Source organism: Microcaecilia unicolor, chromosome 7, assembly GCF_901765095.1.
Source record: "Microcaecilia unicolor chromosome 7, aMicUni1.1, whole genome shotgun sequence".
NCBI classification, from domain to species: domain Eukaryota; kingdom Metazoa; phylum Chordata; class Amphibia; order Gymnophiona; family Siphonopidae; genus Microcaecilia; species Microcaecilia unicolor.
In genome coordinates, this window is record NC_044037.1 from 82394404 (window position 1) to 82466492 (window position 72089).

At 42.4% G+C, this 72089-nt stretch overlaps 1 protein-coding gene across 1 annotated transcript; it reads right to left on the minus strand.

Moving 5' to 3' along the window:
- Window positions 1–15842: 15842 nt before the first annotated feature.
- LOC115473937 lies at window positions 15843–38884 on the minus strand. The gene is made up of 11 exons (XM_030209143.1): window positions 38803–38884; window positions 33896–34063; window positions 31947–33401; window positions 30135–30227; window positions 27744–27848; window positions 27049–27158; window positions 26636–26830; window positions 24266–24428; window positions 21533–21698; window positions 17827–17921; window positions 15843–17580 (listed from the first exon to the last, which is right to left on the minus strand). Exons 2-11 carry the CDS (start codon window positions 34041–34043, stop codon window positions 17495–17497), a joined length of 2616 nt encoding a protein of 871 aa, XP_030065003.1. The 5' UTR covers window positions 34044–34063; window positions 38803–38884; the 3' UTR covers window positions 15843–17494.
- Between the last annotated feature and the right edge of the window lie 33205 nt (window positions 38885–72089).

The following is a 72089-nucleotide window of genomic DNA, read 5'->3' on the forward strand; positions in this document are numbered from 1 at the left end:
GCATGTGAGCACTTACTGACATCTATTTTGTAGTCAGTAAGGGCTCACGCGCTAATTGGTTAGTGTGCAGCAATGTAGGGGCCTCTTTTACAAAGCTGCACTACCGATTCTCAGTGCGGCAAATGAGAGGAAGTTCACTCAGTTCCTATTGGCTTCCTCTCATTTGCCGTGCTCGAATCTCTAGCACAGCTTTGTAAAAGAAGCCCTAGCTGTGATAACCAATTAGTGCAGAACACACCTACTCTCTGCCCCCAAGCCACTCCAGCACTAAAAAATAAAATCTATTTTTACCACATGGGAAGTACACACCAATGCTAAAATTACCAAGGGACACCTGAGTTCACCCCGCGGTAGTACATTTTAAGCTGTAGTAAGCATGTGTTAGAGCTTACCACAGGAAAGCAAAAAGACTAGTTAGCGGGGTTCCCCAGGGGCAGTTCGGGGACCGCTACTTTTAAACATATTTATAAATGACCTAGAGATGGGGGTAACTAGTAAGGTAATTAAATTTGCTGACAACACAAAGTTATTCAAAGTAGTTAAATCGCAGGAGGATTGTGAAAAATTACAAGAGGACCTTACGAGGTTGGGAGACTGGGCGTCTAAATGGCAGATGATGTTTAATGTGAGCAAGTGCAAAGTAATGCATGTGGAAAAGAGGAACCCGAATTATAGCTACGTCATGCAAGGTTCCGCGTTAGGAGTCACCGACCAAGAAAGGGATCTAGGTGTCATTGTTGATAATACGTTGAAACCTTCTGGTCAGTGTGCTGCGGCAGCTAAGAAAGCAAATAGAATATTAGGTATTATTAGGAAAGGAATGGAAAACAAAAATGAGGACATTATAATGCATTTGTATCGCTCCATTGTGCGACCGCACCTCGAATATTGTGTTCAATTCTGGTCGCTGCATCTATAGTGGAATTAGAAAAGGTGCAGAGAAGGGCGACAAAAATGATAAAGGGGATAGGACGACTTCCCTATGAGGAAAGGCTAAAGTGGCTAGGGCTCTTCAGCTTGGAGAAAAGATGGATGAGGGGAGATATGATAGAGGTCTATAAAATAATGAGTGGAGTGGAACGGATAGACGTGAAGCGTCTGTTTACGCTTTCCAAAAATACTAGGACTAGGGGGCATGCGGTGAAGCTACAAAGTAGTAAATTTAAAATGAATCGGAGAAAATGCTTCTTCACTCAACATGTAATTCAACTCTGGATATCGTTACCAGAAAATGTGGTAAAGGCGGTTAGCTTAGCAGAGTTTAAAAAAGGTTTGGACAGCTTCCTAAAGGAAAAGTCCATAGACCATTATTAAATTGGACTTGGGGAAAATATTTCTGGGATAAGCAGCATAAAATGTTTTGTACTTTTTTGGGGATCTTGCCAGGTATTTGTGACCTGGATTGGCCACTGTTTGAAACAGGATGTTGGGCTTAATGGACCTTTGGTCTGTCCCAGTATGGCAATACTTATGTACTTATGACTACTAAATAAAGCAAAATTTCTTGCTTGCACATCCCTACTTAACCTTCTGCTGTCTCCAGTACAAACTCAGGGGCAGGGAGGTACTTCAGAGGCCCTATTATTAAAGGGTTGTCATTCGGCAACCCAGAACTACCGCTGGCCCAGTGCAGGTCTCGTCGATACTTCCACCTCCAGCATGTGCCATTTCCGGTACTGCAGAAAATCAGGTCTGATTTTATAGTGTAGTGCAGGAGTTACTTGGCGGTAATCGGGTGGTGCCATGCACCACTGCCTGGTTACCGCTGGGTTAGCGCAGGAGCTCTTACCTCCACCTCAATGGATGGCGATAAGTGCTCCCCCCCCGAAATGGCCACACAGCAAGTGCAAACTTACCACACAGCCATTTATTTTTTCCACCTTTTTACCCACTGCAGTAAAAGAGAACTCTGCACACGGGAAAACTCATGCTGCCGCTAGCGCAAGGCCTCTTTTCCGCATTTTAGTAAAATGTGCCCTGAATGTAGTTAGTCTTGAGCTGCAACTGAAAAAAAATCCACATGAGCTAAATCCAAAGTCCTTTTCCCCTGAAGAAGATTAAAAAAAATAATAATAATAATAATTACATGCATGCACAACATGCCTCTACCCCAGAGAGTTTATCCTCTATTTTTAATTGATCAGTGATTGACCATAGAGATATACAGTGGTGGAAATAAGTATTTGATCCCTTGCTGATTTTGTAAGTTTGCCCACTGACAAAGACATGAGCAGCCCATAATTGAAGGGTAGGTTATTGGTAACAGTGAGAGATAGCACATCACAAATTAAATCCGGAAAATCACATTGTGGAAAGTATATGAATTTATTTGCATTCTGCAGAGGGAAATAAGTATTTGATCCCCCACCAACCAGTAAGAGATCTGGCCCCTACAGACCAGGTAGATGCTCCAAATCAACTCGTTACCTGCATGACAGACAGCTGTCGGCAATGGTCACCTGTATGAAAGACACCTGTCCACAGACTCAGTGAATCAGTCAGACTCTAACCTCTACAAAATGGCCAAGAGCAAGGAGCTGTCTAAGGATGTCAGGGACAAGATCATACACCTGCACAAGGCTGGAATGGGCTACAAAACCATCAGTAAGACGCTGGGCGAGAAGGAGACAACTGTTGGTGCCATAGTAAGAAAATGGAAGAAGTACAAAATGACTGTCAATCGACAAAGATCTGGGGCTCCACGCAAAATCTCACCTCGTGGGGTATCCTTGATCATGAGGAAGGTTAGAAATCAGCCTACAACTACAAGGGGGGAACTTGTCAATGATCTCAAGGCAGCTGGGACCACTGTCACCATGAAAACCATTGGTAACACATTACGACATAACGGATTGCAATCCTGCAGTGCCCGCAAGGTCCCCCTGCTCCGGAAGGCACATGTGACGGCCCGTCTGAAGTTTGCCAGTGAACACCTGGATGATGCCGAGAGTGATTGGGAGAAGGTGCTGTGGTCAGATGAGACAAAAATTGAGCTCTTTGGCATGAACTCAACTCGCCGTGTTTGGAGGAAGAGAAATGCTGCCTATGACCCAAAGAACACCGTCCCCACTGTCAAGCATGGAGGTGGAAATGTTATGTTTTGGGGGTGTTTCTCTGCTAAGGGCACAGGACTACTTCACCGCATCAATGGGAGAATGGATGGGGCCATGTACCGTACAATTCTGAGTGACAACCTCCTTCCCTCCGCCAGGGCCTTAAAAATGGGTCGTGGCTGGGTCTTCCAGCACGACAATGACCCAAAACATACAGCCAAGGCAACAAAGGAGTGGCTCAGGAAGAAGCACATTAGGGTCATGGAGTGGCCTAGCCAGTCACCAGACCTTAATCCCATTGAAAACTTATGGAGGGAGCTGAAGCTGCGAGTTGCCAAGCGACAGCCCAGAACTCTTAATGATTTAGAGATGATCTGCAAAGAGGAGTGGACCAAAATTCCTCCTGACATGTGTGCAAACCTCATCATCAACTACAGAAGACGTCTGACCGCTGTGCTTGCCAACAAGGGTTTTGCCACCAAGTATTAGGTCTTGTTTGCCAGAGGGATTAAATACTTATTTCCCTCTGCAGAATGCAAATAAATTCATATACTTTCCACAATGTGATTTTCCGGATTTAATTTGTGATGTGCTATCTCTCACTGTTACCAATAACCTACCCTTCAATTATGGGCTGCTCATGTCTTTGTCAGTGGGCAAACTTACAAAATCAGCAAGGGATCAAATACTTATTTCCACCACTGTAGGTTCCAATATTTTAATGCCTAAATTTGTATTCAATTTCTTACTAAAGGGCCCCTTTCACTAAAGCTTAGCGATCGCTAAGGGGGAAATTCTATAAATTGCGCTCAAAATTTGGTGCTGAAAAAAAATCAGTGTTGAATGGTGTTCTATAATGGGCGTTCTGGGATTGATGCCCTTTATGGAATAGCATGAAGTACCAGGATTTGTGCTCAACTTTGGGCAAGAGGAGTTATACCAGCTGACACCAGGTGTAGATCCCAATGCACCAGGGCCGCCGAGAGTGGGAGGGGCAGAGGGGACAAAATTCCCCAGGCCTCCAAGGGGAGCCCAGCGCCGGGGTCAGGCCACCGGCGCTGCAGTTCCCGGTCTCACCTGCCTGCCTCCTCGGCTCTGGGCCCCCTGCATTCGAAGCGGCAGTCACAGATCGCCTCCCTTTCAGCCTTCCCTCCCTGTGTCTCGCCCTCGCCGAAACCGGAAGTTACATCAGACGAGGGCAGGACACAGGGAGGGAAGGCCAGAAAAGAGGCGATCTGCAACTGCCGCCTTGAATGCAGGGGGCCCGGAGCCATGGAAGTAGGCAGCTGAGATCGCAGACTTCAGCGGTGGGGGGAGCGACGGAGGGGCAGCAGCAATGGGGGAGGGGCGGAGGTGGGGTGGCCTTGCCCCGGGCCCGGCCGAGTCTCTCGGCAGCCTTACAATGCACAAGTTTATTTATTTATTTATTTATTGTATTTGTACCCCACCTTTTTGCAGGCTCAATGTGGCTTACAGAGTATGGAAATGAGAACGTCATTTTATGATATAAGAAAACAGTCGATCATAAGCTGAGGTGAAAGAGGAATTTAGGTAGAAGGTGTTAGGTAAGGTCGTGAAAGAGGTGTTTTGGTGTACTTGGGTGGTTTAGGGAATGATTTGTTTCAATGAGGGTGACTTTTGTAGGCTCTGTTGAAGAGATGTGTTTTCAAAGCTTTGCGAAAGCTGGTTAGATTGGTCATGGTTTTTAGGGCCATGGGTAGTGCGTTCCAAAACTGTGTACTTTTGTACTCAAAGGTGGTAGCATAAGCCTGTTTGTACTTCATTCCTTTACAGCTGGGAAGGTTCAGGTTGAGGAATTTGCGGGCCGATCTTTTGGCATTCCTGGGCGGTAAGTCCACTAAGTTTATCATATAGAGTGGGGCATCTGCATGAATGATTTTGTGTACAGTCGTGCAGATCTTGAACTCAATTCGTTCCTTGAGTGGGAGCCAATGCAGTTTCTCTCTGAGGGGTTTCGCACTTTCGTATTTAGGTGTTCACAAGTTGGGCACAGATCCCTCGAATTCTACAACACTGTGCATATTTTAAGGGAATGTCCCTAGTCTGGCCATGCCCCTACCATAGCCATGCCCCCTTTACAGATCCATGCAGAAACACTTGGCACTATTCTATAAATGTGTATGTGTGTTTCTGCATGGATCTGCCATTTCTGCCCCATTTCTGCACCTTGTATCTGTTAGAATGCTTTTTTGTGCCAAAAATTCAGCACGAAAGTAGCTCCTAACATTTGGTGCCATATATAGAATTTCCCCCTAAATGTTATGAAGTCCATGGGCATAAACCACCGGACTCTATATATCACGCCTAGCATCCTACCTTGAAATCCAAGTGTATTCTATAACAATGCACGCAACTTAATTGGCTTAATAAGCCAATCAGCATTTTTAACAGCACTTAACAAGCAACAATGAGCACTAATTGGCAATAATCAGAATGTACACACATGACTCGCTAAGCAGGTATCTGTGGAGATTGATATTGTGAGAGTTAACTGGAAAGAGAGATGGCTGGTATGCTGAAGATATTATGGGATGGATTCTGATGAAAGGTGAGGATGCAAGTGCTAGATGAAATAGGTCTGATGACACAACAGTAACTGTTTATGGCATGCTCAAGGACCAACAGTTCTGTAGGTGGCAAAATCTACTTGCTTTTCATCCTGCTTCCAAAATATTGACCATGGAGTATAGACTCTGACCTTCTCAAGGATTTAATAAGGTCCCACTGGCATACTGTTCGGTAGTGGATGAAGCAGCCATAGAAAGGCAAAGGAATACACAGAGTTTTCTAATGCTTCTTGGGGAAAAGACTCCCTTTTGTTACATCATTTTGGGAAAAAACTATTCCAAGGAGCTATGCTGCCCATCAGCTCTACATGGATTAGAGTATGTTCAGAAGGCACCGAGTCTGAAAGTTGTATTATATAGTTTTGAATTTTTATCTTTATTATTTATTAACCTTATTTCCCACCTAACAAACTAGGCAGAGTATAACAATACTCCAGATCTTGTGACAGAAGTGATAAATAAAGTAAACAAATACTACCACTACTACTTATCATTTCTATAGCGCTACTAGACGTACGCAGCACTGTACACTTGAACATGAAGAGACAGTCCCTGCTCGACAGAGCTTACAATCTAAGTAGGACAGACAAACAGGACAAACAAGAGATAAGGGAATATTAAAGTGAGGATGATAAAATAAGGGTTCTGAACAAGTCAATAAGGGTTAGAAGTTAAAAGCAGCATCAAAAAGGTGGGCTTTTAGCTTAGATTTGAAGACGGCCAGAGATGGAGCTTGACGTACTGGCTCAGGAAGTCTATTCCAGGCATATGGTGCAGCAAGATAAAAGGAACAGAGTCTGGAGTTAGCAGTGGAGGAGAAGGGTGCAGATAAGAGAGATTTACACAGTGAACGGAGTTCCCGGGGAGGAATGTAGGGAGAGATGAGAGTGGAGAGGTACTGAGGAGCTGCAGAGTGAATGCACTTATAGGTCAATAAGAGATGTTTGAACTGTATGCGGAAATGGATAGGAAGCCAGTGAAGTGACTTGAGGAGAGGGCTAATATGAGCATAACAACACTGGCGGAATATTAGTCGTGCAGCAGAATTTTGAACAGATTGAAGAGGAGAGAGATGGCTAAGTGGGAGACCTGTGAGAAGCAAGTTGCAATAGTCTAAGCGAGAGGTGATAAGAGTGTGGATGAGGGTTCTGGTAGTGTGCTCAGAAAGGAAAGAGTGAATTTTCGTGATATTATAGAGAAAGAAATGACAGGTTTTAGCAGTCTGCTGAATACTCTCTTTACCCATCCTGTGCTAGGCTGTCCAAGTAGGATCAGAGATTTTAAAACCTGCTATCCTACGAGATCTGGAGGCTAAAGCCAATAGTGGGGATCATTGATGATGAGCTTCTTGCTCTTGAGGCCTTTTTCAGTCGTCAGTCCTTTGCGTGTGAGGTTTTGGAAAATGAAAGGAAGAGAATTATCATTAGCCCAACAAGTTCATTTGGGATATTGATTTGTTACTGTAAGTTGGTTTTGACTCTGAGAGTTTCGGAGAGGTATTTCCTATCTTTATTTCATATGTTTTGATCATATATTATGAATTATATTGTGTTTTGATCTTAGATCATTTCTCTTATATAATAATGCTTTGTATTACTCTGCTGTAATAAGCACAGTTTTTTTCTGCAGAAAGAATAGTTCTACAGAAGTAAAGAGACCATTTCTCCATGATGTATAGTGGAGCTGCTAACACAAGAAAATTATGAAATGAGAATGGCAAATCTGATTTTCATTTTTCATTATGTTTTGTATAAGTGTGATCCTTTCCTAACTCCTGTGTCATATATCTAACTTCTTTTTTTAATACTTAATATTTATTATGCTCTTTAGATTGCATTTTCAGTTTGTTCAAACAAACCACAATCAAAATTACAAGACTGTCTATAAAGCTTTTCACTCTGAGGATGAACAAACAAAACTGGGTATAAGAGTTTCTTATTTAACATTGTAACAATTTGTTTTCTTTTTTATGTATACCTATAACAACCTTTAAAATTAACAACTGCACACCCCAAACCTATAATCCATAGCTATTCATCTACCCATACAAAAACATTGAATCATCCATAATAAACCTGCTATTTTTGCTACAGAAGTTATATATTTTTTGTTTTTCCTTCTTCCTTATTGATGTGTATGAAGATGGACTATGCACTTGCTTCTGTGAATGTTTAAATGAGGCAGTGTGGTGACATTGTGAACGTGTGCTTTTGACTTCATGCTCTTAGTTAAAGCTGATGTCATAGAACTCCCAGGAGTTACACCTAGATATGAATAATGTCAAGAAATCAACTTTGCATATCTGAAAAAGGATAATGGGGATCATGGAGACTGTAATAAACCTGACAACTAGTTAGATTGTAAACCACCTTGATTTTTTTATGTGAATAAACAAATTATTTGGTATCCTCATTCATTCTCCTCACTTTTTGCTTCATATCTCACGGTTTCGTGAGGGTTTTTACCTCCTTTTTGTTTTACCTTCACCACTACAATAGCCCTTATGGGTGAAGGGGGCATGTATATGTGGATACAGTAGGGTTTTGGCGATTTTGGGAGAGGTCACAGTTTCCACCACAAATGTGACAGGTAGAGGGAGATAGGGACCTGAGTCCCCCATTCCATAGTGCACTGCACCGACTCCACTATACTACTCCAGGGACCTGCATACTGCTATAACAGACCTGACTTTTTAACATCTGAGGCTGTCATACAGGCTGGTAAATCATATTTTTATTCACATTTTTTGGGGGGATGGGAAGGGGGTCAGTGACCACTAGAGGGGTATTGGGGTGTTCACCCCTGATTTCCTCCAGTGGCCATTTGGGGCACCTTTTTGTGCCTTTTTCGTTATAAAAACAGGTCTAGTTCAAAACTTCTTAATTTTAGTCCTGAACAGTTTTGCTTTGTCCATTATGGCTGAAAAATGTCTAAGTCTTAGGAGCACCCACATCCTGCCCTTAACACGCCCCCTTGAGATTTGGATGCACTGTGGAAGAACAGCATAGAAAATCATCTAAAATATTTTTCAAAAATACTGATTTGGATCTTTTTGTGAGAAAAACGTCCAAATGCTGCTTTATGCCACTTTTTAAATGTTTTACTCTTTCGAAAATAAGCCCCATATTCATATAAAGTTTTATGGGTGTATTCAACTGTCATACTTGTACATTTTCCACCACTAAGTACATGTATAACGTTACTTGAATGAATTATCTGCATACAGTTGTATGGACATTGTGCTACTGAGAATTTGTCATATGTCTTACTAGAGACATGGAGAAAAGGATACAGGATATCCTGGGATCTGAACAGGGCAAGGATCTCTTTAATGACCTGAACATAGCATTTCCACCAGATGCAGTTGATAATATCCATCTCTTCCAGTGGGGGATCCAAGATGGCAGCTGCAAGCTAGGATGTTGCCATGGCTCCTACCTTTTTACTGATTTCCAATGGGCAAGCGACAGAGAAAACAGCTGAACTGGCAAAAAGTCCCCAGTAATGCCAGTGGATGGTCCCAAAGACTCTTTTGTGGTTTGCAGCAGAGAGAAGCAAACAGAGTCTTAGGGAGGAGAAGTCACTAGCTCCCTTGGGACAGATCTAACACTCAATCCAAACCAGAGAACTCAACCTCCCCAGCCATGTGCAGCAAGCTCTCCGGTCACTGTGCACAAGTTTCGGTGGCTGATATAGTAGTGCTGCCTGGAGGAGGAGGAGATGGGCTCCCGAATGCCCAAGGACCAAGAGGAGACCTGGATGTAGGATTTTCTAGGAAAATCATGGAAGTGTTGTCAGAGACTTTGAGATCTAAACCAGCAGGAATGATGCTTGATATCATTTGGTTTGCCATTTCAGATTTAGCAAAATCTATTCACCCAGTGCTAATTAACTTGTCTTCTCAAATAAAAGAAGTTGATAAAAGGGTGACTCAAATGGAGACTGAATATCAGGAGATTAAAAGAGGCACTTTCGATATGAAGTCTAAATCCGATTTTGGAAGTTTTATGAAAAGCATTCAAAAATCCAGTAGCGAACATATGCCATTTTCAAACCTGAAAAATACTTTTTGTTTTGAAAATAGCCAACGCTGTGTAGTGGGGCACCCTAAGGGGCACTGCAATGGACTTCACATTAAAGGTCCCAGGTACACATCTCACCGTTACCCCTTATATTGTATGGGGAGCCCTCTAAAACCACCAAAAACCTACTGTACCCAATTGTACACCACTACAATAGCCCTTATACCTGCATGTGTCATCTACAAGTGAGTACAGTAGGTTTTGGTGGGTTTTGAAGGGCTGACACTTTCCATCACAAGTGTGCCAGTTAGAGTGGGATATGGGCCTATGTTCCCTTCTCTGTAGTCTACTGTACGGACCATGAGGCTACTCCAGGACTGGCCATAACATCTGAAGCTGTCAAAGAGGCTGGTATGTACTGTTTCTTTTACATCTTTGGGGGTGGGAAGGGGTCACTGACCACTGGGGGAGTAAGGGGTCATGCCTTAATATTTCCAGTGGTTATCTGGTCATTTAGAGCACCTTTTTGTGACTTAGGCATGATTGAAACAGGGGTCTAGACCAAAAAGTTTAACTTTTAGCACTGGACATTTTTGCTTTGTTCCATTATTTATTTATTTGTTGCATTTGTAGCCCACATTTGCCCACCTTTTTGCAGGCTCAATGTGGCTTACGTATTACCGTTAACTGCATTAGCCGATTCCAGTCTGAACAAATACATGGTATGAATGAATACAAGGTGATATTGTAATAGATAAGGTGCATGTATGGTAGGTACAATTGGGGGGAACTTAGAGAGGGAGGGGGAGAGGAAGAGTCAGGTAATGTCCTTTACATTCTTTGGTTACATTGTGTCGCAGGTGTCCATGTATTTTTATGTTGGGTAGGTGGGGTCTGCTCTTTTGAATAGGTCTGTTTTTAGTGTTTTCTAGAAATTAAGGTGGTCTGGCATAGCTTTTACTATTTTTGGCAGTGCGTTCCATAGTTGTGCGCTTAAGTAGGAAAAGCTGGATGCATAGGTGGATTTATTTGAGTCCTTTGTTGCTTGGGTAGTGGAGATTTAGGTATGATCGTGCAGATTTTGTGGTGTTTCTGGTTGGCAGGTCAATAAGGTCTGTCATGTATCCAGGAGCCTCGCCGTAAATAATTTTATGAATAGTCATGCAGATTTTGAAAGTGATACATTCTTTGATTGGTAGCCAATGCAATTTTTCTCAGAGTGGTTTGGCGCTGTCAAAACGTGTTTTTACAAATATAAGCCTGGCTGCTGTGTTTTGGGCGGTCTGAAGGTTTTTTATGATTTGATCTTTGCATCCCGCATTATGGTAGAAAAATGTCCAAGTTTCAGGAGCACCCATATTCCACCCCCCAGCACATCCTCTTGTGATTTGCACTGACTGCAGAGAAAAACATCTCAAATCCAAGTTTTGAATATCGCATTTGGCAAACATCCAAATGCCACCTTATGCTGTTTTTTGAGACGTTTTTCTCTTTTGAAAATGAGCCCCTAAATCTGCTATTGGTTCTATGTCTGCTGTGGAAAATGTATGGCCCAGATTCAGTCAGTTCAAAAGGCAATTATTAAAAATGTGACTATGCCAAGGGCAAAACTGTAAGTGTAAGAAGTGTGAATTTGAGGATGTTAAATTTTCCCTGTAACACTAAGGAACCCTCAAAGGAATTGGTAAAGTTGTACTGTTTGGAGGTGCATCAATTCTCTTTGGATCAGAAATCTACTATTAAGAGGTCATACTGCTCAAACTGCTAACCATAATACCACGATTTTGATATACTTCTGGACCAAGATGTCTGCCCAGTATATGCTGGGGTCCATGGATTTAATACTTGGAGATACTTGCTTTGCCAGAGTAGATTGTTGGAGATGCTATCCCAAGGTGTCATATTCCGGTGAATTCTGTCCAAAAAAAAAACCCCATCAGCAAAAACAGTCCAAGTTCTCTTGAATTCAGATACTGTTTTCATCTTCACCACTTCCACTGGAAGTGAAGGCAGGACACTGTGAGGGAAGGGAAGACCCAAGGTGAGCCTGCTTCTTTCACTGATGCTGCCACTTTGACTTTGAGGTAAAACAGATTTAAACACAGGGCAGCAGAAACAAAAAGGGGCTGTCGCAGGAGAAGAGGGCGGGCAAGTGGGGAGGATGTGGTTGGAGTTGGAACTAGCAGCAGCAGCAGCAACTGAGAAGGGGGCTAAGGCTGGAACTCGGGGCTGAAAAGGAGGGCAGGTGGGGGCTGGGGTAAATCGCTGGACATGGATGCAAGGGGAGGGGAGGATAGGGATCAATCGCTGGAGTGAATGGGAGGGGAGGGCAGAGAATTGCTGGACATGAATGGGAGAGGAGGGCAGGAGAGAGAGGATAATCGCTGGATATGGATTGAGGGGAAGGAAGACAGAGGAAGGAGATGCACATGGATGAAAGGGAGGGGAGAAAAGAATTGCAGGACATGGATAGAGGGCAGGGAAGAGAGAGGAAGTGAGATGAACATGGATGGAGGGGAGGAGAGAGAGGAGAAATGCTGGACATGGATGGTGGGGGCAGAGGAGAAATGCTGGACATGAATGGATGGGAGGAAAAGAGAGGAAGGAGATGCATATGGATGGAGATGACAGAAAGAGAATAGAGGAGGAAAACTGCACATGGATGAAGGAAAAGTCCATAGACCGTTATTAAATGGACTTGGGGAAAATCCACTATTTCTGGGATAAGCAGTATAAAATGTTTTGTACATTTTTGGGATCTTGCCGATCTGTGACCTGGATTGGCCACTCTTGGAAACAGGATGCTGGGTTCGATGGACCTTTGGTCTTTCCCAGTATGGCAATCAGGGCCGCCGAGAGGGGGGGACAGGGGGGACAAAAGTCCCTGGGCCCGGGCCTCCGGAGGGGGCCCGGCGCCACCGCAGTCAGGCCCTCTCGCCCGCCGTCACTCCCGAACTAACTAACCTTAAACGCCTCCTTCCTTTCCTTTCACCACCTTTGCGGCAAGCAGCAGCAGGGCAGGCCACTCCTTCCTTCCGTGTCCCGCCCTCGCCTGACGTAACGTCCGCGAGGGCGGAGCAAGGAAGGAAGGAGAGGTCTGCCCTGCTGCTGCTTGCCCCGAAGGTGGTGAAAGGAAAGGAAGGAGGCGTTTAAGGTTAGTTCAGGGCCCAGTAGCGGGTGGAGAGGGGGCACGGCGACCTCGGGTGGGGGGGGCCCGGCGGCAACAATGACCTCGGGTGGGGTGGGTGGGGGGTCCCGGGGGCGGCCTTGTCCCGGGCCCGGCTCTGGCTCTCGGTGGCCCTGATAGCAATACTTATGTACTTATGTAAAATAGACAAAAGCTGGATCCACTCTATACCTCCTCCAGTCAAGTCCGCGGAGGATTCAGCTTTTACTTATGGATGTAGGGCAAGAAATGAAGAAGAAAGGAGAAAAGTAAAGAAATAAATGGAAAGGAAACCCTGGAAACAGAGTTGAGAGAACAGATAGAGAGCAGCAGAATCCGAGACTGTGACCAACATGATCAGGAAAACAAAGCCACCAGACAACAAAGATATAAAAATCATTTTATTTTAATTTTAGTGTTTGGAATATGCCCAATTTGAGAATTTACATCTGCTGTCTTATTTTGCACTGTATAGGAGGAAATATGTTATTTTCTGTTTTCCTGGTATTGTGCTGCATACAGCGTCTAGCTTCTTAGGATTTCAGGTTAATATTTGAGGAATTTTAAGAGGGGCGATCTCTGTTCTGCATGTTTGACTGCAAGGCCAAGTGTCTGAATAGGGATCAGTTTGTTAGGTTCTGAAATTTTGATAACATTCTTTGTTTCAGATTTGGTAAAACTGTTCTCCTAATTCCTGGTCTGTGTGCTGATTTTGTTTGTGTCATTTTGGGTATACTAGAGCTGTAACAGCTTACAGAAATTATTTATAATGAAAAAAAAATCACAAGTTATTTTTCTCCTACACTGGTGTAATATTTTCAATGATGCCTGTTTATATGTGCCATGGCTGGTAAAAGGGGTATGGTTACTTTAGGAGTGGAGCCATGGTGATCCTGCCCCTAAGGTTACTCATGAGAACCAGTACCGTTTTTCCTACAAAAAAAGCACTGGGGGCAGGTGTCTGGTAGTGGAGGAATTTGTTGCTCTCCCTGAGGGGAGGGGAGACAGAAGGTGCTAGACAGGGGAGGGGAGGGGAGGGGTTGGGAGGAAAAAGGAGAGGAGAGGAGATGCTGGATGGGTAGGGGCACTGACTAATAGGCTGTAGGGGGCGCCAGTCCTGTTCACAGATTCAGAGCATGTACTGCAATACCTGCATAGAAAAAGCTCTGGTCCAATTTCAAAGGTCAGTTACTTTGTATTTGGTGCTAACTGCGATATTCAGTGGCACTTAGCCAGTTAAATACCATTGAACATTAGCAGCTATCCCCAACCAAGCGACTTAACCGTTCAGCAGCTGACTAAATCATTTTGAATACCAGGCCCTTTACATATAGATAAGCTATCCATATAAAGTTGTCTCTGCTATTTCTGCAGACTTGAGTGCATGAGTTATATGGATAGGAGCTGAATATCACCAGTATCCAAACAGCATCTGTTCGAACACATAACCCATATTAAATTCATTCCATTTTATATGGCTGGCCGTGGCTGCATAATGATTTATGTGACCATAAGTTATACATTGATCTTGCCAGGATATTTATAAACAAAACACTTAAGCAGTCAGTATGTGAAGCTGGCTACTAAGTGGTTCTGAAGATTGACTTGTGTTTTCCTGGGTGGGATGGGGAGATATGTAACTGTGTGCTGGGAACAGAGGTGGAGCCTCCTGATAGTATAGGAAGCTTCTCCACCCCCCCACCGCATGGTCTGATATCTTTTCACAGGCTCTGATGAATATCATTTGAACACAGCTCAACCAGTGGGCATGTATGCCCTTTAATGACATTAGATATTCAGGAAATCCTGATATTTACTTCCTGGAGGTCAAAATCACCAGAGATGAATCAACTTCAAAGTCATCAGTCCATTTCTGTTTGACTATTGAAATACATCTCTTCCGCAGTGTCTAAGGTTTGGTGACATGAAATCAAAATTATTTCCAAAAAATGAATACAACTGTATTTTGTTATATTTTATTAAAAATTCAATCAATCACAGCCAAGATTATAAATGCTACATAGTTCCTCTTTGACATTTTAAATTACTGTACGTTACATTGTGCAATACACTGGCATCCCCCAGAATAAGTGTCCAGCACCAAATGGAGGAAAAGTCATAATTTATAAATAAAAGGTTTTTAGCAGACTAGACCTGCAAATCTGCCATCTTCAGAGCAGTACTTTATATATAGTCTATTTCAATAAATACATTTTTTCAAAGTTTGCCACAAAATACATAATATCACTGCAATATTCATCTATGAGAAGCTTTATGCAATACACCATTTAACAAATGCATACATGTAAATTCAGGAGATATTTTTTGTCATCATATGATACTCACTGAGTAATTTAGAACTTCCGCTAAGGTGACTATAATTACCACATAGCATAATGCACAGTCATCCCCACTTTAAGGCTTATATAAATACATAAAGGGCAATTCTGTAAATTTGTCACCTCAGTCTAGGAGCTCCAGTGCTATGCGTTTAGCACTAATTCTATACCAACATCTTGGAACCAGGATTCCATTATAGAATCCTAGCATAAGATGGCATTGACGTGCCTACGTGTAGGGCTGCTCCCTTACACCATGTCAATGACAGGCATAAGTTGGGGCACCAAGGGACATATGCTATTTATAGTATTTTATATACTACATGTATTAACTGGGAGACATGCCCATGGCCTGCCATGGTCCACCCATGTGTACATCCCTCTTTGCTACCTTATAGAATAATAAAAAGTTAGAGGGAAGGGCAGAGGAGATATATTTATGTTTAAAATGGCCTCATTTTGATAGTTGTATTATGTTAAGGTTATACAACAAGGTTTGTTAGCTGACACATGTAGTCAATGTATTCATTGTATTTATAGGTTATTATCGGCTGCTAGATATTGGAAATATTGGAATTAGTTGGCTTCATTGAGCCGAAATGTGATGTTCAAATGTTACATGTCTTTTCTTCTAATAATAAAGATATTTAAAAAAAAAAAAAAAAAGAATAATGCCTGGTGCACGTGAGGTACCTAACTGTAAATTAATGGCACCTTTGACACGCATAAGTGGCACCTACCTCTAGGCCATAGTACAAAAGAGAGAAAAAAAAATCCCACAAACTACAAACAACAGCAAAAATAGAGTGGGAATCGCCAGGCAGATGAGCATGTAATTCAAATGAAAAAGCTCTTTATTTGCACATAAGCTTCTAATTAATGTATAGGATTCATGCAAAGGGCTTGACACGAACTGTGTTTCAGTGCAACTGCCTTCCTCAGGTGTCCACCAAACACAGCACGATCTACAAGCGCCGCCTGCAGTATTCTCACACTCCGCCCCCTCTAGGCGCCATTTTATAGAATTGCCTTCATATACTTTATGGTTTCACCACTTTGTCTTGAGAATTGCAAAAAATTATAATATTCCTTTTCCTTCCTGTTTACAAAAATATCACATTACTGGGAAGCTAAAACAATGAAAAACAAAGAAAGCCAGCAGCATACATTTAAATAAAACTAAAATCTCCAGTTTTCACATGTGCAGGAAAAGAAGTCAGGGCTTCCTTCCAGCATGCCACACTGCTACTCAGAGGCATCATTCAATGACTATTTGTTTCATGCTTGATGGAAGTTGGGGCAGACGGTGACGGTAGTAACCCTCCAATATTGCACAGATATGTGAGTAACGGTGTCTTCTGAGGATGCAGGCTTGAAGCTAGTCTGTGAGCCCATGCAATTTAAACAGTGTGAGTGTATCATCTAACTCACCACCTTACAGGCATTCTGGCTTGAAGGCTGCTAGAGATAACAATAGTCAGTTACGGGCAATATGTCCCATGTGCCAATGAAATGTTTCTGCTCCTAGTCCAATATACCGAATAAGAACAGGACTGTCACATAGCTGCTGGTATCAATTTCCTTTTCTGCACTGATTTCTATGTACTTAAGAAACAATTACTGGGATTGACATTCTTTTATTATTTTTCAGGTTGAAATATAGGGCTTCTTCACTAAATATTTTCTCCCATTTGGGGAGATCCATGTCAAGCTAGTAAGGGCTCTCTGCTCAGACTGCCTTCATAAAATACTAATTTAGTGTGGATCTTGTTCCTAACTTTGGGTGCGAGCACTTACTCCTGCTGAAACCTGGTAAAAGTGCTGGCATGCAAATGATGGCAGCTGGGTACGAAAATGACCCCATTTTATAGCACTGCACCTAAATTCCACGAATGCACCTGACCCGGCCATGCCCCTTTTCAGTGGTACACACTTTATAGAATAGGGTGCACAGCAGATTATGTGCATAAACCAAAATGATTGTTAATAGCTCATTAACTAATTAGTTTGCATGTGAGTGACCTATAGAGAATCTGGGGGTTTATATCTATAGGGAGAACTGCTTAACAAGAAATTTGGGAAAAATACACCTATAGTTCTCTTTGCTTTCCCTATGGAATATTATAGAACATATCTTGAAACCCTAGAGAATAGAAAGAGATACAAATGGATAATCGAGAGCAACCATTTCAGAAGCTAGACAAATTGAGAAAGGACCATGTAGATTGACTTTGAAATGGAAGTAGAATGATTTTCCAGTTTCTGTGTCAGGCTCAGAAGTCTTTTTCACTTTTAATCTTGTGTGTTCTTCAGTCTTTCAAAGATATTACTCTGGTGTGTTCTTCAGTCTTTCAAAAATATGCATCACTTTTGCAGCTGGGACACAACCCTCCCTCACTATGCTGAGGACACCTGAGAATGGAGATCAAGAATTTTATGATCTTTGAGTAAAAGCAGAAGTACAAGATAACAAAGCCATAGAATTGACAGAAAAATACATATTATTACCAGCATCGGAAAGTGATGTATTTTATGACACTGAGAAATTCTAATGCATGTGGTTGTTCAGTTATAACCTGGGTGCCCATACATGATCAAAGAATTGGTTGATGTTGGTCAAAATTTTAGACATTAATACAATGAATATATAAAACTTACCTTCATCTATTCTCAAACAGTTGACCACAGTAGAACCCACTATCTCATTGGAGTCTCCATCACATAACACCCCATCCAGTTTATGGCTCAAACGTCTAAGGGGGAAGAAAAGAAAATGCAAACTTATTTAATACATATTTAACAAGGGAGGGAAGCTAAGAAATTAAACATCTGGTAATTGCAAGGATAAAAGACCAAAAGTCTCTCTCTCTCTCTCTTAATCGTTGTTTAAAATACCATTTTGGAAGCCCAGACCAGATGTATTCCATGTATTAAGAAAGGTGGAAAGAAGAGCAAATGGTTGCCAGCATGGTTAAAGGGAGAAGTGAAAGAAGCTATTAGAGCCAAAAGAACAACATCTTTCAGAATATGGAGAAAAGATCTGAATGAAGAAAACAAGGAGCAATATAAGCACTGGCAAGTTAGATGCAAAGCATTGATAAAGAAGGCCAAAAGGGAATACAAAGAGAAACTTGTCTTTGAGGCAAAAACTTATAGTAATGACTTTTTCAGGCATATCAGATGCAGAAAGCCTGTGAAGGACTCAGTGGGACTGTTATATCATCAGTGAGTAAAAGGGACACTCAGGGAGGACAGGGCCGTAGCAGAGAGGCAGAATGAATTCTTTGCCTTGGTCTTTAATGAAGAAAATGTAAGAGTCTATCTGTACCAGAGATGTTTTTCAAGGGTGACGATGCAAAGGAATTGAAAGAAATTTTAGTGAACCTGGAAGATGTACTGAGCCAAAACAATAAATTAATGAGTAGTAAATCACTTGGGCCAGATGGTATAAACCCCAGGGTACTGAAAGAACTCAAATATGAAATTGCAGATCTGCTGTTAGTGACCTGTTGTTAAAATCATCCATTGTACCTAAAGATTGGAGGGTGATCAATGTAATGCCTACTTTTAAAAAGGGATCCAGGGATGATCTGGGAAATTACAGACTGGTAAGCCTGACGTCAGTACTGGACTGGGAAAAATACTGGAAGCTATTATAAAGAATAAAATTACTGAACATATAGACAAACATGGTTTAATGGGACAGAGTCAACATGGATCCTGTAAAGTCTTGACTCACCAATTTGCTGCATTTCTTTGAATGTGTGAACAAACATGTAGAAAAAGGTGAGCTAGTTGATGTAGTGTATCTAGATTTTCAGAAAGCATTGAAAGTCCTTCATGAGAGACTCCTGAGAAAATTAATGAATCATGGGATAGGAGGCAATGATATGTTGCGGATTAGGAATTGCTTATTGGACACAAACAGAGGGTAGTGTTAAATGGCCATTTTTTTTTCAGTGAAGGAGAGTGAATAGTGGAGTGCTACTGAGATCTGTACTGGAACCAGTGCTATTTAACATATTTATTAATGATCAGGAAATGGGAACAATGAGTGAGTTGATTAAATTTGAAGACAACACAAAACTATTCAAAGTTGTTAAAACACATGTGATTGTGAAAAATTGCAGGAAGACCTTAGGACGTTGGAAGAAATGGCAGAAGAGATTTAATGTAGAAGTAATGCACATTGGGAAGATTAATCTAAATCATAGCTATTTGATGCTAGATTCCATGGTGGAAAATATAATTTCTTCTTCTTCCCATTCTATGACGGGGGCCAAAAAGCAAACAGAATGCTAGGAGTTATTAGGAAAGGGATAGAAAATAAGGCAACAAATATTATAATGCCTCTATATTGCTTCATGGTGTGACTACACCTTCAGTATTGTGTGCAATTCTGGTCACCATATCTTAAAAAAGATATAGCAGAATTTGAAAAGGCTTAAAGAGTGACGAAAATGATTAAGGGGATGGAACTCCTCTCATATGAGGAAAGGCTTAACAGGTTAGGATTCTTCAGCTTGCAAAAGAGATGGCTGAGGGAGGATATGATAGAGGTCTACAAAATACTGAGTGGTGTAAAATGGGAAAATATAAATTGATTTTTTATTCTTTCCAAAAGTACAAAGCCTAAGTGACACTCAAGGAAGTTACAAGGTACTATTTATAAAATGAAAGGAGGAAATATTTTTTAAACAACAAATAGTTAAGTTCTGGAACTCATTGCCAGTGAATGTGGTATCAGTGATTAGTGTATTTGGGTTTACAAAAAGGTATGGACAAGTTCCTGGAGAAAAAGTCAACAGGCTAACATCGAGATAGACATGGGGAAAGTCACTGCTTATCCCTGGGATCAGTAGCATGAATCTTGAGATTCTGTCAGGTACTTGTGACCCGAATTGGTCCCATATTATGCAATGAGAACTAATTACTAATATCCGGGGTGAACAGTAAAATAACACATCTTAATGGTAGCCCACATTGATAACTTCACCTCTAAATATCCTCACTAACCAGGCAACATCCAGCTCTGCTCAAGCCCTGCTCCTAGACTGCCACTGGGACTATCCAGAGGAAATATCCAATAGCACTAACTGGACAATGCCACTGATTATCGGGCTCACCAGGACATATCTGGTTTGCAGGTCCCCCTAACGGAATAAGCCCTTTTGAATACCAGCACCTATATTTTCTGAACTTTTACCTTTATGTGCATATACCCCTGGGGAATTTTCTAAGTACCTATCTGAGCCAACAATTTTGTAACAGACTGCAGTACTTTTCTCTTTGTTGGTACACAGGATAAATCCCTCCTCTCAGTGCCCTTCTCCACCACCGCCAACTCCAGGCTCCGCTCATTCTGCCTCGCCTCACCCTATGCTTGGAACAACCTTCCTGAACCCTTACGCCAAGCCCCCTCCCTGCCCGTCTTCAAGTCTTTGCTTAAAGCCCACCTCTTCAATGCTGCGTTCGGCACCTAACCCTTACCGTTCAGTGAATCCAGACTGCCCCAATTTGACTGCCCCTATCGGACCGACCGTTCACTTGTCTATAATATTGTAAGCTCTTTGAGCAGGGACTGTCTCTCTTTGTTAAATTGTACAGCGCTGCGTAACCCTAGTAGCGCTCTAGAAATGTTAAGTAGTAGTAGTAGTAGTGGTACTGGATATTTTCCAAATGCTTTGAAAATTCTTCCAAGGAATTTACACCTGCTTTCTAGTGCACAGACATGTCCTGACTTATTTTACATAGTCAAACAATAATACATCCCATCCCCTGCTTCACCCCAGAAACATCTTCACTCAGTCTGATTAAACTTAGGGGCACACAGGCTCCATGTGCTTAAATTTTGCTTGGATCAGGAAACCAATGTTGTACAATATTAGTTCTGTGAGTAAGCCATTGTGCTACTCATGGAAACACCTTTTAAAATGATCCTCCCTACTGTTGCTATTACAGTAGGCTCCATCTTTCCTGATAATGCCAAGCCTGATAGAATAAATGCCAAACAAGGAAAATAGATGGAAAAATATCCAGTGCCACTGATCTTCTAATCACATTTTTCTGATCTGCTCCTATGTGTAGCATTTCACTTTCATTTTTTGGATTATGCCAAAATGTCTTGTTAATCGAGGTTTAGTGGTTTGTGAAGCAAGAGCTTGTTGAACTGGGTGATTGTAGTTGTGGAATGAGAGAATTAACACAATAAATCAATGGAAGAGATTTAACTGTGGGAGTAATTTTCACTACTGTATAATGAGTGTTCTACTGAAGCAGCTGTTGTGTAACTTGATAACTATAAACATACTTCAGTTAATTGTAATTATTATTAAAAGTGTTCATTAAAAAAGCAAATACTTACGAGATGACCATGTCATGGTGCGTGCTGTCACTCTCTCCACTGGGATTGGCTGATGTGATGGCCAGAGGGCCAGTCATGTCTGTGAGGTGGACGGTCACAGTGTGGTCAGGTACTCTGATCATGATAGAGTCCTTTGTCCCCACTCGATCATATGCTGGTCCAACTCCTTATTACAGAGAGTCATATAAGTATAAATAAAAGGCCGACACAGATGCACAGGAACACATAAAACTCCTTTGTTGAATAAGCTGATTTTTTCAAATTCATAGAATATGGTATAGAATATTGACTTTTGCATCACAAAAAAAGGATTTAAGAGAGTATAGATCCTATATAAACTCAAAAATGTCTCTCACACACTGGCATAGAGTATTTTTACAAGTATGACTATAGTTCTGTGAAGCGCATTTAAAGAGTTGATTCAGTTAAATAATAACTTTTGAAAAAGGGGGAAATGGGGGGGGGGGGGGGGCTCAGCAATAAGCCCAACCAACCGCCCAAGAAAACGTTACAGGTAACGTGGGAGGAGGAAAATAACCGGGCTATCATGTCTTTACGGTCTCCAAAAAAAAGTTGCGTTAGTTTAAAAAGGCGTGAAGAACCACTAGTATTCAGCACATTTAGCCTTGGCTGGTGATCCCATTGTAACAAGGCTAAATATGCCCAATACTATGCATTAAACATCATAATTCAAACATAAGCAGTACATTAAAAAGAATTTTAAAAGGAAAGAAGCTTACTTCATATAAAAAAGACACACTGAGACACAATGAGTAAACTAAACAGACACATGTGGAGGGGCATTTTCAATATGATGTTTTGCTGAAAAGACCAAAAATCAACTGGCAAACATAGCGATTTTCAAATCAGAAAAATGTCTTTTGTTTCAATAATGGCCATTTGCTAGATGTTTTTGTGCTCAGGTGGACCTTTTGAAAAAAAGAAAGTATTTAAGAGAAAAATGCTCAAAATCAAGCCATTGGGATGTATGGGGTGCCAGCATTCTTAGCAGACTGGCCACAAAGACATCCCAGCAGAATAGTGGGACACCATGGGGGGGGGGGGGGGGGGGGGGAGAGACATCACATAAAATGTCCCAGGTATACATCTCATCGTTACCCCTTTATATTATACGGGGAGCCCTCCAAAATCCATCAAAAAACTACTGTACCCAACTGTACACCACTACAATAGCCCTTATGGCTGCAGGTGTCACTTATATGTGGGTACAATACGTTTTTGGTGAGTTTTGGAGGGCTCACACTTTCCAACACAAATGTAACAGTTGGCTATGGGCCTGGATTCCCTTCTTTACAGTGCACTTGAGTCTCTCCCTTCATCCTTCCACACAGTCCATAAACTCACATATGACAAATTGTCCGAGAAGAAGAGTGGAATTTATTATGGCCACAGCATTCTATTACTTATATATGTGAAGACGTTTACAGTATCGTGCATATATATACCTATATGCAATTAACAATAGTTAGAAATCAAATATATGGATAGATCTTCTACCTAGAGCATTTTGGGGCTGGGTGTCTAGCCTTCTGAGTCATACAGCTCTACCAAGTTCTGCTTACTCATGAGGCACTTTTCCTGCTCTGCCTGAGACATATACCGTTGACATGCCAATGAGCTTCCACCACACCCTTGATGAGGGGTTGCCATAAAAGCACATCCCCTTTTAAACATGGACTCTCTTTCTTGATGCGTTCAGCCACCCCCATCTCGTCCAAGTCTAAGGTAGGCACCGCAGACTTTCTGTTGTGCTGGCACTGATTCCCTTCTATACAACAGAGGGACCGCCCCTGGTTTTGATGTCACCCATGCCACTGCTAGCATGTGACAACACAACTCACATTTGACCACTGTTGCAGCTTGAATTGGTCTGACACATACCGTTGTGCACTCAATTGGGGCAGGTGGGGCAGGTGAACCGTTGGAGCAGCAGGGCAAAAATGGTGATTGCACTCTTGAAAACGCTCTCGTCTCCCAGACCTCCCTTCCTATTACCTGTATCTACCTCTCCCCTTCTGCCTTTTACTACCTCCCTTCCTTTATCTCTATATCTAACCTGCCTGCTCCTACCTGCATGCTCACCCCTGCCCCCTCTCTCCCCAGACCTATTTTCTCTGTGCAATGCTGCAGCCCTTTTTGCGACTGACCACCTAAGCTTCTGGGTCAGCTTCCTCTCCATGAACCTCCTTGCTGCTCTAATAGGACTGGCCATAACATCAAAGCTCTCATATACCCTGGTATATACTGTTTCTTTCACATCTTTAGGGGGTGGGAGGGGGTCAGTGATCACTGGGGAAGTAAGGGGAGGCCATGCCTTAATCCCTCCACTGGTCATTTGGTTATTTAGGGCACCTTTTTAATGACTTAGTTGTGATTGAAACAGGTCTAGACCAAAACATCTAACTTTTAGCCCTAGATGTTTTTGCTTTATTCCATTATGGCAGAAAAACATCTAAGTTTGGGGAATGTCAAAATCCTGCTTCCCAGCATCTCCCAACACCCCCGCCCTTGTGATTTGGACATAGGCAGGTGCCTGCCATATTTAGGTGGTTGCAGTTAAGTTAGCATAGGGAGGTCCAGCAGTGACTAAGGCTTTCATGTGGATTGTCCTGTATGAAAACATGTGTAGCAAGAACTTATCATGGCTGCAATATAGAACATATGGGGATAAAACAAAGCCACAGTACAAAATGAACGGGCTAAGAAACTCACCTAGTTTCTTCAACCACTCCTCTTTCTTAACAATACAGCTGACACCTCCAGGATAAACATTTTCCATGAATTCCCACAGCAGGCGGCTGAAGGGAGGTTCAACTGCTCGCAGTTGATCTAAGTTTGAAATGCAGATGCATATGGGCTTTTCCAAGGGTCGATCCTGTGAAATTCAAAGAGAAATACTTATTACAAAAACATACTGCAGATCTTTCACTTATGCTGTTTGGAAGCTGCAGATAGATGTTCTCAGCATTTACTGGTTCAATGCATTCAAATTGATAGGGGACAATACACTAAGTGCATGCGTGTCAACCATTAACACAAGGTTTTTATTGCACTTTAAAATGGATGATGCTAATATGACATGTAATTAAGCTAATGGTAAAGTATATACAGTGGTGGAAATAAGTATTTGATCCCTTGCTGATTTTGTAAGTTTGCCCACTGACAAAGACATGAGCAGCCCATAATTGAAGGGTAGGTTATTGGTAACAGTGAGAGATAGCACATCACAAATTAAATCCGGAAAATCACATTGTGGAAAGTATATGAATTTATTTGCATTCTGCAGAGGGAAATAAGTATTTGATCCCCCACCAACCAGTAAGAGATCTGGCCCCTACAGACCAGGTAGATGCTCCAAATCAACTCGTTACCTGCATGACAGACAGCTGTCGGCAATGGTCACCTGTATGAAAGACACCTGTCCACAGACTCAGTGAATCAGTCAGACTCTAACCTCTACAAAATGGCCAAGAGCAAGGAGCTGTCTAAGGATGTCAGGGACAAGATCATACACCTGCACAAGGCTGGAATGGGCTACAAAACCATCAGTAAGACGCTGGGCGAGAAGGAGACAACTGTTGGTGCCATAGTAAGAAAATGGAAGAAGTACAAAATGACTGTCAATCGACAAAGATCTGGGGCTCCACGCAAAATCTCACCTCGTGGGGTATCCTTGATCATGAGGAAGGTTAGAAATCAGCCTACAACTACAAGGGGGGAACTTGTCAATGATCTCAAGGCAGCTGGGACCGCTGTCACCACGAAAACCATTGGTAACACATTACGACATAACGGATTGCAATCCTGCAGTGCCCGCAAGGTCCCCCTGCTCCGGAAGGCACATGTGACGGCCCGTCTGAAGTTTGCCAATGAACACCTGGATGATGCCGAGAGTGATTGGGAGAAGGTGCTGTGGTCAGATGAGACAAAAATTGAGCTCTTTGGCATGAACTCAACTCGCCGTGTTTGGAGGAAGAGAAATGCTGCCTATGACCCAAAGAACACCGTCCCCACTGTCAAGCATGGAGGTGGAAATGTTATGTTTTGGGGGTGTTTCTCTGCTAAGGGCACAGGACTACTTCACCGCATCAATGGGAGAATGGATGGGGCCATGTACCGTACAATTCTGAGTGACAACCTCCTTCCCTCCGCCAGGGCCTTAAAAATGGGTCGTGGCTGGGTCTTCCAGCACGACAATGACCCAAAACATACAGCCAAGGCAACAAAGGAGTGGCTCAGGAAGAAGCACATTAGGGTCATGGAGTGGCCTAGCCAGTCACCAGACCTTAATCCCATTGAAAACTTATGGAGGGAGCTGAAGCTGCGAGTTGCCAAGGGACAGCCCAGAACTCTTAATGATTTAGAGATGATCTGCAAAGAGGAGTGGACCAAAATTCCTCCTGACATGTGTGCAAACCTCATCATCAACTACAGAAGACGTCTGACCGCTGTGCTTGCCAACAAGGGTTTTGCCACCAAGTATTAGGTCTTGTTTGCCAGAGGGATTAAATACTTATTTCCCTCTGCAGAATGCAAATAAATTCATATACTTTCCACAATGTGATTTTCCGGATTTAATTTGTGATGTGCTATCTCTCACTGTTACCAATAACCTACCCTTCAATTATGGGCTGCTCATGTCTTTGTCAGTGGGCAAACTTACAAAATCAGCAAGGGATCAAATACTTATTTCCACCACTGTACATAGGACGAGAATACCGTGGGAAGTCTTGTCTGCCATTTTGAAAACACGGTGGCACCGGCAGATGGGGGAATAGTGGCAGCACAGCAGGCAGAAAAGAACATGGCCTCCCGCAGAGGCCACCAGATTACCAGAACCCCTCAGGTAGGACCGGGGCAGCGGGGGCGTTGGCTGCAGTGGCAGGGGTGGTGTCAGGCAGCAACTGGGTGGGGGGCCCATATCACCCTCATTGTCCAGGGGCCCAGCCCTCAGTCTGCTCCTGGTGTTACTAGTTTGAAGAAGTTGAATTCAGTTAAGATTCCTTCAATTACACAAGCAAAAAGTCTTGCACAACCTGGACAAACGTGATAGTAAAAAAAAAAATCAAAACAGTTTCCCACCTTAATTGTATAAATCCTTTCAATGGCTTCCGGATGTTTGCAGGATGCAGCCAGAGCATACACAGTGTCAGTGGGAATGCCACACACGCCACCAACATCTAACAACTTTGCAATGGATCTCAGCCCACTAGTTCGACGGGAATCTGGACAAATGCATGACTCCAAAGTTTCTGTTTTACTCTCACGCTTCGCTTCCTGAAAGAGCCCACAGGGAAAGCAGAATTTCAGACAATGGTAATAACCAGAAAGATACATCATTCTGCCATGAAACAATCATGCATGTTTAATTATTTATATCTAACCCACACCACGGTGAGCACTGTTTGTTTAAAATATGTTAGGGAAACCAATAAGCTCCCCTTACTCATATCATGTTCCCAAGTAATTGATTCTTCCAAGTAATTGATTCTTACCCTGAAGAGAGGTGGTCCCATAGAAAGAAGGTCTTTGTTGAATATGCAGTTTACAAGGGATGCTGCTGCTCCATAGACACAGATGGTAGCAAAGATGGCCAACATTGCAACTAAAAGACAGACAGAGAACCTGAGATATCATCTCTGCTTAAAAAGGCTCAATATGTGATACCAATAAAACTCAAATGAAATCATTTTGCAGCAGTGAACTGGCAACAAAATATCTGGGGCCCAATATTCAGATTGTGAGGTTTAGCCAGGCTGACTCCTTTGGTCGGCGTTGACCTCAGATATTCAATGTCAGGCCGTTTCCAGTGACTGGCATTGAAAATCTGGTTTATTTTTGGCTGATTTAAACATAACCAGCCAAGTTGGTATTCAACACTGGCCAGTTAGGTTTAAACTGGCCAAAGATATTCCAGGTATTTATGCGGCCAAATATGCCACCAAACAATCGGTGATGCACTGAAAATCAGCCGATAGCTGGTTATATGGTGTGATTTAACCGTCTATGTGCTAAACGCTAACCGAGAATATTTAGTAGGAGTCAGCCGGCTATCTGCCGCTGAATATTGCCAGATAGCTGGCCAGTTACCATTCCTGGCTGGTTAAATGGTTTTGAATACCGGGGGGGGGGGGGGGGGGGGGGGCTGGAATATAATCTAAATGCAAGTTAGTGTCCTGCTATTACTTACTCTCAAGTGGTAGAGGTAGATTATTTATCGTAAAGAGAAGAAAACAAACGATCACAATTTCCATCACCAGAGTCAGGAAGAACAGAACCACATTAGCGTAGGTGGCTGTGAAAAGGTAAAAGAAAACATTAATTTTTGGCATGGACAGCATTTTAATGAGAACAATACCAATAATAATTCTAATCACCCATCTAAATTGTGCCTCATTTTAGGTTCCTTTGCTGTTTGTCAACATGTAACAGCCTTTCTCTGAAGAGCTGCAATTTCTGAATTTTAAGCAGGAACTATTTCAGGTTTTAAAAGCAGCATTACCAAAATGTTAAGCTAGGATTGCAAAGCAGCTCCCAGTTCTAGCTGAAATGTTCTGATCCAGCAGTTTCTTCCTTCTCTCAGTTGGGGCCAGGGATGAGATCTGGTCATAGGAAACTGCTTTTTTCAGTCTCAGTCTCAGCTGAAACCAAAACTGCTACCAAAATTGTCTGAACACTTTCTGCCAAAACCGAAACTGCAGCCAAAACTTAGCACCTGCTTTTGGCCAAAGCCAAAACCAAAAACTAAAGTTTGGTTGTTTAAATGTGAACCAATGAGACCCACTGAGGATTGTCAGAGCTTGTAGTTGGCAGCCCTCTGCTAAACCCACAGAATATTCCCCTCCAGTCCCAGGAACTGCAAACACATGCTGACAACTGGGAGAACCATTTTAACAAGGATTTCTCAACAAGTCTGGCATGTTTAGGTTCCCAAGTCAATACAGATGTAGTTAAATATCCTCTGAGATTGTGAGAATGTGTGAAAGAAATTCATGGTTATCAGCTTTTTATGCTTATCCAAACTGTGTACAAATAGCAAGAGAAAGGAGCATTGAGATGTTTCCCCTTTTTGTATTTAGTTATAAAACTGATTAAGGAGAAGCATGATATAGATTCTTACTAAAATAGGGTAAAGGAGTCCAGACACAGGTCTACACTGTGGACATTATACCAGCCTTATGCACAAGCCAGAATAAAAAAAGCACATTAATATCACTGAATGTGAGGACTCTGGGGGTCTTTTACTAAAGATTAGCTTGAGTTATCTGCAGCAAGGCCCATTTTATTGCTATGGGCCCTGCTGCAGATAACTTGAGCTAACCTTTAGTAAAAGACCCCCTATATGCTCTGAAACCAAGAGCAATACTTTTCTCAAAATTATTTTCTACTATATAAACTTCATTTCATTGTATTATCATTTCCCAACTAACACTATAAGCTGATCGGTACTGGTGTTTGAAAACAAATCACTGCAGGATCTTCTCTTATAGAATCTAGCTTCTGCATACCAGAAGATGGATTAAAACTCTGCATTTTCATCATACCCAACAGAGCCTGGAAATTCTTTAGTATCACCCAAATAGTATCCAAGCCAGCATATATATAAAATAATTTAAATAATGAAAGATCATATTCTACCTCCAAGCAAAATAGCCTCCGCACAAATGGACCTTAGCCAATGAAAACTGAAATTAAAAGTCACAGTGCTTTTAAAATGGCTGACTTTGCACCACATTTGGAGTGACAGCTGATGTCACATCTCCACAGAAAGGCTAAATTCCTAAGGAGTTTATCATCCCAAATTTACAGAGTTAAATTCCTGCTAAACTTTGCCATGTCAGCTCTACTCTCAAAATGGCTGCTGTGACCTCTTGAGGCAGTCTCATGAGATTGCCACTAGACGTAATGGCAGCCATTTTGACAACAGAGCTAGTATGGACAGAAGTGACTGGGGATCACTCTTGCTCTATTCCCCTAGATTGCCAAAGATTTTAAGATAGGCACCTACAGGTAGGTGGGGAGTGGGGGAAGACAACTCTTGTTCGAAGGGGAGAAGGTAAACAACAGGACAAAGCACTAATTTTTGGCTTTCATCAAAAACCCAAGGTTAGTTTCAGCCAAAACTGAAACCATGGTTGTAATCTTTTAGCCGGAACCAAAACTGGGCAGAAAATGGATTTTGGGTCAGTTCTGGCACCATAACTGAAAACAAAACTGAAATTTGACTGGCCTCTAATATGAGCTTTCATTTGAATTGTCCCCTACTTTATATTTTCTTTCAATTTACCCTTGCCTGATGACAGTGCAGCACTAGGGATCCTTCCAGACCCTGCTTTTATGGACCCTAGATTCAGTCACTACCTGCCACCATTGCATATTGGCTATTGACTCTTTCCAGTCCACCCCCGGGCTGTGAGCACATATCCTCTGATTTTTCAGAAGGAAACATATCAGATTTGTAATGAAGACATTTTTTGCCCCTATTCTATGAGAATCAATGTGTGGTGGATTTTAGTCCATGTATGGTGGATTCTACTCCATTTCATTTGGGTAGACATGTGCTGTTTATTTGATGACTTACATATGGCCATTAAGAAGAGGTTGACTATCAGGAAAGTTACTGCTCCCACTGTGAATCCTCCATCACTATCGGTGCTAATGTTTAATAAGTGACCTGCAAGAGACAAACATATGTTATAATGGCAGGCATCAAGTGCAACATAGAGCATACACTGTAGCATTTAATTTTGCCTCATAAAAAAGTGAAAATCAAGATGCAAAACATTCTGTTGCAGAATTTATTTCAGGGACTATCCATAGTTAGTCACATACAATTAATTATGTTTTTACAGTTATTTAGTGATATTATATCTCCACTAATTGATATTATGTTAAAGTTATTATGTTATGGATTCCATTTTGGTTTCTATTTTTATATGTTGAGTTTTCTTTGTGAATTGTAAATGTTTGTATCATTTTGACTCCTGACACAGGAGATAGTGCCTAAACAAGGCCTGTGTCAGGTCCTTAAATAAAAACCTGCTTGCTATACTAGTTCTGAAGGCCCTTGGTGCTGTTTCTTGGTGTTTTGGGTCTGTGTGTTTTGGATTCCCTCTCTTCTGCTGGCTGTCCATTAAGATAGTGGAACGCTACCTCTTAATTTTGGGAATTTTCTGTAATTAGGGCCATTTTTACTTTGAATCTTTTTCTAGTATGTTTCTAAAAGCAAAACGTGTACTTACATTTGTAATTTAAATTTGTAGCTCTATACATTGCTATTCATTTGTGAGTTCTCCAATATGAGAGCAATTCTATAAAGTGGCACCTAGATGTAGGTGTCACTTATTTATTTATTAGGATTTATTTAATGCCTTTTTGAAGGAATTCACTCAAGACAGTGTACAGCAAGAATAAGTCAAACATAAGTAACAGACAATTACAGCAATAAAAATATTCAAACAACAATATGCTGTTTTAAAATGGCAGCAATCCCTAAGCTAAAATTAGTTACAAGAAATTCAGGTCAAAGGCACCATTAATTGACAGTCAGGCACCTATGTGCAGTAGACCATATTCTATAAGGTAGTGTCTAAGGGCCATAGTAAATAACTACAAGGAGGGGCATACGCATGGATGGAGTACAGGTAGACCATGAGTATGTCTCACAATTAAGTGCATAGTTTATAGAATACTATAAACCACATGCATCACTCAGTGCACCTAGGTATGCCAACTTACACCTACCATTAACACAGCATTTGAGAATGTGCCTAACATGGGCATGCCATGGCCGACCTTATGCTAGTATTCTAGAATAGAATCTTGGCACCAAGACCTCCTAGACTGAGGCACCAGTTTATAGAATTGCCTTTTATGGACTAGATTCTGTATATGGATCAAAAAAAAAAAATCAGTGCTGAAAGAAACTGCACTTAGCGCTATTCTGTAAACCTTACCTAAAGTAAGGCACAGTTTGTAGAATATGCATAGCACCCATTCCTGCAACTAAATTTGTCAAGGCCATTTAGACATGGATCAGGCAGATTCTATAACACTGCGTGTAAATTTTAGGAACACCTATGACCTGCCCATGCCCCTCCCATGGCCATGCCCCCTTTTGAAATATGCATGGTATGATTTACACACATCATTTTATAGAATACGCTTAGTGAGTAATGTGTGTAAACCCCAATTAGTCCCAATTAGTGCTGATAATTGCTTGTTAATTATCTGCGCTGATTGGCTTGTTAACCAAATAAGCTCTGCAAACAAGTCAGCTACGCATGTTGATTTGTGTGTGGAAATAATAGGAGTTTATAGAATCCAGGGATATGTGTGCAAAATGATTAAAGACTTCTATAGTAAGCTTGAAAAATCTCTACAGCAATTTTACCTGCAAATCGAAGCCAGGTCCATGTGGCCCAAATAGCTGCATAGCAGAATGGTATAACCGATCCAAATTTTCTGCCTTTTTGGACGACTATCCTGGATACATATAGCTGGAAGAGAGTTCCTGGTATCAACACCCAGGGAATGGAAAGCTGGGCTCTAATGGGATCACTAAGGGTTCCCTGGATGGCAGAGAGTGAAGCAAGGCCATTGCAGATGTAGAACAAGGCATCAGGGAGCTGGGAAGTGGCACCATCTGGGTCTTTTTTAGACCGTGTGGTGAAGTTTTTAAAATTTATTAGTGCAGTCTGGAATTTTGCACTTGAGGTAAGTTGGGCCCCAACAGGGATCAAAATCTTTTCAGCGATTGAGTTAATGAGACTTGCAAAGGTGATATACAGGGACATGATGGTATAAATGCTGCAGGCAACCCCAAATAATATGTAAGACCCTCTAGCAGGAATTTGATGGATGGTGGAAATTGTGAGCAGAACAAAGCAAACATTGTGAGCAACTTCCAGGATGTCTCTGTTAATAGACATCAAGCAGAAAATGATGGCAATGATTAGAAAGAACCAGCTGCCAATCATTCCCACCCTGCTTTGCTCAACATTCTCCGACTGGATGAAAACAGTTAAGACAAAATTTTCCCAAGAATTTACTAGCCAATAAAGACTGTGAAGGCCAAACTTGGTGGTGTAATAGACATCATCCCGCAAGTAACTGTAGTAACTGGCAAACAGCTGAGATATGGCATTGATAGTAACCCAAACTGCTCCAACATAGAAGATCTTCATATACCCAAAGCAGTAGAAGGCAAAGATGAAAGCAGAAATAGTGTCACATATATTACCTAAGGGCATAGGCTCAGCATATTTTGTGTTCTTTTTCTTCTCTTCGCCAATACTTTTAGACGAATTACGGTTAGCTGACCCTAACAGCAAGACATTGAAGAGTGCATTCCCAAAGCCTGGAAGGACATACCTTTGGGTAATGCCTTTTAAGAGAAGTGCTGCTCCGCCATACAGACCACAAAGCACAATAACCAGCTCTAAGGTCCCTGATACAACAAGTGCCCACTGACCAAACAAACCTACTGCTTCAAATACAAGAGTGAGAGTAAGTGCACCAAACACAAAAGGCATGATATAATTTACCGTGGCTGAGCAAAAAGACAGAATGAAAGCGATGAAGATGTAAGCCACCAGCCCGGCAACAGCGCTCTCACTAACAGGAAGAGGAGAAATGGCAGGGAGGAAGTCATGACTGGTATTATAAGACATTTGGGTAATGTTGCTTAAGGGAGAATAGGCTCCTAAAATGATCCGGGTCGCCCCATAGCTACTCCACAGAGCTGAGAACGCAATAAAGGCTGTGCCTCCTAGGTGGTCATATTTCCGGAAAGAGAGGAATCCAGCAACAAGTTGTGTCAGTCCTCCAATCAAAATGAGGTGAATGCCTAAATGAGAAAAAAAGAAAAGAAAAGAATTAAATAACTGTCATACTGTTACATGAGATATTACTATATTTAAGGTAGCTAGAAATGTTTGAGTCAGTATTCAAAAGCACTTTTTCAGATATCATCACCTGCTATTCAGATAAGTGCTGCTCACTAGGATATTTAACAGCACTGCTGAATATCCTTACATACTAGATAGTACTGGACTAGAGTGCGAATGGAGCCAGGATGGTCCCATAACTTATATGCGTAGTGGTAATATGGTAATATTCAGTCTGCTATTTGGCGGCATCCGGTTAGTCCCACTGAATACTCCTCTCACCAGCATTTATCTTTGAATATCAGCCCCATAATTTTCAAGGGAAATATACACTCTATAGACATCTTTGTTTTTCACAAATTAAGCCATCTTATTTAGCTGTGTTGTCTTCAGTATAGGGATTCATAAACATGGATGATAAATGATTCCAGCTAGTTTACTCATGCCTACTCACCCGCAAGCACATTTTCAATCCCTTCAGCTCTGATGTTCGTGTGGAAATAAGTAAAGTTCTGCAGAGCCACGAGAAATGCACTAATAACATTGGCAAGAAGGCCCAGCACAGCAGGCTCACTGTAAAACACAGCAGCAAATCCTTCCATTCTGGCCACAAACTTCAGTTCTGCCATAAAAATACAGAAAATAGATCTTTGTGAATATGTGGGACAGGTGAGCCTTTTTGCAAGACCTCTATATAGTGTTACTGGCTCCATTACAATGCCTTTCTCATTTGAATACTCTTCAGAAACACACAGGCTGATATTCAGCCAGCTGTAATCAGTGTTGTTTTTGGTCCACGTCAGTTTTATTTTCATATATTCAATGCTGGATCATGTGGGCCTAGTCAAGAAGTGGGTGGGCACCAAGTGTTGCCCCCCCCCCCCCCCCCCCACCAAACAAATATCTTAGCTGGTGGGAAAATGCTTCTTTCCACCTTGGTAGTCTGCAGCAGGCATGCGCTGAAAACTGAGCATGCACAGGTGTCAGTATCATGGAGAGCAGTGTTTTCGTTACTATCAGGGGGAAGTCTTCAGCTGGCAGAGCTTGGGATCCCCACCAGCTACCGCTAAACGTGTGCTACTGTTGAGGGGGGCCTGAGCCCTAAGTGGGTAGGCCCTGGCCCAGCGAAGCCCACCTGTGGCTACGCCACTGGGTAGGACTCAATGCTGTTGGGATGTGGGGGGCAGGGGTGGGGGGAGACTTGATATGAAATGTGTAGCCTGGGGCACCATGATCCGAGAAAGTTTGGGAACCACTGGTTTATGGCCTTTTCTATCTGGATTATCTGCACTCGGAGACAAACTGTCAGCGATAGTACACCTGGATCCCACAAACTAAATTATTCATTGTATTTCACTTAAAAAGAGTGCAGTTCTAACTCTTGAATTAAACAGACAACTTTTTTTGCCAGCCATGGGTGTATTCATTTGCTTTCCCTGTTTTCATGCTTTGGTGAGTAATGACTATATTAATAGCATAGTCCACCTCTGGAGCTTCATCAGGAAACACAAATGCGCTAACATTTCCAAAGGGTTTACCTCAGAGCATTTAGGAGATTCTGAAAATAGATTTGATGACAGGACCTATTTTGGATCTGCCAATGAAAGCAGAAAGCTGTAACAACAACTATGAATTGCTACACTTAACTGTTAAGAAATGGAGTTTTCAAGGATGGATGGAAGGGAACCCTCTGAACCACCATTTAATTATATTGCGAGAGAGGCCATTTTTTTTGAGTGGATGCCTGTGTATTGGAAGTATCTGGTAATGTTACATGCCCTTGGGCATAGTGGATATTTTTGTCTCCTCCAGAGAAAAGGTGGAATATTAAATAACAATACTATAACTCTCTTTTTTGTGCCTCTCAACTTTTTCTAGTTTCTGTTGTCACTTAGGTGTAACTCACTGTGTTAATCCATAGTACATGTTGTCCATCTCTCCAATAGACTAATGAACTAATATGAAAGGTCAAAAAGCTAAGAAACTCTCCCCAACCCCCATCTAAATCACATTACAGAAACGCCGATTCAAAAAACATGACAGTATTTTCTTCAGTCAGACTATGCTGGAGTTACTGCCAGTTAAACTGATATCCAAAGGATTTATTCTCCTAACTTTGAAAGTAATGCTCATAAATTGGACTCTTTGAAAATTTCACTAGAGCTGAGTGATTAATTGTAGACTCAGAATTCCACTCAGCTCCTAAATTTAAGTGCATAAAAAGTGAGTGGCAACAGGGGTGGATTTAGGGCAAGGAAAATACGATACGAATTTAGCAGCGATTTTCAGCACCAAGTTCATACATTAGTCTCAGAAATCTGGGCATATGAATGTCAGGTCTAAATTTATAAGCTTAACGTTTGTGCTCCTAAAATTAAATTAATTTTCAGCTGAAAATAGAGTACTAATTTCAGACCATATAACTTTAGGAGCTCAGCCTTCTTTAAATATCTGGTCGATTAAATATTTTAGGGGGGGGGGGGAGGTTTAGATCCCCAAAGCAAGTCCAATGAAAAGCTACTATATAATTATGTCTTTGTATTGATTATTTCCAGGTTTGAAGAGGTCACAAGCTAGTTTGACAAATCTGCCAAAAATGGACGAGTACTGAGTCTTATCATTTAACATTTTCTGGAAAAAAAATAGCCAGTGTGAATTCCTACATGATCTGACATGAGATCCACTGTGGACAAATTTGATGCCAATTCCAGGGAATCATTTAACAGTGTCAAACTCAATTTGAATCTGATCAGCTTTTCCCTAGATTCACTCCTCTGGGGAAAGTTCAGAAATTTTAGTTCAACCTTGAATTTTCCACACATGTGTCCTGCCAGTGTTCATGGAATGTTCTTTGTTCCTGCAGTACAGTCACTGACAGGAGTTTCTCCCTTCACAAGACCACTGTTAATATGCAACAGCATTCAGGTCAGTTTGCAGAAGCAATGGAAAAAAATATCCAGGACAGGCATGCTTATTGCATAACAGTGATGGTGAGCTGGTGCCCACTGCTTTTAGTGCTCATTGTAAATTGTGCAGAAGTGTCAGCAAAATTCCTGGCTTTGATCCGTTTTATCCAGCAAAACAGCAACATGCTGCCAAGATCAACAGAAGGGTGGAAGCAATCATCATTTAAAGTGGCAATACCAGCGAAATAATGTTAGACAAATATACAGTTTCAGATAGACATTTAACATTGGTGAGTCTTTTATGAGGAGATATGAGAAAGATATCAAGCCTTGCTTTTCAGAAAACAGTCTTTATGACACTAAGGTCCCAATGATCAGAAGCAAACGTGGACGCTAGAGGCTATTAGCACCATACTAGAACCCGCATTTGTTCCTGCCCTATGATTAGAGCCGGCGAGTGCATGAAACAATGAGCTCGCTGGCTCTTTCAGCAAGTATCATGCAAATGATTTCAAAACAGGGCATTACCTATTCCTCCCCAATGCTCAGTAGTCAGTGTGCCAAAAATTGGTGCTGCTCCCAAAGCAAACCCTATGCCAGCTCGGGTCTGGTTTTAGGATTTCTGAAACATTAGGGAGGAATGGGTAGCCCTGTCCACCATGCATTTGCATGTTTACAGGCCCCTCGCTGGACACAGGGGGGCTGGAGTTCCGGAGGGTCTCCAGCCCTCCTAACCTCGGGACAAGTTTCCTTTGTGGCCCAGTGACTACCCCCAACCCTCCTGGACACAGGTGCTGGAGGTCCAATAGACCTCCAGCACCCCTAACCCCCCCCCAATCACCAAAATCCTTTCCCTGATGGCAACCCTACCCCCACCATCACAGGTGGTCTAGTGCCCCCCCAAACACCCCCATACAATTAGAAGCAGAGGATGGAGTTGCACTCCCTCCTCCTGGAGTGCTGCCTTCAAAATGGTGGCACCCTGCCTGGTGCATACTGGGATACACTGGGTGTGACTTCAATACCATACCTTCAATACTTTATATGATATTGAGGCCCCACCCAATGCATCCCAGGATGCACTGGGCAGGGCAAGGCACTGCCATTTTGAAGGTGCTCCTCCCTCCTCTGCTTCTAAAGGTACTGGGGAGTTTGGGGGCACTAGATCACAATAGTGGATGGGGTTTCCCACTGGGCCACCAGGAAATGTTTTCTGGTGTTGGGGGGCTGGAGGTCCACTGGACCTCCACTGGACCTCCAGGTCTCTGTGTCTGTGGGGGGAGGTAGCCCACTAAGCCACCAAGTAAACGTACAGAGGGATTAGGGGGACTAGAGGTTCACTGGACCTCCAGTCCCCTGTGTGTGGGGGGGGGGGGGGAGAGGGGGGGAAAACCTCCAGCCTGGTCTGTTTGAATGGTCCGGGCATTTTTGTTTTTGACAGCCCGGACATGTCAAACAACTTCTGCAGGAGTATAGTGCCTTTGGTGAATGCCCAGGCACAATCCTCCTGCAGAAGTCCCCCCCCCCCCCATGATCAAAACTAATGGCACGCATAAATTGGCATGCTTATACTTTTGATCATCAGGGCTTTAATTCCCCATGCTGCTCTGGTGCTAATTTTTCAGCGTTGTTCGGATCAGTACAGGGAATTTCTTCAGCCTCTCAGTCAGGCCCAGTAATCACCAGTTGCCTCAGGTAGGCACATAAATGAAGCCCTTTGGAACTCTGAAAGTCTTATAACTCACCCTATAAACTCCTAACTAAACAGTACACTAAAAAGAGAAAGCTAAGAAGCTAACAATGACAAAATCAATATTTGGACACATCTAGCTCCTAGGAGTGCTATAAGCCACCTAAAAGAAATTACAGCAGCAATAGGGTTCCAGCAGTGTCTGCTTTGCTCAAAGCTACTGCTTTCTGCTCCCTCTCCTCACAGAGCCCACCTCTTCAAGTCCATTTATGTTACAGATGCTGTTTAACTCTAAGCAAATGCTTCTCAAAAGAAGGTCCATTGCATTTTAACATGAAAGCTTTCCAAAGGACTTTTATCTGTAGAAAGAACTGCATTTCACAGTAGATACTATTAATCACTATGGTCATGTCCTATTTTTCCCGTTCAAGATATGCAGTAAACTTTTTTGTAAAACTGTATTAACAGAGCCAATGTGTTTTAAGGAAGCCTTATGGGAAAATATAAATTTCCAATGTCTTCCACATGTAACCCGATTTGCTGTGCTAACCAACGTCCCAAAACAAATCAAAGCCCCGTTAAATAAATATAAAAGCCCTACAGAGGAAAGCATGCCATAGCAACTCTAAGGAAATATGAAGGATAATATAGTAGAACTGAGAAAAAAAGACAGGTTTTGGCAAATGCAGATCCTAGCAGACATAAGAAGCAATCAGCAGATTTCTGTAGAAAGTGCCGGGCAGCACAGTCTTCAGGAGAACTCACCTGTGTAGAAGGATGCTCCACCAGAGCGACTGAGGTAAGCTTTGTTTCATACCACTTCCTCTCCTGTGACGAGTTTTATAGGACATATTTTATTGTAGGAGGAGCCCTGTGAAATGACTGGTCCACGCCCTCCTTTGGTATGGCACACAGCAGTTGGATTTGCCTGGGTTCTTCTTCCCCTTTCTCTCTCACTCCCTCTTCTTTCCTGCTTACTTGCTTTACTGGTTTGTTTTCGTTCCTGCACTTAGCACATCCTTATGAAAATTTCCCTACATGATGTTAGTTTCTTTTCCCCAGGGCTGAAGAAATAAAACACGCCCAACTCGAGCTTTACCCTCTAAACCCAGCCCCTCCCCCAATTTATTCTACCTGAACTATGATGTCACACAAACTATTGATTTTAAAAAATGAAAGATTTCCTCAGTAGAATGAGTATATGAACCCTGCAGGACTGAGTCTTTTTTATTAGATTTCTCTAGAATCACTCAAGCTGACAGAGCCAACCATCTACCAAGAAATGTTGCTGTCCTCTATGCTGCATTAAAAATATTGTCTTAGGACTCAGTATTGTAATATTATGTTTGAATCCTTTCTGCTTTTTGATAAGGCTCACTTTTAAAGATCTGATATGTGTGCTTCAAAACTGCACCTGTTGCAATCTGTTATGCTGTTTCTTCTCACATGGAGAATTTCTCTTTTCCAGACAATGCATATAGTGATATATTTATATATATGTGTGTGTTGCATTTGCTATAAAAAAATATCTAATATTCTTAATATCACATTTCTAACCAAGACCAGATGCAGTTTCGTTAAAGAAAATATTAAATTGATATTTGGGGGGGGGGGGGGGGGTGATGGAGGAAGGTGTCAGTGCTGCTTTAATACTTTAATGGATCAGCTTGTAACATTTTCAAAGAATTTTCACATCTGACCATTTCACTGTTCATAGCATATATTTTAAAATGTGTTCCCAGACAAATTCTACCAGTCAGAAAAGTAGTGCTGAGCAATTCCTTATGAGCACTTGTTTCTTAGTTTAATTTGAATGGGTAATTTCTATTTTCAATTTTTGACTAGCTCCATACATTTCTCACTTTTATATGAATGTAGATTTCCTGAAAATTTAGTTGCTGTTTGATTAAATGATTCAGAGATTACCCCCAGATTATATACATGGTGACAAAAGTTTCCCGCACAATTTTGGCTGTGTGACCAAACTCCATTTGCAACTTAATTGTTTAACAAGCCAATCAGCGCTAATAATTGGCCACTAACAAGCAAATATTGGCATTAATTGCCAACGAATAGAATTTATGCACACAACTTTCTAAAAGGAGGCATAGGCATGGGAGGAGTATGGACAGGGCATGTTCATTTTTGGAGAAAGAAAACTGACACTTTTATAGCATATTCCATCAATTTTTTAAAACGGAGTCAACATATTTACACAATAACAACTTGAACTTCAGGAAATCACTAAAAACCAACCTCTTCAAAAAGGCCTACCCCAACGACCGCACGTAATCCTCTTCACCTACCAACACAGCATGACTATGATCGAACAGGACAACACGCAATCTTCATCCATTCCGACCCTCCACTTATACCTCAAATGATCACTATACAACTTTGTATTTGTTATCCACCGACTGGGCAAACGCCTTTGACGGTACTATGTAAGCCACATTGAGCCTGCAAATAGGTGGGAAAATGTGGGGTACAAATGCAACAAATAAATAAATAAATAAATAAATTAGAAGATCATATAAAGTTTAGTAAGTGTTCAGCCTATATTTATTTCTTGGAGGAGTTCATTTTGTTCTATGTACTATTGTCACCATAGTCTGTCTTCTCATCAAACTTCACAGTTTCTCAGAGCTGTACAAATATACTGTAGCCCATGAAACAGTTTTAGAAGCCAAGGCTTAAACATAACCTTGTCATAATACACTGTCCCCCGGATTCTACATAGCGCGCCTAGAGATCCGCGCCGAAATCTAAGTGTATTCTATAATAACACATGTAACTTAATTGGCTTAACAAGTTAATCAGTGTTGATAACAGTGTTTAACAAGCAATATTGAGCACTAATTGGCAATAATTAGAATTTACACACACAGCTCACTAAGCATATTCTGTAATGAACTGCGCCTAAATTCTAATGCGAGCAGTTCAAAAGGGGCAGGGAAACCGGCATTTCATGGGCGTTCCAAAATTTATGTGCGCAGTTATAGAATATGACCCAATGTGCGTAAATCTACATGCAGGGATTTAGGTCACATTTTTGTTGGCCTAAATGGACGTGCATTGTTTTAAGTGCCAGGATTTCCCCCTCAGTGTATTCTATATACTGTACCTGAATCTAGGCACCGTTTATAGAATACGCTTAGGTGGAAACCTTTACTGCGTGGATTTTTTAAGGCTTCATTTATAGAACCTGGTCCTGTGAATATTAACCGCTTTACTACTACTACTACTATAAATTATTTCTATAGCACTACCAGTCGTACACAGCACTTCACAGTTGAACATGAAGAAAAGACAGTCCCTGCTCAAAAGAGCTTACAATCTAAATCAAATCTTTGAACAAACATTAAAGATTTTTTTAAATAAATATAAAGACATTAGTCTAAGATATAGAAAAGCAGATGTCAAACTCTGGTTTTGCTCAACAGAATCACGTCTGAATGAGAATGCGATGATTCAAGACCCTGTACTCAGATCACACTCAGTATTCGGTGCAGAATAATTTGCTGTACCTTTGGTCTGACCTACTTTGGGACTGTTTTGGTATGTTTTCTTAATGCTGGTACTGTATTCTGTTTTTTTGCTCTAGAAAACACAGGGGACTTTTGAATTTGCCAGGAAAGTGCACAAGGCGGCTGTTGAAGGTATGCAGCTTTGTGCCGTAAACTCAGAGTCAATTTCTTTCCCTTTCATAACCTAAGTGGAAAAGGAAATAAAAATAATTTTGAGGACTAGGAATTGAATCCAAAATAACATGGTTTGGCTAGCATCATATTTTTATTTTCTTGAGGAAGAATGACTATGATGGAAAAACAATTAGTCTGGCAAGTCACTGCACAATGACAGCTACAAAACTGTACACTCCCATTTTAAATTTTCTTTAGACAACAGGACATTTCTGTATGTCACAAATGCTTTGGTAGTAGACTAATTCTGGAAAGCCTAAGAGAATGTTGCGAATACCTAATGGAATATATAAGAAACTTTTCCTGCATTTCAACATATTCACAATCAGTATGCATGAGATAAATTTGAATTCACTGCCTCCATTGTATGCAAATCTATCTCATGCATATCTCATTCATGGGCTGGGTTCAGGACCCCTACTGTAGAGTTTTGGAAGATTAATGATCTAATGTAGAGCTTCTCCAGATCATGAAACACATCTAGTCAGTCAGGTTTTCAGGATATCCACAATGATATGCCCTAAGGGGCATGCGATGAAGCTACAATGTAGTAAATTTAAAACGAATCGGAGAAAATGTTTCTTCACTCAACGTGTAATTAAACTCTGGAATTCGTTGCCAGAGAATGTGGTAAAGACGGTTAGCTTAGCGGAGTTTAAAAAAAGGTTTGGACGGCTTCCTAAAGGAAAAGTCCATAGACCATTATTAAATGGACTTGGGGAAAATCCACTATTTCTGGGGTAAGCAGTATAAAATGTTTTGTACTTTTTTTGGGATCTTGCCAGGCATTTGTGACCTGGATTGGCCACTGTTTGAAACAGGATGCTGGGCTTGATGGACCTTTGGTCTTTCCCAGTATGGCAATACTTATGTACTTATGAATATACATGAGATAAATTTGCAAGCAATACCTCCATTATATGCAAATTTATCTCATTCATAATCATTGTGGGTATCCTGAAAACCTGACTGGCTAGGTGTGTCCTGAGGACTGGGCTGAGAATCCCTGATCTAGTGAATGGCCTTAATGTAGTGGTTCTCAAACTAGTCCTCAGGACACACCTAGCCAGCCAGTCAGGTTTTCAGGATACTCACAATGAATATGCATGAGATAGATTTGCATACAATGGAGGCAGTGCATGCAAATTTATCTCATCCATATTCATTATTGCTTTCCTGAAAACCTGACTGCCTGTGTAGGTCCCAAGGACAGAGGAGTCCTTTGACCAAGCTGCGGTAAAAAGGGCCCTGCGGTAGCATTGAGGGCCATTTTTGCTGCTCACCAGGACCCTTTTTACAGCAGTGGGTAAAAAGCCCCCCAAAAAGACATGGCCATATGGTAAGATTATTCTTACCAGGTGACCATGCGGGGGGGAAGCTCTTATGCCACCCATTGAGGTGGCGTTAAGGGCTCCCGTGGTAACCCAGTGGTAACCGGGCAGCACTTGGTTAGCGCTGTGGTATAAATTACAGAATTATTTTCCATAGCACTGGAAATGTCGCACATTCGAGGCAGAACTACTGCCAGAGGTAGTTCTGGGTTGCCATGCAGCAAGCCCGTTGCCACGCAGCAAGCCTTTAGTAAAAGGACCCCTGAGTTAGGCACCCCTGCTTTAACAGGATGGTGTAGGCCAGTGGTTCCCAAACCTGGTCCTGGAGGAACCTCAGTCAGTCAGGTTTTCAGGATACCCACAATGAATATTCATGAGAGAAATTTGCATATATTACCTTCACTGCATGCAAATCTCTCTCATGAATATTCATTGTGGGTATCCTGAAAGCCTGACTGGCTGGGGTGTCTCCAGGACCAGGTTTGGGAACCACTGGTCTAGGCATTAAGATGTGAGGCAGAAGTGAGGGAAAATCCTGTATTACTTACAGCTTAGTTCTTTTCAGTGAATTAAAACTGGACTGCTGCTCATAATGCTGGTGATATCATTTAGTTTCACACCTACGAATCAGTGACAGATTAATACTAGCAGAACATGTAGTTCTGTTTTGATAAAAAATCATCTGGTCAGCTAAGTAAGCTCCAGAAAGAACTGTATTACAGGAGAAATGCATGGAATGTATTCATTTCTTAAACTGTTTACTTGGCCAAGATAATGGCAAGGTCTATTTCTGAAAGCTGAATGCGAGCCAGACAATGTGGTAACTATTGTCAGTTTATACTATGGGAACAATAAACAAAATCCCTGAAAATGACACAGTAGACTTAAATCCTTAAGAACTGAGGATGGCAGGAGTTCATTCAATTGAACCGAGCTTAGACTTTTATACTGCTCACAAATACTTATGATTCATAAAATGCCTAATGGGTTATGTGCAGTATATACAGGGTAAGGCAAAAAAAAAAAGTAACCCCCAGGGCCGTGCCTAGGGTCTCTGGTGTCCCCCCTGCAGACTATCAGTTGCCCCCCCCCCCCCCCCCCCCCCCCGGTGTGGCACAAGATGCAAAGGAAATAGGAGCTGAAAGATGGAGTGTATCTTTGTGGGATTGCTCAACAAATAGATCACAAATAATTTTTTATGATTTTTAACCGTGAAAATGATCGCTCACCACTTGCCACACTGACAGGAATTGTCAGCAATATTCTTAGGAACAAATTGCTATACATTGCAAAATAAGATAGCAGATGTAAATTCTCAAAGTGGCCATATTCCGAACGCTAAAATGAAAATAAAATTATTTTTTTCTACCTTTGTTGTCTGGTGACTTTCTTTTTCTGATCATGCTGGCCCAGTATCTGATTCTGCTGCTATCTGTCCTTTTAACTCCGTTTCCAGGGCTTCCTTTCCATTTATTTCTTTACTTTCCTCCTTTCTTCTTCATTTCTTACTCTATATCCATTTCCAGCAATTTCTCCTCTCTCCCTGGGTCCTGCCCTCCCATCCATGTCCATCCATGTCCATCCTTGTCCCTCTCTGCCTTTCCTTCCTCCATCCATAGCCAGCAATTCTCCTCTCTCCCCTCCCCTCCATTTCCAGCAATTTCTCCTCTCTCTGGGCCCTGCCCTCCCATCCATGTCCCTCTCTGCCCTTCCATCCTCCATCCATAGCCAGCAATTTTCCTCTCTCCCCTCCCCTCCATTTCCAGCAATTTGTCCTCTCCCTGGGCCCTTCCCTCCCATCCATGTCCATCCTTGTCCCTCTCTGCCCTATCCTCCTCCATCCATATCCAGCAATCCTCCTCTCTCCCCTCCCCTCCATTTCCAGCAATTTGTCCTCTCCCTGGGCCCTGCCCTCCCATCCATGCCTCTCTGCCCTCCCATCCATGCCTCTCTGCCCTTCCCTTACCTCAGCTCCGTGCCATGGGGCCTTTAAATCTTTTACCTCCGGTCGCAGCAGCGTCAGTGAAAGCGCTGCCGATGTCTCCCTTCCCTTTGCGCTCGTTGGTTCCCTCAGTGTCCCGCCTTCTTCTGACGACAGAAGAAGGTGGGACACTGAGGGAACCAACGAGCGCGAAGGGAAGGGAGACGGCAGCGCTTTCACTGATGCTGCTGCGACCATCGAGCCTCGGAGGTAAAAGGTTTAAAGGCCTCTGCGGCGCGGAGCTCAGGTAAGCGGCGAGGGTAAGCACTGCGGCGGCGCCCTCCAGAGGTCGGTGCCCCCCTGTGGTGCTTACCCTGCTTACCGTATCGGCACGGCCCTGGTAACCCCCTACAGTTTTTTTCCGTTTTGTCAGCAACCAGTTTGAATTTCTATGAGAAATTTTACGTACTTTGATTATCTTAATCTATATTGATGTCACTGACATTTTAGCATTACCACCCGGCAATTTTTACGTGTCAAAAGAATCAGAGAATTTTTTTTTTTACTCAACGCGTAATTAAACTCTGGAATTCATTGCCAGAGAATGTGGTAAAGGTGGTTAGCTTAACAGAGTTTTAAAAAGGTTTGGACGGCTTTCTAAAGGAAAACTCCATAGACCGTTATTAAAATGGACTTGGGGAAAATCCACTGCTTATTTCTGGGATACGCAGCATAAAATGTTTTGTGCTATTTTGGGGATCTTGCCAGGTATTTGTGACCTGGATTGGCCACTGTTGGAAACAGGATGCTGGCCTTGATGGATCTTTGGTCTGTCCCAGTATGGCAATACTTATGTACCTATGTACTTAAAAATGTTTGAGCTAAAACACAGTAAAAAAAAAATCATTATTCAAACGATACAATTAACAATGCGTCAAAATTTTGCAGTCACTGTGAATGCTCAAAGTGTCTACCCCCAGCTTCAACACAGGCATTCAGTTGCTTTGGGAAGTTCTTAACAGCCTTGTTGATCGTTCCCAAGTGGCAGGCTGTCCTAGATCATCTGCAGCACTTCCTTGAGTTCGGAGATTGTTTGCAGCTTTGAGAGAAGCTTGTGATAGGCCTCCAACATTGTTCCCCAGACATGGGTAGTCCAAAGGGTTTAGGTCCAGTGAATTTGGAGGCCACTGGTCCTTTGTACAAAAGTCTATGTCACTGTGATATCACTAACAGTAAGCTGGTACTTCAGGGGTATTTTTGTAAAAATAATGGTAGATTCACAGTGCAAACATTTTTGAATGTGCAAAAATCTCCGGATGATCATGCTAAAAAGTCTAACTTTGCCATTTTTAAAGATAATCTCATTCCACTTGATACATAAACTTTAAACTTTAAAATTGAAATCCCAAGCAATTGCTGAGAAAACAGCAAAAAAAGCTCTAGGGGGTTACTTTATTATTATTATTTTTTTTTTGCTTCACTCTGTAGAGGGAAAAATGTTCAGCTCTCCTATTAAATTTGTGGGCTCACATGTACCTCCTACCCATGGCTCTACAAGTGGATTTTGAAAGAGAAAGTTCCCATACAGCTTCCCTTCTGAATACTGTAATATGGCAACTGTTACAGCAGGGCTGGCTCAACCAATGGACTGGGTGAGGCACTGGCTCATGGCGCCACTGATAAAAGACACCCATATATTGGTCTGGAATCTCTCCCTCTCTCTTCCTTCCAGCACTCTGCCTACAGTCCGGTATTCAGCTCCCCTTCCCTGAATACCTTCTAGAGGATGCCAGCAGAATTCAAATGGATTGATTATGACCATACCGGAATCTTCTCTCTGCCATGTCCCACTTCCTCTCTTGCAACTTTCTGCTTCCAAGGGGCAGTACATGACAGAGGGAAGACTAGGAGTTTGAAAATAGACCTGGGGGTGGCAGGATTGACAGAGAGGGGATACTGGCCCATGTGTAGGGGGGGAGAGATGCTGAACTAGAAATTTGGTGCCCTTTATTACTAGCGGGGGGGGGGGGGGGGGGGGGGGGGGGGGGGAGGGTGAGGGAGAATGGAGGAAGAGACATTAGATTGCAGGGGGGAATGGAGAGAGAGATACTAGAACATGGGGAAAGGGAAGGGAAATGGGACTTGATATACTGCCTTTCTGAGGTTTTTGCAACTACATTCAAAGCGGTTTACAAATATTCAGGTACTTATTTTGTACCACTATCCTCATTACTTAAGCACGTAATTCTGAATATAAGGATAAAGATAAATGCATAACTTATGTGTATATATTACTACATTTGGCATCCATTACTGCATACTGAAGCTGAACTCATAGATAAGTTCTAGAGCTACACAATATCAATACAAAACAGAACTTATATGACTTGTTCAATCTATCATTCTTACAGTGTGATGGATTAAGAGAAATGGACATGGACAGAATGCATTCCACTGGGACTGAGTTCCTCCATTCTTTGCTTATGTTCCTTCACATGACTTAATAGTCCAATGAATGGGAAATCTAAAGTCATTCTAGGAATGGAGCTCCAAGTTTAAAAAGTAATGGATGCAATTTTTCCTGATTATTTCATTTCCTTTCTTGCAGTGTTGGAAGGGAGCCCTCTGAAGGAGACTGTTATCAGCAGCTTTGCCTCATTTTCAAGCTTCTCCTTCTCACCTACAAATGCACTCAGTCTGCAGCCCCTCATTACCTCTCAACCCTCATCTTCCCCTCATCTCAACTCTTATCTCCTGCCCGAAACCTCCGCTTACAGGACAAATCCCTCCTCTCAGTACCCTTCTCCACCACCGCCAACTCCAGGCTCTGCCCATTCTGCCTCGCCTCACCCTATGCGTGGAATCAACTTCCTGAGCCCCTACGCCTACCCCCCTCCATACCCATCTTCAAATCCTTGCTCAAAGCCCACCTCTTCAATGTTGCCTTTGGCACCTAACCTTTATACCTTTCAGGAAATCTAGACTGCCCAATTTGACTACCCCTACTTGACTGACTGTACATTTGTCCATTAGATTGTAAGCTCTTTGAGCAGGGACTGTCCTTCTATGTTAACTTGTACAGCACTGCGTAACTCTAGTAGCACTTTAGAAATGTTAAATAGTAGTAGTAGTAGTAGCTTTGCCTCATTTATTCATGGGGTCTGTTCAGAGCACCTTTCTAATGCCGTATAGCACCGTAGTAAATGGATGATCCTGGATAGCATTTGGGTTGGCATTCTGGCAGAACCACCAAAGTGTTCAATATCGCCTTATGATACTGCCAGGTAGGAGATGTATAACAGCCACCAAACAGCAGTGCAGTCCTTGTGGGATCTGAAATACACACTAGTGATGCTCAAAACTGTCCTGAGGGCTGGGGCAGCAGCTTATCAGGTTTTTAGGGTATCCACAATGAATATGCAAAAGAAACATTTGCATGTATTAGAGGAAGTATAAGGGAATCAATGTTTCAGCTAGGTTAGACCTGCTATTTTTGTATTTAGAATTATGTGCTTAAGTAATGAGGGTAGTGGCATGCTTCAAATCCTGTCCCACTTCATGTGCAGAATTTTTGCCTGCAGCTCATCTTACATAGCCAAAAGTTTCCATTTTGTGGAGCAAAACATTTAAATAGAGGCACTTATATGGCCTGCACCCAAGGTCTGCTGTATAAAGACTTTTCAACATCAACCTTACAATGTGGTCATTTCCCTTTTACACCATAAACTAGCAAACTACCTGGAAGGGTACAGAAGCTGTAATAACTGAAAATATGCAAATAAGCAGCAATATACACCGACTGGCAAATGCTTAACTCGCTTTGAATACTGACCCCAATATTTTCTAGCACTGCCCACCAGTGCTAGAAAATAAAAACGAATTTCTAGTGCTGGAATAGGTACTCAGTAGACTTGGAACTACCACCAGGCTCCTGGGCAAACCTGGTGATAGGGCCAATTCGCCGGATACTACCCTAGCGGTAGCCCTACCACCATTTAGTAATAGGGCCCCATAGTTATAGAAGTACTAAGGTGCCACTGAATATACCTGAAATACTAAATACTGTATATTTTATAATTCAGGTTCCATCCTCCCTCTGTTGGCACCATGGACAGGGCTCCTGCTACCGCTAAGCTCCTTTCCTTAAACAAAGCCCATTGTACCCATGCCTTGGCAATAGCAGCCTCCTTGGCAGGGGCACCTATGGCAAATGCAGCAACCCTAGCCAAACCTCTTCATATTGGGAATGCCACCCGCCTTGGACTTGAAGCAGCACTCCTGGCTGCCCATGGAATGAAGGCTAACAATCTTATTTTGGACAATGTGCCTGGTTGTTCTGGATTCAGTGCTTTCTATGGTGACAAGAAGCCCAGAACAATGGCAATGTTAGAAAAAGAATATATGTTTCCTTTAGAGAATCAGGACATTGCATTCATGCACTTTCCTGCTCATTTGGGGATGCACTGGGTAGTAGATGCTTCCCTCTCAGTCAGGAACAGGCTAATTGATCACATGGGTACTTTTAATCCCTCATTAGCCTGAAAGTTTTCTTATTTTTTCTATTTAATTTTCTTTTATTTAATTACGTTTCCTCTGGTATGCTGTCTGTTACTGTTTATCTTCCACATCAGATATCTATTCTGAACAACAGGAATGCTAAAACAAACCACCCAGCGTACATTCTTTGTGTCCCTAGAATGTTCCTGGTTTGTCTTCTGAAGAAGGAAGCTGTGAAATGGAGGCACTTTGTTGAGCAAACCCACGACTAGAGAATTCAAACTGAGATAAGTATCCTTAGAGTTCCTGTTCTTCAGAATAGATGTCTTCATTTACTTTTGGCAGATTTGTTAAAGAAGAATTTCAATCTGACTCAAAGTAAACTTAGTAATGTTGACATTTACTATTATGCACTCTATAGAGAAAGAGGCATAAGTTGGACAAACACTTTATATTTTCCTTTTCTACTCTAGAGCAGCTTGTGGAGCAGAGTGGAGGAGTAGCCTAGTGGTTACTGCAGTGGACTTTGATCCTGGGGAGCTGAGTTCAATGCCCACTGCAGCTCCTTGTGACTCTGGGCAAGTCACTTAACCCTCCATTGCTCCTGGTACAAAATAAGTACCTGAATATATGTAAACCACTTTGAATGTAGTTTCAAAAACCTCAGAAAGGCAGTATATCACATCCCATTTCCCTTCCCTTGTACATCTTAACCTTAAAGGAGAGAAGTTCAAAAACTACAGGAGTACCATCATAAATGCACATACACAAAGATTTCAAGTAACACTGGGAATGATCTGCAGGCTAAACTGTGGTAATATTAGTTGATAAAAAGAACAGAAGAAAAAGATTTTCCACAAAAAGCAGGAAGCACAAGCAAAAAGAAGGGTGGAAGTCACCAATAACACAAGTCAAAAAGTCATAAGGGCCGTTTAACTAAGCCGCGTAGGAGCCTACGCATGCCCAACATGTGCCAAGCCCAGCTACTGTGTGGCCTGGGCAGTAATTTTATTTTTATATTCTGACGCGCAACAAAAACTGGCAGTAAATGGCATTTGGCGCGCATAGATCATTACTGCCCAGTTACCGTGTGAGACCTTACCGCTAAATCAATGGGTGGCGGTAAGGTCTCAGACCCAAAATGGACGTGCGCCAATTTTTATTTTGCTGCAAGTCCATTTTTGGCAAAATAAAAAAGGGCATTTTTTACAGGTGCACTGAAAAATTGATCTGCGTGCGCCCAAAACACGTGCCTACACTAGCGCAGGCCATTTTCAGCGCAACTTAGTAAAAGGACCCCATAAATTCCAAGGAGATCCAATGTTAAAGTTCTAAATTGTTTATTCATCAACAAGATATACAGAAAAAAAACAACACGGGCCACGTTTCTGCACAACAGCCTTTGTCAGGGGTTCTGTATAGGGATAATGAATCTACAACAAGATTTAGACATGCAGCTCCATTGAAAAGCAGATGTAATATTCCTGCTCTTTGTGCTCTTGTCTTTTCCTTGAAACAGCCAGAAATATCCCTAGACCACCATTGGCACGATAGGAAAAAGAAAACTGTTTTTCAACACAGCTGCGCATCTAAAACTTGTTGTACATTCATTATCCCTATACAGGACCCATGATGAAGGCTGTCGTGCCGAAACATGGCAAACCAGGTTGCCTATCCTTCTTTCATGGTCATCCCTACTACACATGTCTTACTTTGCAGTTCTTGGGGTTGCTGTTCTTTTTTGATATTCATTTTTTCCTCTGTAATTGCCATTCCAGAAAAGGAAAGATAAAAGCTCAGGCATTCAGGACAGGGTCCTGTAAAATATTTACTATGTAGTGTAACCTGGGAAACCCTGAAGTGAAACCATGCAACAGTATTTTAGGGGGGAATTTCCCGCAGGTGATAGTTTCTATTATTAGTAACCTACTCTGCACACCTCTCTCTGTATTTTACAAGGAAATGATGACAAATCTATAATCAGTCACCCATACCACACGTATGCATATTACTGTTGCTAGATTTTCAGATGACAAAGCATCACTTCATGTATTGATACTGATATGACACCTGAGCCAGCTTCTCCATGAATTGGAGCACTGCTGTTCCCTAGTGGTCAATCGAACTTTTACAGCAAAACCCAAGAAAATGAAAGGCTGTAGTGCCTATGCTATATAGTGTTATTCTTCTTTAAGAGGGTCTTTTACAAAGCGGCGGTAAGCCCAATTCTGGCTTACCACATGCTAAATCTGAACTACCGCTGTCCCAAAGCAGCCACCGGTGGTAGTTCCAGGTTGAGCACCTGCTATTTCTGGCGCTCTGGAATTTTTTTCTGGTGCGGCGGTAATCACGCATCGCTGCGTGCTGCCTAGTTACCGCCAAGTTACCACTGGAGCCCTTACCGTCACCTCAATGAGTGGTGGTAAGTGCTCCCCACCTCATGGCCAAGCGGTAAGAGTAATCTCACCCCTTGACCATTTTTAGGGGCAGAGGGCTTTTTACCTGCTACGGTAAAAAGGGCCCTGGTGCATGGGGAAAATGGCCCCTGCCTCTACCACAGGACTCTTTTTCCCACAGCTCAGTAAAAGGACCCCTAAGTGGGCAGTTTTTAAACCATCTGCACTGGGGCAAAGAACTTGGGGACTTTAACCCCCTGGCTTTGCATCAGTTTTCAAAGAAGAAACACACTATCAGGCTTATTTTTGAAAGTGATCGCTGGCCATTTCCCGACATAAATTGGGAAATGGCCGGCGATCTCTCAAAAATGGTGAAATTGGTATAGTCGAAAGCAGCTTTTTTGACAGCATCGCTGCATTCCCGTCGCCTCGCGGGCGAAAGTTCAAGGGGGCGTGTCGGCGGCTTAGCGAAAGCGGGACATGGGCGGGATGGGCATGGCTACCAGATGGCCGGCTTTCTCGGATAATGGAAAAAAAAGCGGCGTTAATCAGTATTTCACCGGGTTTACTTGGTCCTTTTATTTTCATGACCAAGCCTCAAAAAGGTGCCCCAACTCACCAGATGACCGCCGGAGGGAATGGGGTATGACCTCCCCATACTCCCCCAGTGGTCACCAACCCCCCTCCCACACTAAAAAAATAAAAATCAAAACCTTTTTTGCCAGCCTGTATGCCAGCCTCAAATGTCATACCCAGCTCCCAGACAGCAGTATGCAAGTCCCTGGAGCAGTTTTTAATGGGTGCAGTGCACTTCACGCAGGCAGACCCAGGTCCATCCCCCCCTACCTGTTACACTTGTGGTGGTAAGTGTTGAGCCCTCCAACCCACCCCCCCAAAACCCACTGCCCCCCTTCACCCATAAGGAGGGAATAATCGAACGTCGCCGGCGAAATAGGTCGCCGGCGATCTATTTTGGCGGCGGCGCAACAGCCGGCCGGAACCGTATTTTCAAAAAAGATGGCCGGCCATCTTTTTTTTCGATAATACGGTGTGGGCCGGCGAAATGCCTTGGATTTCGCCGGGTTTGAGATCGGCACTCTTGTTTTTCCGCGATAATGGAAAAAACTGCCGGCGATCTCAAACCCGGCGAAATCCAAGGCATTTGGCCGTGGGAGGAGTCAGCATTTGTAGTACAATGGTCCCCCTCACATGCCAGGACACCAACCGGGCACCCTAGGGGGCACTTCAAACATCTTTTATAAACAACCAAATTAGCTTCCAGGTGCATAGCACCCTTCCCTTGTGTGCTGAGTCCCCTAAATCCCCTCCAAAACCCACTGCTCACAAGTGTGCACCATTACCCTAGCCCTAAGGGCTGAAGGGGGCACCTACATGTGGGTACAGTGGGTTTTGGGGGGTTTGGGAGGGCTCAACATTACCCACCACAAGTGGAACAGGTAGGGGGGGATGGGCCTGGCTCTGCCTTTCTGCAGTCCACTGCAACCAACAACAACTGTTCCAGGGACCTGCATACTGCTGTCAGGGTGCTGGGTATGCCATTTGAGGCTGGCATACAGGCTGGCAAAAAAGGTTTGTATTTTAATAATTTTAGTGTGGGAGGGGGTTGGCGACCACTGGGGGAGTAAGGGGAGGTCATCCCCCATTCTCTCCGGTGGTCATCTGGTCAGTTGGGGCACCTTTTTGAGGCTTGGTCGTGAAAATAAAAGGACCAAGTAAATCCGGCGAAATACTGCTTATTGCCGGGATTTATTTTTCCATTATCCGCAAAAGCCGGCCATCTGGTAGCCACGCCCAAGCCTGCCCATGTCCCGCCTTCGCTTTGCCGCCAACACGCCCCTTTAAACTTTCGCCGGCGCGGCGAAGGGAAAGCGGTGAAGCTATCACAAATGTAGCTTTCGATTATACGCTTTTCGCCGCTTTTGCGAAATCGCCGGCCATATCCCGATTTGTGTCGGGAAATAGCCGGCGATTACTTTCGATTAGAAGCTGGAAGGGCTATGGTAATGGTGTAGAGTTGTGGGGAGTGGGTTTGGGGGGATTTGGGAGGCTCGCTCAGCACCCAAGGTAAGGGAGCTATGCACCTGGGAGCTTTTTTTGTATTTTAAAAAAATTTTTAGAAGTGCCCCCTAGGGTGCCCGGTTGGTGTCCTGGCATTTCAGGGGGACCAGTGCATTACAAATGCTGGCTCCTCCCATGACCAAATGCCTTGGATTTCGCCGGGTTTCCATTATTGCTGAAAAACAAAACCGGCCATCTCAAACCCGGCGAACTCTGGCATTTGGCCGGGCTAAACCGTATTATCGAAAAAAAAGATGGCCAGCCATCTTTTTCGATAATACGGTTCCGGCCAGCTGTTGCGCTGCCGCCAAAATAGATCGCCGGTGAACTATTTCACCGGCGACGTTCGATTATGCCCCTCCACGGAATCAAAGTACCTGTGGACTTTTGTACCTTTTTTTTGTGCAGGTACTTTTTCCATGGAACATGAATAGAGTTGAGAATGTAACCTCTATATGCTATTATCTTCCCCTGATGAAATGTATCCGAAGAAACACCTCCTCTAAATGAAGCTAACAGTACTCATGTCATGGAACAATGCCCACACCGTTGGCCAAATCTAAGAAAGGACTTTTCCAAATAGCCAATTCACACAAATAAAGACCTGTGTTCAAAACTGTGTTAAGGTTGAGGAACATGCAATAACTGCAAAAGTTAACCACGGTAGCTGCAAAACCCTCATGACAACTATAGGGTTTGAGGAAGGTGGTTAAGTCGCTAACATAGAGCAATGGCAGCTACCATGCATTAAAGAGACAGCTGCAAACACCTTTGAAGGAGACATTAACTTGTTTGCATTATTTCTTGTATTGGCAGTTAATTCACAGTAAGGGCGACTAAAATGATAGCGGGGATGGGACGACTTCCCTATGAAGAAAGACTAAGGAGGCTAGGGCTTTTCAGCTTGGAGAAGAGACGGCTGAGGGGAGACATGATAGAGGTATATAAAATAATGAGTGGAGTGGAACAGGTGGATGTGAAGCGTCTGTTCACGCTTTCCAAAAATACTAGGACTAGGGGGCATGCGATGAAACTACAGTGTAGTAAATTTAAAACAAATCGGAGAAAACTTTTCTTCACCCAACGCATAATTAAACTCTGGAATTCATTGCCGGAGAATGTGGTGAAACCATGCATGCAATATTTATAAGACTACTGGCAAAGTGATGCCATAAATATGTTTTCAGTTAGAAGTAATGTACTTCTTAAAACGGGGAAAAAACTATCTAACAATCTGAGGGTGGAATTTCTAGTTTCAGTTGTCACAAATATCTAGATTGTACAAGCTGTTTTCCTGCATTTCTTCTCACCTCTCTCCTACCTCTCCTTCTTTAGGCTATTTCTAGTATCATATTAGCTGTGTCTGAACTTGTTTTTGCTTTCAGATTTTCCTCAAAGTTAATTTCATCATTGCTTTTCACATAAAATCTAAAGATAGAAACCTTTCATCACGAGGGGGGAAGGGAATGCTATCTTTCAAGGTATTTTTGTATCATTTGGCTTCCTGCTGTAACGTCACAGCGTGAGAGATAGAAATCTTTAGGATTATGAAATGCAGGATTCAACATCACCTTTTATCAATGTCATTTAAGTACATAAGTATTGCCATACTGGAACAGACTGAAGGTCCATCAAGCCTAGCTTCCTGTTTCCAACAGTGGCAATCCAGGTCACAAGTATCTGACAAGATCCCAAAACAGTACAATACATTTTATTCTGCTTATTTATTTATTTATTTATTTATTTATTTGGTGCATTTGTACCCCACACTTTCCCACATAAGCAGGCGCAGTGTGGCTTACATAAATCAAGAGCATACAATTCAATTTGGAGAAATAGGATGCTGCAGGAGGGGAAGGTACACAGGATGACACAGGTAAATTACAGGGGTGAGGAGTCAACAAGGGGAAGAGGGTAAACTGAGGATTAGCCAGGGGGATAAGCCTTGGCAAATAAGAAGGTCTTCAAGGACTTCTTGAACTGCTGATGATCGGCAAGCTCCTTAAGCTGTCGTGGCAGCACATTCCAGGATTGCGTGCTGGTGTAGAGGAAGGTAATGTAGCTAGAAATAAGTCCATTTTAATAACGGTCTTTGGACTTTTCCTTTAGGAAGCCATACAAAACTTTTTAAACCCCGCTAAGCTAACTGCTTTTACTACATCCTCTGACAATGAATTCCAGAGTTTAGTTACACGTTGAGTGAAGAAATATTTTCTCCAATTCACTTTAAATTTACTACTTTGCATTAATGAAGGTAAGTTGAAATGAAACCAAATATCCAAGGACCCGAGTCCTTCGAAAGGAGGTGTACTCTAGCCATTGTTTGGAAGTACTATATACATGTATAACATATTTTATAATTAAGTATACATATGCTGCAAAGTTTTCACATGAGCATTTACCTCAAGATACACACATTGGGCTAGATTCTATATATGTCACCTAAAAAATTGGAGCCTAAAAATACCTGCTTAAATGGTATTCTATAAGCCACGCCTAAAGTTTGGCACAATTTATAGAATAAACGCTGAAGCAGAGAGTCATGTGCAAATTTAGGCATGACCATGTGCACCAATGAAAATATGGTGCAAATGCCCATGCCTAAATTTACACATGGAGCACCGTTATTTTGTAATTACACGCATAACTGAAAACCATGCCCTCGATTTGCCTCAAAACACCCACAACCCTCCCATTTCCACTCCCCTTTTTTGGACCAAGCGTAAGTTTTAGGCATGGAGTCCATGCCTAAATTTACATGCATTAGTCCCAATTAAGTCTAATTAGTGCCAATAATTGCTTGTTAATTGCTTCTATTAAAGTGTGTAAACAAATCAGGAACACACCTAAATTTGCACGCACAATTTTTGGCGACTTTCATAGAATCAGGGAGATAACTCTAATCTCATTTGAACCTGGGGTTTACAGAAATGGTTGGGGATGGGAGAAATTGTGTTTACCTCTCTGGAAGTTAAATGCATTGCCGAATACCTTAAAAACAACATACGATCTGACAGCCTTCCGGAGGCTTATTCAACGAGACTTATAATAAGAATCCTTCATAAAAGACTCATCATCACACCTGTATTAGAATTAATCAACATTGAACTCCTAATTTGGTTACTTTAATCATACTGTTATTATTTAACGCTATACTTTATCCCACATTTTGCATATCTGATATGTATTAATTATTTCTTTACTTCTAATTTTCTTGATATCTTATGTACCTCAATTAAAACAATACTCTGTTCTTCTCATTCCGTTAATGACGATTGTCATTACGGCATAATGTAAGCCACATTGAGCCTGCAAAGAGGTGGGAAAATGTGAGATACATATGCAGCAAAATAAATAAATAAACTTGCCTTGGGCTGCAAAATGTCTGTGTTTCAGAGACGGCTCCATAGTTAGCTCATCACAGATGTGTAGATTTCCAGAACCCAACAGCTTTCCATATAAACTGTAAAATTTTGTCTTCTAGATATAGGTAGCACTGCACAGAAGTGTAGACCCCCTTAGAGATGCTGCTACTTGAATGCATTCTGTACAAAAGGGCTGTTCTCATTGAAGGCTCTGTTTATTAAGCTGCTCTACAGGTGCGTTAACATTTTTAGTGCACGTTAAGCATTAGCACATGCTAACCATGTAGACGCCCATAATATTCCTATGGGCGTCTACATGGTAAGCACATGCTAATTTTTAGCACGTACTAAAAACGCTAGTGCACCTTAGTAAACAGGGCCCTGAGTGTATCAGCACCTATATGTACTTTTTTGGCACTGCTATCCATATTTTAGGAAAAGCTGTATATTAAAAGAAACTTTTAAAAAATACTATGGGGTAAATGTTCAGTCTATGATGGTCAGCAATTTTTTTGCCGCAACCGTTGTTATGTCTAGATATCAATGCCAGGCCATGTCCGGCCACCGGCATTGAATATCAGGGTACATGCAGACAGACAGTACATAGGTTAAGTACCAATTTTAACCAGTTAAGTTAAAGCAGTCTTAATTGGCCAGTTAACTGATTACGGGCAGAAAATCAGCCCTTAACTAATTAAGGGGCCCTTTTACAAAAGGGTTGCTGCGCGGAACTGCCACAACCCAATGTGGCTACCAGCAGTAGTTCTGCCTCACGTGTGCGCCATTTCCAGCATGCTGGAAAATATTTCTGTAAATTATAGCACGACTTTAACCCGGCGATAAACGGGCAGCACCTCAATGGGTGATGCAAAATTCCCCCCCCCCCCCCCCGCATGGTCACATGGTAAATGGAATTTTAGCGTATGGCTCTGCCAAAATTTGGCCTTTTTTACCCACTGTGGTAAAAAGGGCCTTGGCGCATGGCAAAAAAAGCCGTCACTGCTACCACAAGGATCTTTTTACCTCAGCTTCGTAAAAGGACCCCTAAAAGTTGAATCTGCCTCAACTCTGTCCCGAGACTGCCCACTCTTAAGTGGTTAGTGCTGATCCACACAGGTGATTTAACCTGGCCAGGTTGTTCCTGCTATGGAAAAACAAATTGTTCCCTGTGCCTGGCCAGAGGAGTAATCACATCTTCAAATCCTTGCTCAAAGCCCACCTCTTCAATGTCGCCTTCGGCACCTAACCATTATACCTTTCAGGAAATCTAGACTGCCCCAATTTGATTGTCTGCACATTTTGTCCATTAGATTGTAAGCTCCTTTGAGCAGGGACTGTCCTTCTTTGTTAAACTGTACAGCGCTGCGTAACCCTAGTAGCGCTTTAGAAATGTTAAGTAGTAGTAGTAGTAGAATGTGGAGGGCCTCAGAAAGGATTCAGTGGAGATTCAGCAGGGATACAGCGCACCCTAGAGAGGTAAATGTCATTAGCAGGTCAGACCAAGGAAGGGTGAACTAGATGGAATGTGCATGGGGGACAGATGCGCCTCAACCAAACAGTGGAGATGACCAAAAACTAGGGCGTAGCCAAGATTATTTCTTTAAAACCTTTAATAAGCAAATCATCTTCACTGTTTGGTTGCTGCTCTTATACTTATGGAGATTTGTCCCTCTTTTTTGGGGGGGGGGAGGGGGACAGATGTGACAGAAACTGCCCTCATGCAATCCCAAGGTCCAGATGCAAGTGATAGATATCTCATAGAGACAACAACACATACCCAGAGCAGGGTCATATTGGGACTGGAGAAGGGATGAAGAGAGCAAGCAATATAAGGACAGGGTAAATAAAATATGCATACTTGATCCTGATCTGTCTTTGCAATTTTCAGGACACATACTGTAGAAGTCTGCCTAGCATTGGCCTTACTTCCAAACTAATGGAGTAGCCTTTGAAGCCCACTCCAGCTCACTCTGATCTGTTTTGCCACTTTTGGGGCACAGACCCAGCACTGGCCTTAGTTCTACACAGATGGAGTTGCTTTCTATGCATCTCTCCTGCTCATCAAAATATACCAGCAGCCACAAAATCATTTAAGTTTTGTTTTGATACCATCATCTTTCTATTTATGGATCCATTGTGCTTATCCCATGCATTCTTTTGTCTCCAATACCTCCACTCAGAGGACATTCCAGACATCCACCAACGTAGAAAAGTTTTTCCTGATATTGCTCCTAAGTCTACCACCCTGCAATCTTAATTCATGTCCTTTAGTTCAATCGATCCCCATCTCTGGAAAAGATTTGTTGGTATATTAATGCCGTTCAAGTATTTAAAAATCTTATCTCCCTCATCTCTCCTTTCCTCTGGAATAAACACATTCAGGTGTCCAAGTCTCTTCTCGTATGCCTTTTTACATCCTTAATGAGATATGGCCTTGGTTACTGACACAATACTTCAAGTGGGGCCTCACTAATTACTTGTACAGTTGCATTAAAACCTCCTTTCTTCTGCTGGTTATGTGCCTCTCTCTATGCCTAACATCCTTCTGGCTATGGCCACTACCTCAAGATTCTCAGACAGTGTCACCTCAAGGTCACTCTCCCAGGCTGACAATCTCATCTTCTTACTACCTAGCATATACAGCTCTTTTGGATTTGTACTCCCAAAGTGTATCACTCAGCAAATCTTTGCACTAAATGTTTACAGCCTGTGGACAGGAATGCCAGAAGTCAATGGTTTTTAAAGCTGGAAACAATAACCTGGACTGGAATACCAGGATTTGGAGTCTTGGAAGCAGATGGGTTTGAGGTTCATGGTAGTTAAAAGGCTTTCAGATTGCACAGAAGTGGGCTATTCTCCTCCAACAGGTAAGCAATCCAGCATAAAGTTTTTCCATTGAGAAGCAGGAAAAGCCCACTGGACAAATTTCATAATGTCGGGCTGCTAAATTGTCCAGTTCCAAGAGGGAGATGTTTTGTCCAATCTCAGTTCTCAACTTACGTCCCAAAACAGTATGGGATTCTACCCACGGAAATCTATGCTGCAAGTTCTATAGTGCAATATGATAGGCTTGTCAGAAAACCAGGATTGACCTTACTTATCCCTCTTGGAACTCGGTAACTTGACAGCTCTGCTAAGCTGTTGTGGATAAAATAGCATATTTGCTCTTGATGTCTAGTCCCTTTATTTTTCTTGTTATATTGGTTTCAGTCTCTGGTTTCTGCTTTCCTCTGTCTTCTCTTAACACTTTTGCAAAGGAGAATCCCTGGAATTGATGGAAGGGGGTGGGAGAGGAGAATTACTGGACATGGAGGGGAGGGGAATCACTGGACATGGATGGGAGGGGAGGGGAGGGCAGGGGGAGAGAGAAGAATCACTGGACATGGAGGGGAGAGCACGGGAGAGAGGAGAATTGCTGGACATGGATGAAGGAGAAGGAAGACGAAGGAGATGCACGTGAATGAAGGGAAGGGAAGAGAAAGAAAGGAGATCCATATGGATGAAGATGAGGGAAAGAGAATAGAGGAGAAAAAACTGCACATGGATAAAGAAAATAGGCAAAAGCTGAAGTTAAGAGAACAGATAGCAGTAGAATCAGAGACTGGGACCAACATGATCAGAAAAACAAAGTCAGCAGACATCAACGGTAGGAAAACTAATTTTATTTTCAGTTTAGTATTTGGAATATGTCCAATATGAATATTTACATCTGCTGTCTTATTTTACATTGTATAGGAGGAAACGTGTTATTTTCTGTTTTCCTGGTATTGTGCTGCATGCAGAGTCTGGCTTCTTAGGATTTCAGGTTAAGTTTTGAAGAATTTGAAGAGGGGCGATCTCTGTTCTGCATGTGTGACTGCAAGGCCAAGTGTCTGAATAGGGGATCTGACTGTACAGCGCTGCGTAACCCTAGTAGCGCTTTAGAAATGTTAAGTAGTAGTAGTAGTAGTACTAGCAGTGGCGGGGCGGTGGGGGCGGTCCGCCCTGGGTGTCCGCGGGTGGGGGGTGCTCCGTCGCGTCTCTTCTCCTGCCACCACCTGCCTTTTTCTTTTTTTTTTTAAAATCCGTGCAGCCACGCAGGCAGCGCTTCGCATCTGCCCTGCGTGTGCTGTGAAAGAAGTAAATCGCCAGTGCTGGCGTCGGGCCTTCCCTTGATGTCCCGCCCTCTTGTGAGGTAACTTCCTATTTCCTCGAGGGAGGGACATCGAGGGAAGGCCCGATGCCAGTGCTGGCGATTTACTTCTTTCACAGTACACGCAGGGCAGACGCGAAGCGCTGCCTGCGTGGCTGCACGGATTTAAAAAAAAAAAAGAAAAAGGCAGGCGGTGGCAGGAGAAGAGGGCTCTGTGGCTCTCAATGGAGGGGGGACGGGACTGGGTCAGGGGAGAGCTCAGAGGGGAGAAGGGGATTGGAGAGGCGTGGGGGAGTTCAGAGGAGGGGTGCTCAGAGGGGAGAAGGGGATTGGGGAGGGGATTGGGGAGGGGTGCTCAGAGGTGAGAAGGGGATTGGGGAGGGTGGGGGTGCTCAGAGGGGGATAAGGGGACTGGGGAGGGAAGTGCTCATGGGAGAAGGGGTCTGAAACTGGAACTGGGGGCTGAAAAGGGGCAGGGGCTGAAACTGTGGGGACTGTGGGCTTTAAATGGGACAGGGAGAACTGGCTGGGGCTGAAGCTCGGAACTGGTGAGAGAAAAGGGCTGGGGTTGAAACTAGGGGCTGAAAAGGGGACAGGGAGAAGTGGCTGGGGGCTGAAGCCCAGGACTGATGGGAGAAAAGGGCTGGGGACTGGTGGGATAGTGGGGCTGAAAAGGGTGGCAGGTGGGAGATGTGGGCTGGAACTGGAACTAGGTGCAGGTGGAAAGAGGGGGCAGAGAGAGGGGACAGACCCTGGATGGAAGGGGGGAGCGTGAGGGAGGGCAGACCCTGGATGGATGGGAGAGGGAGGGCAGACGGATCGAAGGGGCAGAGAGAAAGGGCAGATGGTGGGTGGAAGGGGGAGAGAGAAAGAGGGCAGATGGTGGATGGAAGGGGCAGAGAGAGAGGGCAGACACTGGATGGAAGGGACATTAGAGAGGGCAGACACTGGATTTCAGAGAAAGAGCGAAGACAGATGCTGGATGGAAGGAAGACAGTGAAAAGAAGATGAGGAAAGCAGAAACCAGAGACAACAAACTGTAAATAAAATATATTTTTTTTATTTTTTTGCTTTAGGGTATAGTATTGTATCTGTATTTATGTGTTAATAAATGTTTATAAATAGAACATAAAAATAAGGTAATCATTTTATTGGACTAATTTTTAATACATTTTTACTTAACTTTCAGAGAACAAAACCCCCTTCCTCAGGTCAGGATAGGATACTATAACAGCACTATACTGTATTGACCTGAGGAAGGTTTTGGCCTCTGAAAGCTAAATGTATTAGTCCAATAAAATGGTATTTTATTTTCTATATTTGTTTTATTTCTATTTGTTAATTTGTAAATTGGTGATCGGATTTGTTAGTTTTTTCAAATTTACATCCACTGTCTTTATATTTTGCACAGTACTAGGGGACATTTTCTGTTTCTGTGGTGTTGCATTGTATGCAGAGTCTGGCATCGGGGGTTCAGTTTAATTTTTGTCTAAATAGAAAGTTTATGATTACTTATTCTATAGTGGATTAGGGTGTATCTGTGTTTGTGAAAAAGACATGGCTTTCAGTTGGCATTGACTGTGCAGGATCGACGATCTGTACTAATCTGTCTGTTTTCGTTTTACAATAGGTGAACTGATGTTCTAGTGCTCACTGTAGCGTTTAAGATGCTTGTGAGACTTGTAGAAATGACTGCTTATGGTATGGTAGAATTGCGCTATAGGTCCTGAGTGTTTTGTATTCTCGGTATGCCTAGTACTGGATTTAGGGGGGGGGGGGTTAAAAAATGACCGGCCCCGGGTGTCAACTACCCTAGCTACGCCACTGAGTACTAGTAGTAGTAGTTGTAGGTTCTGAATTTTTTATAACATATTTTGTTTCAGATTTGGCAAGACTATTCTCCTAATTCCTGGTCTGTGTGCTGATTTAGTTTGTGTCATTTTGAGTAAACTGGAGCTATAACAGTTTACAGAAATTATTTATAATGAAAAAAAAATCACAAATTATGTTTTTTCTCCTATACTGGTGTAATATTTTCAATGAAGCCTGTTTATATTTGCTATGGCTGGAAAAAGGGGTGTGGCTACTGTAGGGGCCGAGTCATAGTGATCCCACCCCTAGGTTACTCATCAGAGTACCAGTACCTTTTTTCCTACAAAAAAAAGCACTGGGGACAGGTGTCTGGTAGTGGAGGAGCTTGTGTTGCTCTCACTGAGGGGAGGGGCGAGAGAAGGTACTGGATGGGTAGGGGGCGCTGACTAATAGGATGTAGGGGGGAACCAGAAACCCTAGCACCAGTCCTGTTAAAACATATCTTTATCCTTTTCATACAAGAAATTTAGTCAAATTGCGAGGAGTGGCCTAGTGGTTAGGGTGGTGGACTCTGGTCCTGGGGAACTGAAGAACTGAGTTTGATTCCCACTTCAGGCACAGCTCCTTGTGACTCTGGGCAAGTCACTTAACCCTCCATTGCCCCAAGTACAAATAAGTACCTGTATATGTAAGCCACATTGAGCCTGCCATGAGTGGGAAAGCACAGGGTACAAATGTAACTAAAATAAAGTATCCATGACAACACCCCCCCCCCCCCCCCCAGCTACATGTTTCACTTGTTTAGGTAAATAATACCAATCAGAAGTAAAAGCATGATCCATATCTCCAATTACTAAAACCTCTTTGAGATATTTCTTAAACAATATTTTAGCTGACAAAAATGAACGAACAGGAAAATTCAATATTCTTAAATTCTTACTCCTAACATTATTTTCAAGAATCTCTAATTGCCTATAGAGGGAGAGACTATCCTTAATAGCAGATGTTCCAGTCGCTCTCAACATCCCCACTTGGGACTCAACAGAACTCAGTCACTCTGCCATTTGCATAATCTTATTATCAGTCACCTCCAAAGAGGAGGTTACCTTAGAAGAAAAATCACACAGCTGAGATACTGGGCCTCTAATAAGGTCTTCCAGGCCTCAAACTATCTGCCACACATCAATTAAAGTAACCAGAGAGGGAGGTGTAGAACAAACACCATTAACTCCTTCTTACAGAGTCACTGGTCTTAAAGCGCTAACCAAAGCTTCCCCTAAAGATGTTGGTCCATTAGTCACTGCCTGAGCTAAACTCCATGGGAAAGCAGAACCATCTTGGGTATCACTTAATCTAAATGGGTTCACAGGAGGAAAAGGAGAAGGTGGAGTGGGTTGTTCCCCTGAACTAAGAGAGGCTCCTGAAATAGGGATGAAGGAAAGATTCACCTGAGCAGATCTTCCACAAGAGACTAAATATTTGTCCGTAGGGCCTACCTTAGAAACCAAAGAATTTATACAAGCAGCAGCCTATACAGGTTGACTTTTGGTCTTTCCTTTCCTCTTCCCCCTCATTGCACCTTGATAACAAAGAAAAAACAAAGCACCTTGAGCTGGTGGAATTAGTAAGGTTTCAGAGTTGTAAAAACACAATTGTCATGCCAGAAGAAAATAAAATAAAAGCTTAGGTGTTCAGGGAAAAGTCCTGCAAAATATTTACTATCTAATGTAACCCAGAAAACTATGGAGTGAAATCATTCAACAGTATTAAAGGGGGGATTTCCTGCAGGTGACAGATTCTACTTTCATCCACTTACCCTGAACTCCTCTCTTTGTATTATACAAGGAAATGATGATAAATCAATATTCAGTAACTGATACTAAACATATGTGCATTACTGCTGCTTTAGACCCTCACTAAAAATTAAATCACACCATCATCAGATGATAAAATATCATTTTACGTGTTTGGACTGATATATCTGAGCCAGCTTCTTCCAGAATTGGCGCACTGATGCTCCTTTGTGGTCAGTCTATATTTTACAGCAAAGCCCAAGAAAATGAAATACTTTGTTGTACCTATGCAGTATTATTCCTCTGAAAATGGGCAGTTCTCCAACAGTTTGCACTGGGGCAAAGACCTTGGGGTCTTTTAAATCCCTGGATTTGCACCCATTTTCAAAGAAGAAGCACAGTATATGTGGACTTGTGTACCTCTTTTATTGGGCACATACATTTTCATGAAAACTGTGGGGCCCTAAGCCACGTAAGTCTCTATGCACACCCAAAGCATGCCAAAATGGAATTACTGCCCAGCTACCACGTGGATCTTGCGGTAATTTCATTTTTGGCATGCAGCCGATACGTGCGGCCGAAAAATCATTTTTATTTTCGGATGCGCGTATCGGAAACGCGCCAAGTGGCATTTGGCATGCGTCGGTCATTACAGCCAAGTTACCACGTGAGACTTTACCGCTAGGTCAATGGCTGGTGGTAAGGTAGCAGACCCAAAATGGATGCGCAGCAATTTTGTTTTTGCCGCACATCCATTTTCGGCAAACATTTAAAAAAGGCCTTTTTTACAGGTGCTGAAAAATGGATCGCCGTGCGTCCAAAACCCGTGCCTACATTACTGCAAGAAATTGACTCTGAGTTTATGGCACAAAGCTGCATACCTTCAACAACCGCCTTGTGCACTTTCCTGGCAAATTCAAAAGTCCCCTGTGTTTTCTAGAGCAAAAAAACAGAATACAGTACCAGCATTAAGAAAACATACCAAAGCAGTCCCAAAGTAGGTCAGACCAAAGGTCCAGCAAATTATTCTGCACCGAATACTGAGTGTGATCTGAGTACAGGGTCTTGAATCATCGCATTCTCATTCAGACATGATTCTGTTGAGCAAAACCAGAGTTTGACATCTGCTTTTCTATATCTTAGACTAATGTCTTTATATTTATTTAAAAAATCTTTAATATTTGTTCAAAGATTTGATTTAGATTGTAAGCTCTTTTGAGCAAGGACTGTCTTTTCTTCATGTTCAATTGTAAAGCACTGTGTATGACTGGTAGCGCTATAGAAATGATTTATAGTAGTAGTAGTACAACGGTTAATATTCACAGGACCAGATTCTATAGATTAAGCCTTAAAAAATCCACATGGTAAAGGTTTCCACCTAAGCGTATTCTATAAGTGGTGCCTAGATTCAGATACAGTATATAGAATGCACTGAGGTGGAAATCCTGGCACTTAAAACAATGCATGTCCATTTAGGCCAACAAAAATGTGACCTAAATCTCTGCGTGTAGATTTACGCACATTGGGTCATATTCTATAACTGTGCACATACATTTTGGAATGCCCATGAAATGCCCATTTCCCTGCCCATAGCCATATCCCTTTTGAACTGCTCGCATTAGAATTTAGGCGCAGTTCATTATAGAGGGTAGTGGCATGCTTCAAATCCTGTCCCATTTCATGTGCAGAATTTTTGCCTGCAGCTCATCTTACATAGCCAAATGTTTCCATTTTGTTGAGCAAAAAATTTAACTAGAGGCACTTATATGGGCTGCACCCGAGGCCGGCTGTATAAAGACTTTTCAACATCAACCTTACAATGTGTTCATTTCCCTTTTACAGCATAAACTAGCAAACAACCTGGAAGGGCACAGAATCTGTAATAACTGAAAATAGGCAAATAAGCAGCAATATACACCGACTGGCAAATGCTTAACTCACTTTGAATACTGGCCCCAATAGTTTCTAGCACTGCCCACCAGTGCTAGAAAATAAAAACTAATTTCTAATGCTGGAAACGGTACTCAGTAGACTCGGAACTACTGCCAGGCTCCTGGGCAAGCCTGCTGTTAGGGCCAATTCACCGGGTACTACCCTAGCGGTAGCCCTACCAATTTAGTAATAGGGCGCCATAGTTATAGAAGTATTAAGGTGCCACTGAATATATCTGAAATACTAAATACTGTATATTTTATAATTCAGGTTCCATCCTCCCTCTGTTGGCACCATGGACAGGGCTCCTGCTACCGCTAAGCTCCTTTCCTTAAACAAAGCCCAGTGTACCCATGCCTTGGCAATAGCAGCCTCCTTGGCAGGGGCACCTATGGCAAATGCAGCAACCCTAGCCAAACCTCTTCATATTAGGAATGCCACCCACCTTTGACTTGAAGCAGCACTCCTGGCTGCCCATGGAATGAAGGCTAACAATCTTATTTTGGACAATGTGCCTGGTTGTTCTGGATTCAGTGCTTTCTATGGTGACAAGAAGCCCAGAACAATGGCAATGTTAGAAAAAGAATACATGTTTCCTTTAGAGAATCAGGACATTGCATTCATGCACTTTCCTGCTCATTTGGGGATGCACTGGGTAGTAGATGCTTCCCTCTCAGTCAGGAACAGGCTAATTGATCACATGGGTACTTTTAATCCCTCATTAGCCTGAAAGTTTTCTTATTTTTTCTATTTAATTTTCTTTTATTTAATTACGTTTCCTCTGGTATGCTGTCTGTTACTGTTTATCTTCCACATCAGATATCTATTCTGAACAACAGGAATGCTAAAACAAACCACCCAGCGTACATTCTTTGTGTCCCTAGAATGTTCCTGGTTTGTCTCCTAAAGAAGGAAGCTATGAAATGGAGGCACTTTGTTGAGCAAACCCACGACTAGAGAATTCAAACTGAGATAAGTATCCTTAGAGTTCCTGTTCTTCAGAATAGATGTCTTCGTTTACTTTTGGCAGATTTGTTAAAGAAGAATTTCAATCTGACTCAAAGTAAACTTAGTAATGTTGACATTTACTATTATGCACTCTATAGAGAAAGAGGCATAAGTTGGACAAACACTTTATATTTTCCTTTTCTACTCTAGAGCAGCATGTGGCGTGAAGTGGAGGAGTAGCCTAGTGGTTAGTGCAGTGGATTTTGATCCTGGAGAATTGAGTTCAATGCCCATTGCTGCTCCTTGTGACTCTGGGCAAGTCACTTAACCCTCCATTGCTCCCTGTACAAAATAAGTACCTGAATATATGTAAACCGCTTTGAAGGTAGTTTCAAAAACCTCAGAAAGGCAGTATATCACATCCCATTTCCCTTCCTTTGTGCATCTTAACCTTAAAGGAGAGAAGTTCAAAAAATACAGGAGTGAGGCAAACTTTTTGCCATCATAAATGCACATGCACAAAGATTTCAAGTAACACTGGGAATGATCTGCAGGCTAAACTGTGGTAATATTAGTTGATAAAAAGAAAAGAAGAAAAAGATTTTCCACAAAAAGCAGGAAGCACAAGTAAAATGAAGGGTGGAAGTCACCAATAACACAAGTCAAAAAGTCATAAGGGCCCTTTAACTAAGCCGCGTAGGAGCCTACGCATGCCCAACATGTGCCAAGCCCAGCTACTATGTGGCCTGGGCTGTAATTTCATTTTTGATGCGTGTCCGCTATGCGCATCTGAAAAATAATTTTTATATTCTGATGCGCAACAAAAACTGGCAGTAATTGGCATTTGGCGCGCATAGATCATTACTGCCCAGTTACCGTGTGAGACCTTACCGCTAAATCAATGAGTGGCGGTAAGGTCTCAGACCCAAAATGGACGTGCGCCAATTTTTATTTTGCTGCAAGTCCATTTTTGGCAAAATAAAAAAGGGCATTTTTTACAGGTGCACTGAAAAATTGATCTGCGTGCGCCCAAAACATGTGCCTACACTAGCGCAGGCCATTTTTCAGCGCAACTTAGTAAAAGGACCCCATAAATTCCAAGGAGATCCAATGTTAAAGTTCCAAATTGTTTATTCATCAACAAGATATACAGAAAAAACCAACACGGGCCATGTTTCTGCACAACAGCCTTTGTCAGGGGTTCTGTATAGGGATAATGAATCTACAACAAGATTTAGACATGCAGCTCCATTGAAAAGCAGATGTAATATTCCTGCTCTTTGTGCTCTTGTCTTTTCCTTGAAACAGCCAGAAATATCCCTCGACCACCATTGGCACGATAGGAAAAAGAAAACTGTTTTTCAACACAGCTGCGCATCTAAAACTTGTTGTACATTCATTATCCCTATACAGGACCCATGATGAAGGCTGTCGTGCCGAAACATGGCAAACCAGGTTGCCTATCCTTCTTTCATGGTCATCCCTACTACACATGTCTTACTTTGCAGTTCTTGGGGTTGCTGTTCTTTTTTGATATTCATTTTTTCCTCTGTAATTGCCATTCCAGAAAAGGAAAGATAAAAGCTCAGGCATTCAGGGCAGGGTCCTATAAAATGTTTACTATATAGTGTAACCTGGGAAACCCTGAAGTGAAACCATGCAACAGTATTTTAGGGGGAAATTTTCCACAGGTGATAGTTTCTATTATTAGTAACCTAGTACAAGGAAATGATGACAAATCTATAATCAGTCACCCATACCACACGTAAGCATATTACTGTTGCTAGATTTTCAGATGAAAAAGCATCACTTCATGTATTGATACTGATATGACACCTGAGCCAGCTTCTCCATGAATTGGAGCACTGCTGTTCCCTAGTGGTCAATCAAACGTTTACAGCAAAACCCAAGAAAATGAAAGGCTGTAGTGCCTATGCTATATAGTGTTATTCTTCTTTAAGAGGGTCTTTTACAAAGCGGCGGTAAGCCCAATTCTGGCTTACCACATGCTAAATCTGAACTACCACTGGCCCAACGCAGCCACCGGTGGTAGTTCCAGGTTGAGCACCTGCTATTTCTGGCGCTCTGAAATTTTTTTCTGGTGCGGCGGTAATCACGCATCGCTGTGTGCTGCCTAGTTACCGCCAAGTTACCGCTGGAGCCCTTTCCGTCACCTCAATGAGTGGTGGTAAGTGCTCCCCACCTAATGGCCAAGCGGTAAGAGTAATCTCACCCCGTGACCATTTTTAGGGGCAGAGGGCTTTTTACCTGCTACGGTAAAAAGGGCCCTGGTGCATGGGGAAAATGGCCCCTGCCTCTACCACAGGACTCTTTTTCCCACAGCTCAGTAAAAGGACCCCTAAGTGGGCAGCTTTTAAACCATCTGCACTGGGGCAAAGAACTTGGGGACTTTAACCCCCTGGCTTTGCATCAGTTTTCAAAGAAGAAACACACTATCAGGCTTATTTTTGAAAGTGATCGGTGGCCATTTCCTGACATAAATCGGGAGATGGCCGGCGATCTCTCAAAAGCAGCGAAATTGGTATAATCGAAAGCAGCTTTTTTGACAGCATCGCTGCTTTCCTGTCGCCTCGCTGGTGAAAGTTCAAGGGGGTGTGTCGGCGGCTTAGTGAAGGCGGGACATGGGCGGGCATGGGCATGGCTATCAGATGGCCGGCTTTCTCGGATAATGGAAAAAAAGTTGTCATAAGTCAATAATTTTGTAGCAGGAGTTTTTGAAACTCTTTTTACACAGAAGTTTACCAAGAAGGATGTTCACATAGTTATAAATGCAGAAAATATACTATAGGCTTTGTTATAGATGGTCTGTAAAAACAAATGGATCTATTTCTTTATGTTTTAGTAGAATGTGACCTTTATATTAAATGATAATAATGATAATAATAATAATAACAAAAAACCCACACTAGCTTTCCAGTGTAGAGCGGTTTACAAAATAATACTGTTCAATACCTAGGAATTGCAATAATAAAAACTGTAAAAGGGAAAATGTCCTACCTCATTTTCCATTAAACATTCAAAGTAATTACAAACTAAGGGTTCTCTTGCTAAGGTGCGTTTTTGTCTTTAGCGTGTGCTAAACCTTAGCACATGCTAACCGTGTAGACGCCCATAGGAATATTATGGGCATCTACATGGTTATTGCACGCTAAAAATACAAGCATGCCTCTAATGCAGCTTAGTGAATAGGAACCTAAAATATATATCCTAATCTTCAGCTCTCTAATTAACACTACACTGAATTCAGTACATATTTCCTAAATAAAAATGTTTTAATATTATGGGTGAATTCTATGTAAGAGCCAGATCATCTGATTGTGCTTGAACTTTATTTTCCAAACCTAGCTGCTTGAAAAAAAAAAAACAAGTATTCAAAGATTTTCAGCCCCTATGGGTCTACCCCAAAGCTCATCTTCAATAATCTACCGCTGTTGGAAAATTATTTGTTGATTATTGGCCATATAAACTCTGAGCTCAAAGTGTGTTACCTACAGTATGATATGTGGTGGGGGAGGGGAGGGGAGAACCTAATAAGGCTTATAGTCCAATGGTCTCACGTGCTAATCTGTGTTACCATTTTAACACACATCCATATAAATGATGCAGTTAGTAAACAGTCCACAATAAGAGTAATGGGGCTTACAACAATTAATGTGCTTTAACTTGCAATAATGTGCACTAATACAGGTTAGTAGAAATGCTACTAATTTTGTACCTGAGGCAATAGAGAGTAAAGGGGTCCTTTTACAGTGCCACGGTAAAAAGTGACCTGTGGTAATGTTGGCATGTGAGATTGCCGTGCGCCAAGGCAAATTTTTATTGTGGCCGTAAAAAGACTTTTTTCCATTGGCATCCTTAATGGCCACGCGCTAATTTCACAATTAGCGTGTGGCCATTACTGCCTGAGCCCTTACCACCACCTATTTACTTGGTGGTAAGGGCTTATGCGTTAATTCAGTAGTTATCGGGCAGCGCACGGTGAGGGATGTGTGCTTCCCGATTACCGTCGGACACACCTACTCCCAGCCCACGGGCAATAGCAAGCGCTGAAGGCAGAATTACCAAAGGGTGTCTGGCCACGCCCCACGGTAGTGCTGTTTCACCACATGCTACTCGTGAGGTAA

Coding starts and splice junctions, on each gene's coding strand:
- LOC115473937 (XM_030209143.1), bottom strand. CDS start 34,043: ATGGAAGGATTTGCTGCTGTGTTTTACAGTGAGCCTGCTGTGCTGGGC. Junction 21,699..24,265: donor GGAGTGGTTGAAGAAACTAG/GTGAGTTTCTTA, acceptor CTCTGTAATAAG/GAGTTGGACCAGCATATGAT. Junction 17,922..21,532: donor CACCATGACATGGTCATCTC/GTAAGTATTTGC, acceptor CTTCCCCCTTAG/ACGTTTGAGCCATAAACTGG.